Below are 72089 nucleotides of genomic sequence, written 5' to 3'. Positions count from 1 at the left end.
TTTGTCATAGCTCGATCAAGTTCAATGGACAATTTACAGCAGGTAAGGATTTGTCTCTGAGATTTCAGTACAGTCATGATTCAAGGCTCTTTCAAACACACAGTGACGATATGTAAATCTCATCCTCCAAAAAAACACATCTTCATTAGATCCTAGCAAATGGTCTCTTATATAAAATGTTGACTTCTCTTTATTGGAACAATTTTATTGTCCTTTGCATTCTTTGAGCTGTGCTCAGTTGCACTAAATCTGGTTTGATGTTTGCTCCTATAATTTTATGCAAACTGTTCATAATAAAATCCAAGCTCAGTTGACTTCAATAGACAATTCACACCAGTTGAAGATTTGTCCCTTATCACTATATACTGTAAATTAAAAATAGATGGAAAGTCACCATTATAACTTGTTTATGTTTCCCCTTTATTTCAGATGTGAACAGCTTTGCTTTGAATTAGAACATTCCTCAAGGAGGAAAACAAAGAACACTGCCACACTTGTAAATTACTTCCCCTACAGTGAATCAACTACCTTTTTTTTAAGTGCAGTTTATGTATTTATTTAGGAACACAAAGATATAAAACAGATGTAACAGATATGTTTCCTCATAAGTAGTATAAATTGCATAAATGTTGACTAGCTCTTCATATCTTCTGTATTTCTTCCTCTCACATTTCCTCACTATCATTCACTGGGTTCTATTGTAAATATAAAATATGTGCCAATAAAATGAAGCACTGGCTGATCACTTCAGATCTTTTAGTGCTATCTGATGTTCTGACATCACTAGATCAGCTGATGATATCTCCCGGGAATGCAAAGGGAACTATACTAGCCATTGGATCTACTCTTGAATAGTTTCAGCTGCATCCAGAAACGGTCTGTCTTATAGACAGTTGAAACAAACAAGACATAAAGGGGACTATGGAGTAAGCATACTTACTGGTTCACCTCCCCTAAAACAATCACCTCCGTCCCATTACATTTAAAATGGATATTGCCCACTGGCCATGTTTATATGGCTGTGTTCCTATTCACTCTAGACAGGTCTCTGGCTTCCTATTGACCACAGATCCTGCAATCTCTCACACACATGAGAGTCCTGTAAGTAGATATGTCAGAAAGAGAGAGGGCTCAGACACAGATGACAAATTATTAGATATTTCCATATGAGAGACTGAAAAAAGTGCTTTGGAAAGGAGAAGAATAAGAAAGGACATGATTGAGACATACAAAATAAAAAATGGTAGAAAAGCTCATTCAGGCACTCCCATGTACCCTCTCACATAGTATAAGATCAAGGGAACATTCAAATGAAACGGAAATGCAACAAATATATAACTGACAAAAGACAGGTTTCAGAGTAACAGCCGTGTTAGTCTGTATTCGCAAAAAGAAAAGGAGTACTTGTGGCACCTTAGAGACTAACCAATTTATTTGAGCATGAGCTTTCGTGAGAAGTGAGCTGTAGCTCACGAAAGCTCATGCTCAAATAAATTGGTTAGTCTCTAAGGTGCCACAAGTACTCCTTTTCTTTTGACAAAAGACAATGCATTCTTACACAAGACATAATTAACATGTGGAACTCAGGGCTGCAAGATTTCTCAAGAGATTCTCTCCTGTGTTGATTGGCTGTCTGCCTCACTCAACAACTGCCCCGCATTGCCTCCTTCTTCCTTCCTAGAGACTGGGAGTGGATGGGTCATTACACAAAGTAAAACTATTTCCCCATGTTTATTCCCGTCCCCCCCCCCTCACCACTGTTCCTCAGACGTTCTTGTCAGCTGCTGGAAATGGCCCACCTTGATTATCACTACAAAAAGTTTTCTCTTCCCTCCCCGCCCCCAGCTCTCCTGCTGGTATTAGCTCATCTTAAGTGATCACTCTCCTTACAGTGTGTATGATAATACCCATTGTTTCATGTTCTCTGTGTATATAAATCTCCCCACTGTATTTTCCACTGAATGCATTCGATGAAGTGAGCTGTAGCTCACGAAAGCTTATGCTCAAATAAATGTGTTAGTCTCTAAGGTGCCACAAGTACTCCTTTTCTTCCTTCTGTCTCTCTTCTCATCTGCTCTGTTCCCATCACTCCTCTCTCTTTCCTTGTCTTTCCATTTAGCTAATCCTTGATTAATTGAACATACCCACTCTTAAAAAAAAATTCATCTAATTAACATAACATTTCCCACAATCCCATTGTTCATACTGCTTCCAAGTTAAATCCTTTCCCTCAGTTCTTAATGTGTAATGAAAGAGGTGCCGGGGCTCAAGCAGTATTTTTACTTTCATAACTGACATGGCAAGCCCAGAGGTGCTATGAACTGCCAAGCCTAGAGGTGCCAGCAGGCTCAGCCCTGGCAAGCCTTGGCACAAATTAAGCACTGCTTTCCCCTACCCCAAGTCTGTCTTGTCTATTTAGTTTGTGAGCTCTTCAGGGCAGGGACTATCTATTACTTTGTGTTTGTACACAATGAGACTCCATTCTTGGCTGGTCCCTAGACTCTGCTGTAATAAACATGACTAATAATAGTATCACTGGGGTCAAGAGCTTAGTAGAGTTAAAAAATTGAAATTTGTTTGTATAATGAGTATATCCGCAGTTATTTTACACACAATACTTTTTTTTTAAAAAGATATAAAACCTCTTTCAGGCCATAAGCCAGCCACTAACAGACTGGAGTTAGGAAGAAATTTCCCATATAGGAAGGTTATTCTGTAACTGTCCATAACAATTTCTTGCTTCTTCCTTTGAAGCATCTGAAACTGGTTACTGACAGAGATGGAATACAAGTCTAGTGCGACTATCAATCTGAGCTGGTATGGCAATTCCTATGCAGGTAATGATTTGCAATATTGGGCCTGTTTTATTTCTGATCAAGCAAAAATAGTCTTGCCACAATGCATATCTGGCTTATACATCTGTGCAACACATGAAAAGAGGGTGGAAATGGAAAGTAAACCAAAAGCAGAGTTGTGAGGACTTTCAATTCAGTAGCAATTGTTTTTACAGGAGGGCCAGGAAACTCAGAGTGGAGCAGAACTCCATCCTGTTGGGCCTGGACAAAGGCAAAGACAGAGCAGCTGGAGAGAGGTCCTGGCAATCAGAGACCTGGAAGCATGGCAGAGCAGCAGCAGAAGTCTCAGGAAGGGGTAGGAGTAGTAAGAGAGGTGGGTATGAGAAATGGCCTGAGTGAAACATAACTGTAGGAGAGGAGCTGATTGTAAATATGGTTCACACCTTACTTGACTCAGGCCAGAATCAACATTTTGGGCTCATCAGTCCCTTCAGAGTAGAAGGCGGAATTTTTCAGGAAAATGACATGAGTGTGTTTAGTCATTTCCCACACACAACAAAGTCCCAGTTCCTTCAGCATCAGTTTCCAGTAATTCAACTCATGCTGTCCTGTATTATTTTTAGTTACCAGCACCACCTTCTGGATTTTTAATGAATTACCATGATGATCTTTTCAAAAAGCTACAAGGAGTCTGGTGGCACCTTAAAGACTAAGCCCTGGTCTACACTAGGACTTTAGGTCGAATTTAGCAGCATTAAATCGATGTAAACCTGCATCCACACGATGAAGCCCTTTATTTCGACTTAAAGGGCTCTTAAAATCGATTTCCTTACTCCACCCCTGACAAGTGGATTAGCGCTTAAATCGGCCTTGCTGGCTTGAATCTGGGGTACTGTGGACACAATTCAACGGTATTGGCCTCCGGGAGTTATCCCAGAGTGCTCCATTGTGACCGCTCTGGACAGCACTCTCAACTCAGATGCACTGGCCAGGTAGACAGGAAAAGAACCGCGAACTTTTGAATCTCATTTCCTGTTTGGCCAGCGTGGCAAGCTGCGGGTGACCATGCAGAGCTCATCAGCACAGGTGATCATGATGGAGTCCCAGAATCGCAAAAGAGCTCCAGCATGGACCAAACAGCATGGGATCTGATCGCTGTTTGGGGAGAGGAATCCGTGCTATCAGAACTCCGTTCCAGTTTTCAAAATGCCAAAACCTTTGTCAAAATCTCCCAGGGCATGAAGGACACATGCCATAACAGGGACCCGAAGCAGTGCCGCGTGAAACTGAAGGAGCTGAGGCAAGCCTACCAGAAAACCAGAGAGGCGAACGGCCGCTCCGGGTCAGAGCCCCTAACATGCCGCTTCTATGATGAGCTGCATGCCATTTTAGGGGGTTCAGCCACCACTACCCCAGCCGTGTTTTTTGACTCCTTCAATGGAGATGGAGGCAATACAGAAGCAAGTTTTGGGGACAAAGAAGATGATGATGATGATGATGAGGTTGTAGATAGCTCACAGCAAGCAAGCGGAGAAACCGGTTTTCCCCACAGCCAGGAACTGTTTCTCACCCTGGACCTGGAGCCAGTACCCCCCGAACCCACCCAAGGCTGCCTCCTGGACCCAGCAGGCGGAGAAGGGACCTCTGGTGAGTGTACCTTTTAAAATACTATACATGGTTTAAAAGCAAGCATGTGAAAAGATTACTTTGCCCTGGCATTCGCGGTTCTCCTGGATGTACTCCCAAAGCCTTTGCAAAAGGTTTCTAGGGAGGGCAGCCTTATTGCGTCCTTCATGGTAGGACACTTTACCACTCCAGGCCAGCAACACATACTCCGGAATCATTGTAGAACAAAGCATTGCAGTGTATGTTTGCTGGCATTCAAACAACATCCGTTCTTTATCTCTCTGTGTTATCCTCAGGAGAGTGAGATATCATTCATGGTCACCTGGTTGAAATAGAGTTCTTTTCTTCAAGGGACACTCAGAGGAGCCCATTCCTGCTGGGCTGTTTGCCTGTGGCTAAACAGAAATGTTCCCCGCTGTTAGCCACAGGGAGGGGGGAAGGTTGAGGGGGTAGCCACGCGGTGGGGGGAGGCAAAATGCGACCTTGTAACGAAAGCACATGTGCTATGTATGTAATGTTAACAGCAAGGTTTACCCTGAAAGAGTGTAGCCACTGTTTTATAAAATGTGTCTTTTTAAATACCGCTGTCCCTTTTTTTTTTCTCCACCAGCTGCATGTGTTTCAATGATCACAGGATCTTCTCCTTCCCAGAGGCTAGTGAAGATTAGAAAGAAAAAAAAACACACTCGCGATGAAATGTTCTCCGAGCTCATGCTGTCCTCCCACACTGACAGAGCACAGACGAATGCGTGGAGGCAAATAATGCCAGAGTGCAAGAAAGCACAAAATGACCAGGAGGAGAGGTGGCGGGCTGAAGAGAGTAAGTGGCAGGCTGAAGACAGGGCTGAAGCTCAAATGTGGCGGCAGCGTGATGAGAGGAGGCAGGATTCAATGCTGAGGCTGCTGGAGGACCAAACCAGTATGTTCCAGTGCATGGTTGAGCTGCAGCAAAGGCAGCTGGAGCACAGACTGCCACTACAGCCCCTGTGTAACCAGCCGCCCTCCTCCCGAAGTTCCATAGCCTCCACACCCAGACGCCCAAGAACGCGGTGGGGGGGCCTCCGGCCAACCAGCCACTCCACCACAGAGGACTGCCCAAAAAAAAGAAGGCTGTCATTCAATAAATTTTAAAGTTGTAAACTTTTAAAGTGCTGTGCTTAAAGTGCTGTGTGGCATTTTCCTTCCCTCCTCCACCACCCCTCCTGGGCTACCTTGGTAGTGATCCCCCTATTTGTGTGATGAATGAATAAAGAATGCATGAATGTGAAGCAACAATGACTTTATTGCCTTTGCAAGCGGTGATTGAAGGGAGGAGGGGCGGGTGGTTAGCTTACAGGGAAGTAGAGTGAACCAAGGGGTTTCATCAAGGAGAAACAAACAGAACTTTCACACCGTAGCCTGGCCAGTCATGAAACTGGTTTTCAAAGCTTCTCTGATGCGTACCGCGCCCTCCTGTGCTCTTCTAACCGCCCTGGTGTCTGGCTGCACGTAACCAGCAGCCAGGCGATTTGCCTCAACCTCCCACTCCGCCATAAACGTCTCCCCCTTACTCTCACAGATATTGTAGAGCACACAGCAAGCAGTAATAACAGTGGGGATATTGGTTTTGCTGAGGTCTAAGCGAGTCAGTAAACTGCGCCAGCGCGCCTTTAAACGTCCAAATGCACATTCTACCACCATTCTGCACTTGCTCAGCCTGTAGTTGAACAGCTCCTGACTACTGTCCAGGCTGCCTGTGTATGGCTTCATGAGCCATGGCATTAAGGGGTAGGCTGGGTCCCCAAGGATACATATAGGCATTTCAACATCCCCAACAGTTATTTTCTGGTCTGGGAATAAAGTCCCTTCCTGCAGCTTTTGAAACAGACCAGAGTTCCTGAAGATGCGAGCGTCATGTACCTTTCCCGGCCATCCCACGTTGATGTTGGTGAAACGTCCCTTGTGATCCACCAGAGCTTGCAGCACTATCAAAAAGTACCCCTTGCGGTTTATGTACTCGCCGGCTTGGTGCTCCGGTGCCAAGATAGGGATATGGGTTCCGTCTATGGCCCCACCAGAGTTAGGGAATCCCATTGCAGCAAAGCCATCCACTATGACCTGCACGTTTCCCAGGGTCACTACCCTTGATATCAGCAGATCTTTGATTGCGTGGGCTACTTGCATCACAGCAGCCCCAACAGTAGATTTGCTCACTCCAAATTGATTCCCAACTGATCGGTAGCTGTCTGGCGTTGTAAGCTTCCACAGGGCTATCGCCACTCGCTTCTCAACTGTGAGGGCTGCTCTCATCTTGGTATTCATGCGCCTCAGGGCAGGGGAAAGCAAGTCACAAAGTTCCATGAAAGTACCCTTACGCATGTGAAAGTTTCGCAGCCACTGGGAATCATCCCAGACCTGCAACACTATGTGGTCCCACCAGTCTGTGCTTGTTTCCTGAGCCCAGAATCGGCGTTCCACAGCATGAACCTGCCCCATTAGCACCATGATGCATGCATTGGCAGGGCCCATGCTTTCAGAGAAATCTGTGTCCATGTCCTGATAACTCACGTGACCGCGCTGACGTCGCCTCCTCGCCCGGTATCGCTTTGCCAGGTTCTGGTGCTGCATATACTGCTGGATAATGCGTGTAGTGTTTAATGTGCTCCTAATTGCCAAAGTGAGCTGAGCGGCCTCCATGCTTGCCTTGGTATGGCGTCCGCACAGAAAAAAGGCGCGGAATGATTGTCTGCCGTTGCTCTGACGGAGGGAGGGGTGACTGATGACACGGCTTACAGGGTTGGCTTCAGGGATCTAAAATCAACAAAGGGGGTGTCTTTACATCAAGGAGTATTTCAGGCAGGACTTCACGGAGGGTTCCAATAAGAAATGGTGCACCTAAGTTATTGTTCTTATTGGAACAAGGAGGTTAGCCTGGCCTCTGATTGATACATGGCTAGATTTACCTCGCTGCACCTTCTCTGTGAGTGACTGCAGTGTGACCTAGAAGAATGAGTCCCCTAGACAGTGTGGAAGGGGGGAAGCAAATGAATACAGAACAAATCTGGTCTATTTCTTGTTTTGATCCACTCCATCTATCTTTTACATCTTTGGCTGGCAGCAGACGGTGCAGAAGGACTGCATGCCATCCACATCTCATGGCTGCTCGGCAGAAGATGGTACAGTACGACTGCTAGCCATCCTCATCTCTTGCCTGCCCGGCAGAAGATGGTACAGTACGACTGCTAGCAATCCGTATCGCCTGCCTGCTCACCATAAGACGGTTCAATAGGACTGACTGCAGGACTAAAGAGAATGACCTGGTCAAGTCACTCCAAATTTAGTCCCTGCGCCCATGTCTGTCCAGGCGCTCCCAGCCGACGTGGCCAGGAGCACCTCGGACATGACGATGACGGCTACCAGTCGTACTGTACCGTCTGCTGCCACAAGGCAAGGGGTTGCTGCTACTGTGTAGCAATGCTGTACCGCGTCTGCCAGCACCCCGGAGACATAGGGTGACGGTTACCTGAGCGGGCTCCATGCTTGCCGTGGTATGGCGTCTGCACAGATAACTCAGGAAAAAAGGCACAAAACAATTGTCTGCCCTTGCTTTCACGGAGGGAGGGAGGGAACAGGAGCCTGACAATATGTACCCAGAACCACCCGCGACAATGTTTTAGCCCCATCAGGCATTGGGATCTCAACCCAGAATTCCAATGGGCAGCGGAGACTGCGGGAACTGTGGGATAGCTATCCACAGTGCAATGTTCCGGAAGTCGACTCTAGCCTCGGTACTGTGGAAGCACTCCGCCGAGTTAATGCACTTAAAGCATTTTCTGTGCGGACACACACACTCGAATATATAAAACCAATTTCTAAAAAACCGACTTCTATAATTTCGACCTTATTCCGTAGTGTAGACATACCCTAACAGATTTATTTGGGCATAACACCACTTCTTCAGTTGCATCTGAAGAAGTGGTGTTTTACCCACGAATGCTTATGCCCAAATAAATCTGTTAGTCTTTAAGGTGCCACCAGACTCCTTGTTGTTTTTGTGGATACAGACTAACATGGCTACCCCTTGGTACTTTTCAAAAACCTAAAAGAAAAGGAGTACTTGTGGCACCTTAGAGACAAACCAATTTATCTGAGCTTAAGCTTTCGTGAGCTACAGCTCACTTCATCGGAAGCTGTTATCCTTTTAAAATAATTTTGACCTATGCCTATAATGGCCAGAAAAAGAAATAAAAAACTTCTGAATGTCCCAGCAGTTCAACAGTTTTTATCTATCTATTTACTTATCTGTCCTATGATACAGATGCAGTTCTGTGAGTGAAGAATTGTCAGTCAAATATGTGCAAGAAATGCATGTGTTCAAAGCACGCAAATTTAGCATTTATATTATATTATTATTATTACAGTAGTGCCTAGAGACCAAACAAGAATGAAGTCCCATTGTGCTAGGCACCGTACAAACACAAAATAATAAACAGTCCTTGCTCCAAAGAACTTACACTCTAAATACACAAGACAGGCACAGGGTAGGGGAAAGCGATATAACACAGATAGCAAAAAGAATAATGTCATAGTTGTAAATGTTATGTTAGAGTTTTAAAATAAATGTAACGTATGTAACCATAAATACATATTTAATTATGAGCAGTGAAGTTAATGTTTTATATGATTTGCTTTCTCCAAATGAAAACTAAAGATGTATGGAAATAAGGTGATTACAGAAATGATTTATGTCTTTAAATAAGGGGACTGGCTGGCTCAGGGATATTGAGTCTCTTTATTTTTAGATCATGAGTTCAAATTCAGCCTGTAATGGTAGCAATCAAAAGTCATTACTGTTTAGTTATATGAAATGAGTTGATGAGTCAGACTCCGGCCAATTCCTAGTAGAAAAGTCACAAAAAATGCCTCCACATTTGGTGCTAATTGGTTTTGTTATTGGCAATCACATTAGAGAATTCAAGGATTGAATGGACCCTGGAGAGTGAATTCTCCTCTCACTCATGCATTTGATCCCTCTGGTTAAGGCACAGTGGGGGAATAACTACAGAGGATGCTATTGCAGCCTATCTGTTCTGTTTAATAATCGGGCATTTCTATAGAGCCTTATATTTTAACTAATGAATCCTCCTATCCCTGGTGGTGGATAAGTATTATTATCTCCATTTTACAGGCAGAGAGACTCAGTCATAGAAAGATAAATTGATCTTCCCAAATAATGTCAGATTCATGATTAGACGTTAGGAGTTCTTGTCTCCATGATCACCAAACCACACTGCCCCCCTAAACAGTAGGTTTCAGTCTCTGTCCACATGAAATCTTTCACCAGCATTAAACATTTATGGCCCCAAACAGGCACGAGATGACACTGTTGTCTCAACCAGTGTTTTCCCCAGGAATTTAAATTGGGGAAGGGGGTGTGTGTCAGGGCCGATGAGGGGTGAGACCGAGAGGGTGAAGGTGGGCTGTATGGCACCATAGTCAAAACTGATAAATGTTTCATGACCATTTTATTAGATTTAACTCATGTTTTAAAATCATCACACAAATTAAAGTAGGCTACTCAAGCCTTCTATTAAGCACTACATCTACATCCTTCTTGGTTTCTTGTTATAATTTTGCACAACTCTGTTAATGAACTTCTTGAATGCAATGCATTCATCTTTGGTAGCTTCTAGTGTGTTCGGTACTTCCATTCCTTCAGTTGATATGCTCATTAGTTCATTCACGTGATCAGGCAGAAGGTGACTTCTTTCAGAACACAAAATTCTATTCAATGATGAAAAAGAATGCTCAACTGTAGCTATTGTGACTGGGAGTAGCAAAAGATGAATTCCTACTTCCTTCATCCCGGGAAACAGCCTGAAGATTGGTCGAGGCACTAGTGATAATTAAAAGAAAGTTGAAGTCAAATCTTCATTCATTTGTTGTATGATATTCCACTGTGTTCAAATTCTCTGTGCTGTCTGAGCACATGGCAGCCCCATTGCGGTAGTGCCTCATCCACTCAACTATAGATGTTTTATAAGACAGACATCTGTGAAAGCTATTTAGAGACTGTGTAGAATCCAGAAATCACTACTGTAGATTTGTAAGAATCAAGTCTGTGTACTTTTTTAGCTGGCTTAACAAACACTTCTTGTCCTCTTCACTTAAGGAGTCAACATAAGTACCTTCATTAGTCAACTTCTGGACTGAAGTCTTTGCTTCTTCCAGTACATTTTCAATGGATATCTCAGATTGATCCAAGGGTATCTTCTATTGCTGGACAAACATCTACTACTGTTGTAGCAGATGCCTGGATAGCATTGTTTAATGACCCTAGTGGTTTCAACAGTAAACTTACAAGAGAGAGAATGGCAATAGTCTTCTCTGAACATAGTAGCAAAAGTAATCCATCAGGCTCACTACTTAGATCCATCCCATCTTGGTAGATACTTTCCAAAGCCAGTAATAACAGCTGGAGTAATTTTAAGACAACAGCCAAGGATCACTCATGAGAATGCCAGAGGGTTTTCCCCAGTTGGACTAATTTGAACTTCAGTCGCAGTGTATCTTCTATGTTTTCCAAGATATTCAGTCTTTTTAGACTCTTGCTGAAAAAAGAATATAATGAAGACATTAAATGTATAGCTTTTTTTAATGTCTTTTGAAGAGTCTGCAGCTCGTACTAGCACTAGTTGAAGTAGATGGCCTCTGCAGTGTGTATAGGAGAGAATAGGGTTACACTTTTCTCTGAGCAAAGCTTCTACTCCACCATGTCTTCCAGAGACGTTTGCAGCTCCATCAAATGTACAAGCAGCCATCTGTTTGGGGTCCAATTGACAAGCATTTAACTCTTCTAAGATGTGGGTTGTTACAGATGCAGCCGATGTGTCTTTTATAACTTGAACATCTAGAAATGCATCCACTGGCCTACCACTGACATCAAGATAATGTACACATTGACTTAATACTTGATGCCCATTTGCATCGGTGCATTCATCAGCCATGTATGTAAATTTTTTGAATGTGGTGAGAAAGTTCATCACTTTTTCAACTGCTGAGTCTTTCACTGTTTCACCACATGTTTCTAGCCAGTCAGTTGAGTTTCTTGCAGAAAGATAGTGAGCATTTGCTGGTCTTGTTCGGAACCAGTGTTCAACTTCAGGATGAACAAGTGACAATGCACTTAACACTGGCCTCCAGTTTGCAGTGTGTGGTATCTCTTGCTTAAATAGAAAGTATGATGCCACAGCCATGTTTGTTTGCATGAACTGTGTTGTGTCTCCAGCATTCTTAACAGCCTCATTAACATTCACCGGTGTTGTCCTGGGTCAGTGGAGACTCAGAGTTCAGAGGTGCTTTCACATGAATTCACCTCCCAGGTGGGGGTCAAGAAGGCACCTTACTCATTCCTCCACCTGCTCACTGCTCACTCTGGCCACTGTTGTTCGTTGTGCCACCGTTCACTCTATCGCGCTGTTGCCAATGGCCCTGTGCCGTCACCTTCCGCTGCCACCTGCCACTGTGACCTCTACGAGTTGGTCTCTTGAGGTTCCACACAGCTCTCAGTGATTTCAGCTGAGCTCTCAGTGGGGGAACCTCGCTGCTAGTGCAGACTGGGCTGTCTCTTCCACAGAAACACTGTCCCACAGCAGGTCTAAGCACTTAGACCTGCTTATCAGTGATTTCAGCTGTAGTGATCACTTAACAAAATAAGACTATCTATGGAGCCTAATCAGCTCTGTCTTTAAACAGTGGAGAGGGGCAGGTCAAACAGTACTTGTGACTCAGGCAGACCATCAAGCAAAACACCTGTCCCCACCCTCTCTCTTGATGTCCTCAATCAGCACAGGCGAAGTACAGTTCTACTGGCCTTTACTCATACAATAAGAATAACAACATTTCATTACTCCCTCTCCCCACCGCATTCAAGTGATTTGTAACCCAACCCCAACCAAAATCTATCACTTGGGCAACACTGCTCTGTTTGCTGGATACCTAGGTAGATTAGGTGTGAATGTAAATACCAAAACTGGTCCTGAAGCCTTTCCCCCCAGTCACCAGCTCATCACTAGCTGTCAGGGAGAGCTCATTTAGACTTTGCTTACAAATCATAATTTGAAATTATTAGGTTGGCCAACATCACGGAAATGAACGCACAGACATTGTCATAAAAAACAACAGCTGTATAAGGAAGCTAGTCTATGTTCATACTTTTCAAATCTATTATACTTTTCAGATACACATATTTTATCATACACTTTATATGCTTTTAAAGTGTGTATTAATGTTTCAATTTCCATTCAAATTTCCAAAAAATCACTAAATTGGCAACACTGCTGTAACTAGTTCACAAAATTGGGGGGGGGAGGAAATGCAGGGGGGGGGGGAGTGTAGGGAAATCCCTGGCCTCAACCTTTGCTGCCCCATCTCTGAGGAATCAACTGAACATCAGAATGTAATCGAAGATTCTCCCAATCGGATGACTGTGTTAGGTGACAGCAAAAGAACATCACTGACAATTTGATTAGCCAGTACAGTAACTCCTTGCTTAACGTTGTAGTTATGTTCCTGGAAAATGCTACTTTAAGCGAAACAATGTTAAGGGAATCCAATTTCCCCATAATAATTAATGTAAATAGGTGGGGTTAGGTTCCAGGGAATTTTTTTTTGCCAGACAAAAGACATATATAAATATATATACACATACACATATACACAGTATAAGTTTTAAACAAACAATTTAATACTGTAATGATGCAATGATGACTGTGAAGCTTGTTGAGATGGTGGAGTCAGAGGTTGGGATATTTCCCAGGGAATGCCTTACGGCTAAATGATGAACTAGCACTCGACTGAGCCCTCAAGGATTAACACATTGTTGTTAATGTAGTCTCACACTCTACAAGGCAGCACAAATGGAGGGAGGAGACACAGAGACACACACCGTGTGTGTATGTGTGTGTGTGTGTGTGTGAGGGAGAGACACATACACACATACACCATGTGTGTGTGAGAAAGAGAGAGACGCACTGTCAAGGTCCCTTCCGCACTCTGAACTCTAGGATACAGATGTGGGGAACTACATGAAAACCCCCTAAGCTTATTTTTACCAGCTTAAGTTAAAACTTCCCCAAGGTACAAACTATTTTACCTTTTGCCCTTGGACTTTATTGCTGCTACCACCAAGCGTCTAACAAATATATAACAGGGAAAGAGCCCGCTTGGAAACGTCTTCCCCCCAAAATCCTCCCCAAACCCTACACCCCCGTTCCTGGGAAAGGCTTGATAAAAATCCTCGCCAATTTGCATAGGTGAACACAGACCCAAACCCCTGGATCTTAAGAACAATGAAAAAGCAATCAGGTTCTTAAAAGAATAATTTTAATTGAAGAAAAAGTAAAAGAATCACCTCTGTAAAATCAGGATGGTAAATACCTTACAGGGTAATCAGATACAAAACATAGAGAATCCCTCTAGGCAAAACCTTAAGTTACAAAAAGACACAAAAACAGGAATATACATTCCATTCAGCACAGCTTATTTTATCAGCCATTTAAACAAAACAGAATCTAACACATATCTAGCTAGATTACTTACTAAATTCTAAGACTCCATTCCTTTTCTGTTCCCAGCAAAAGTATCACACAGACAGAGCGAACCTTTGTTTCTCCCCCCCTCCAGCTTTGAAAGTATCTTGTCTCCTCATTGGTCATTTTGGTCAGGTGCCAGCGAGGTTATCCTAGCTTCTTACCCTTCACAGGTGAAAGGGTTTTTCCTCTGGCCAGGAGAGATTTAAAAGTGTTTACCCTTCCCTTTATATTTATGACACGTGCATTGCCCCTTTAAGTACGCTGACCCCACTCTAAGTACACTACCTTTTTAAGTAGATAAGCAAGTTGAGACAGCAGCTGCTGCCAGCAAGCTCCCTCCGTCCTGAGCCCTGTCGTGTCCCCCGCCCCACTCTATGGAGATGGGGTACAGGAGTGGGGCATCAGCGGCGACTTCTCATTACGTTGGTGGATGCTCGACCCCCCTCTGCCCTCAGCCCCGCCCTGACTCCACCCCTGCCCCGCCCCCATTCAAACCCCTTCCCCAAATCCTCACCCCAGCCCCACTCTTCCCCGCCTCCTCCCCTGAGCACACCACATTCCCGCTCCTCTCCCTCCCTCCCAGAGCTTGCTACAGCTGTTTGGCGGTGGCAAGCGCTGGGAGGTAGGTGGAGGAGCGGGGGGATGCAGCGCGCTCGGGGGGAAAGGAGGAGGAGGAAGGGCAGGGTGCTTGGCTGCTGGTGGGTGCAGGGGACACCCTGACATTAGCACCCCTTCTTCCTCCCCACCCCCACACAGCAAGCAGCAAGCTCCCGGGAGCAGCTCCCAGGCAGAGGGCAGGAGCAGCACATGGCAGTGTGGGGAGGGACACCTGAACTGCCCAGCAATTGACAGCCTTCTGGGCGGCTGCCGCACAGGGAACTTAGGGGAGTTGAAAGGGGAGCTGCCAGCCCACCCTAGTTCCAAGCCCCCACCAGCTCGCTCCAATGAGCTGCTCTTTCTGCAAGCAGTGGCCAAAGCAGGCAGCTGCCAAACAACGTTATAAGAGAGCACTGTGCAACTTTAAACGAGCATGTTCTCTAATTGATCAGCAACGTAACAACGAAACAACATTAACCGGGACAATGTTAAGTGAGGAATTACGGTACTATGCAGATGGGGTTCATTGATAACTGCTTTGGTAGAGACAGAGCACAAACTTCTGGTCTCACAGTACTGTCCACCCTGAAGTAAACTGTTGGTTAGCTACTTAGTAGCGGCTTCTTCCAAATTTTTGATTTGCACTGCCATGGCCATGAGACCAGCCTAAACGAACCTGGGGCTGTCCTTTGGGTGAGATATGACATTCAGACATTAAATAAAGTCAGGGGACTGCATAGAATCCTGTACTACGTCATTCAGGGAGGGAAGTTTTGATTGTCTATGCAGACAATAAAGCTGAACAAACTTACAAGATGCTAACATAGTTACTTCAAATAAAAACCAAAGCAAACTAATGTTTGATTAAAGACATATATCCCAGCGGATGGGCATTTGTGTGGCAGATTTGAGCAACACGTGTTCCCAACACCAGGGTTCTATGATTTTCTATGGCCTAATGTAATCTACCATTTGCAAAGAATAGCCTGTAAATTGCCTGTGATGACACAGGTATATATGTTTCTCCTTGCACAAATACGCTCTGTGTTCCCTCCATTAGTCTAACACTAGCTTTCGCTCTGTCTCTTCATACAATCTCAAAGCTGTTCGTGTAGGATTCTTCGTATCCACATCCTCCTGTTATCTCCTTGTGTAGTCACTTTGCCATTTAATTTCAAATCTCATCTGAAAGCATTTCTTTTTTCTCTTGCCTCCTTTTCTCTCATGTCTCATCTGTTGCCCAGTTCTTTTGGAAAAGGTACAAAGATGCTTACACAGGGTGGAGAGGAACATCCTAAAAATGCATGATTTCTCTATACATATCCCCACTACCGTCAGCTTTTTCTATGGCTTTGCTCCCCTCCACACCACATAACTTGTGGAAGAACACAGGTCTTTAAATTGTACTACATTGCTGCTAGATGCTTGATTACGTACATACTATATCTGTATTAATTTCACCCAAGACTTAGAAGTGTAATTTGTTGTGTTCAAATATCTGGCACATTGTGTAACGTTAACAAGTTTTACTTTTGGAAATTACCTCACAGGTATGTTTATGTATCAGCAAAAAAAAGAAGAAACATATCTTGATAAGCAAACTTAGTATTATCACCACATTATCAGTAAATAAAAGTTTGAATGACCTAACAGATTTATTTACAAGGTTGCCCAACCAAAAACTATTCAACGATTTATGCTGCTAGTACAGTACCTTCTGACTAGCATAAAAGATCCCGTGGTTTTCTAAGGGTACAGCCAGGTTTAAAGCTCTTCTTGGATCTTGCCACACACACACAAAACTACACTGCACTACAACTCTCTTGCACCACCTCCTGCCAGATGCCACCATCAGAGGCAGACACAAATGCCTGCAGTTGGACAGTTAACAAGATCTGCTAATGCTTAAGCCAGATGGCCTCTTGCGTTGCATCCCGTCTGTGATACTTTATCCTCAGCCAGTACTTAATATTATGAGTCCAATCCATAAAGCTTCTATTAGGGGGAAAAAAGAAAGAACAAACTTTTCTGCTGTGGGATCTTTGGTCTAATGCATTATGTTAACCATTTACTAACGTACTGAATTCAACAGAGGTGATATTTTGACGTTTTAAAGCCTTACACCATTGCTTTGAAAAGACAAACTTTTTTTAATGTGGAATTGTATGGCTGCACATTCCTGGACTGAGGAAAAAAAATAAAAAGTTGTCTGGACTCCTTTCTCAAAGAACATTGTCTAAAATTTTTTCTTTGTTCAGCGCTGTATCAGAAGCCAGTTGGTGAAGCCAGCGTCTGCACTGAATCTGACTATCATTCCATGTTTAACAATTCTGGTTTGTAGCAGCGTTGTTTATGCAATAAAGAATACCAAACATACCCTATTCTACTCTGTTCCCCACACTGTTAACTATCCAGCTACTGCAACTTGGTTCTAAAACCAGGACTGACAAAACCTTCAATTTATAATCAGCTTTTACTTCTAAAGAGGACTTTCCTATTTCTGTTTTTGAAGACCTTCATAACTGTTTTCATGAAAGAAGGAAGCTTTTACCAAAGGCCTCTGTCTACCCTGTTTTCTAAACTCAAGCCATATCTACACTACAGCTGCTATAGGGCATGCCTTCACTTGTTTGTGAAGTCGCGGCAGAGCGCTGGGAGAGAGGTCTCCCAGTGCTCTAAAAAAAACCACCTCCATGGGGGTGTAGCTCCCAGCACTGATGCACCGTCTACACTGGTGCTTTACAGCGCTGAAACTTGCTGCACTCAGGGGGGTGTTTTTTCACACTCCCTGAGCGAGCAAGTTGCAGCGCTGTAAAGTGCCAGTGCAGACAAGCGCACAATGGCACTACTATTGCTGCAGCACCATAGTGTAGACGTTTCTGGCACTGATGGAAGGAGTTTTTCACCATTGTAGTTAATCTACCTTTCCAAGTGGGGGTACCTAGGTTGACTTACATTCATAGAATATCAGGATTGGAAGGGACCTCAGGAGGTCATCTAGTCCAACCCCCTGCTCAAAGCAGGACCTATCCCCAATTTTTGCCCCAAATCTCTAAATGGCCCCCTCAAGGATTGAACTCACAACCCTGGGTTTAGCAGGCCAATGCTCAAACCACTGAGCTATCCCTCCCCCCTACGTCGTCCTTACGTCGACCTAGCTACATCTACACCGGAAGGTTAAATCAACCTAGCTAAAGTGCTTAGGGTGTGAATTTTTCAATATAAAATAGGTCTATGCTCTCAGTTTCCCAGTGAATAAAGGGCAATGTTTTCAAAAGTGCAAAAGTAATTTAGGCTATGTACACACTACATCTTAAATCGGCATAAATTATATCGCTCGGGGTGTGAATAAGCCACCCCCCTGAGTGATGTAAGTTACACCAACCTAAGCGATGGTGTGGACAGTGCTATGTTGTCAGGAACTCTACTGCCGACATAGCTACCAGCGCTCGCGGCGGATGGAGGAATTAAGTCGACGGGAGACCTCTCTCCCATTCGTTTAGAGCGTCTGTACTAGCAATGCTACAGTGGGGCAGCTGCGTCGGTGCAGAGCCTAGGTTCCTTTTTCAGAAGTGAGCACTTAGGAGCCTACGTCCCACTAAAACTCAGAGTGGGTGGGAGCATTATATTAGACTTTGGTCTCTACTTCAAAGGCTAGTATAAAGAGAAGCGGCTCTGCATAATCTGCTGCAACATGAGATTGCAGAGGCGTGAAGTGGCCTGTTCATCTTGACAGGATGTTCCCATATGAATCAGAAAACCCCATGGAGATGCATACAACCTGCCACAATAGCTCTTAGAGGTGTGAACTGACCTATTCTTCCCAGTGGGTGATTTCCTCTCCTCTAACTCAGTATCTACCCCAGCCCCCCTGTGGTGGAATACTAACTGAAATATTAAAATCAGCTCCTTATTGGGATGCTGTACCTCTGGAACCTCTTGACCAAATTACTGCAGATTTCCACCAAGAGGTATACATACTCCTGCTCCTTTTGTGACATAGGTTTTTAAGATAACCTCTCTCTGACTATTAAAATCATCTGATATTATAACTGATACCTGACAAACTCCTTTACCAAGTGCTTCAACTTGCACCCCTCTCTCTACTCCTGGACCTAAAGCAGTACAATAATACTATGGTAGGGTGGTAATGCCAGTTACAGTTGCATCAGTATTTCCATTTGAATCAAGATGAAAAAAAGATCTACAGATATTCTGTCTTTGGTTTAGTGTTTTATTTTTAGATTTTATTGTCGCTTGTGTACTCATTATTTTTCGACAGCAGTTTGTGGAAGAAAAATACAACTTGAAGTTTACTATGAGTGTTTTAAAAATGGCCATGTGACTAAAATGTTCTAAAAACTGACAATACATTCAGGGTCCTTTTTCACAGAAACTACTGCACTCAGTTGAAATTGATAGGTATGCACCTTTGGTTTGTGTTGACTGGATGAATTCTTGTACAAAGTTGAAATTTGTTTTCTGTTTATTTTTCATGTTATTGTTTTGACTGACAAAACAGTATCCTGGTACCATATTAGTCAATGTCGACTTTATACCAGACCTTAAGGCAGAGCTCTCTATTTGGGTGCATTTTTTGATGCTCAGCAACCTCTTTGATGATGCTGGCATCAATGAGAATCACAGCTACTTGATTTTCTTCTGTCAAGGCTCTCCCATTGTTCACGAAATGGGTGAGGATAATGATGCTGCTGCTGCAGTCTTTCATTTTCCTTCTACGGAATTAAATTTATTTTCTTTTACAATTCTTCCGAAGTAAAGTCTGAATACGCACGTGGATTTTAGAGAAATTTGCAATATTGGCTCTTCAACCAGAAGCTTTGCTCACAAGGCAAAACTTCAAGAAGAAACCTCTGCAAAAGGCAGACAGAGAGCAACAAATACACATTCTCAGAAAGCTGCCATGGCTAGGACTTGAACTTACAGTACAACAAGGATGTTAGGCAAATTGAATAGTCACAGCACAGCACCTCAAGCCACCAACATATTGTTATTTAAGGCTGCCTGCAAACATTCTGGTCTGCCAGAGTCTCAGCCTGGCTGCATGAGAACAAATGAGAGACTTGAGAGGGGTTCTAAAATGAAGTGAGCAATTACACAGGAAGTAAGTTGTGTTACAAATTGTTGTAATAAACCAAAAACCAGTGTCTCTGTTACATCCATGGTTGTTAATGTCCAGCAGTTAAGTTCCCAAGCTCATCTTTTGAAGTGGTTATTCAGGTTTCCTCTGAGGATTGAGAGGTCACATGTGGAATAATCGCTTTGTGAAAAGTGTTTGCCCACAGGTGATAAGATGTTTTTGTCTTTTATAATTTTTCTGTATAAGGTCATTTGAGAGCACAGTGATTGTCTGGTTTCACTTGCACAGTTGTTGGGACGTTTGATGCACTGTTGTGATAAGCATGTATGGAACCCCTGGGTCTTGAAAAGTATGTTGTGGGGAATATTGATCATCTAGGGTCTAGGGCCTTTTTGAGTTGGTGAGTCCTGGTCTTTGGGGAGCTTGCTTGGCAAGGCTGGGGGGTTGTTTGAAGGCCAGAATTCTTTCAGGAAAGATTTCTTTCAGGATGTGGTCCCCATCAAGTATGGGTTGTAATTGTTTTATGATACTCTATATGGGTTCTAGTTCTCAGACTTGTTATCCTGGGTAGACCCACATTGTAGGTCCAATATTTACCTTCAATATTAAAAATGCTGCTTCCCAAAGGAGCAGAGGAATGCAGATGATAGCTGAAATCAATCCTGAATGGATGATATCAGTTTATGGAGGATCACAACCAGTTTCAGTTCCAAAGGTGTGCAAAAAAATCATATTCGTAAGAACTATAAAATGTTGATGTCATGTAACTTTTGGTAGGGTCTTTATCTCAGGAATCCCTTGCTCAAATTACCTCAAATTTGGAGCACTAACCCTACCTCAGATCTCCATAAGGTACAGCAATGTTCAAGACATCCAAGTAAGCATGTTGATTTTAGAGGATTTAAAAATAATGGCTGTTAAACAGTAAGCTAGTCTCAACCTTAACTACAGTTATCCTACCTCCTCACTACACTATAGAAAACAACAAATATCTTCACAGTTTGCTCCTAAAACAAAAATGAGACACCACTATTTTTGTTGCATTAGCAAGTGAATTTTTATTCTCTTGAGAGCGATAAAAAGAGTGCTTTCTAATCCAAATGTACTGCGGAGTGGCACAATATTCAGTATTTTTTGCCATAGCATTTCTTAACCCCTGCCTGATGCACCCTTCTGTAGTTTCATATTAAAAGCACATTGTATATGAATCAGGAAATATTTTCCCACCGACTTTCTACAAGGTCTGACGTAACTGCTGACATTTCCACCTTTTTGTACTGATACCAAATTCTTGAAATGCCCCAGTCTATTCATGTCTAAATCATTACTTGTAAGGCTATTGGAATCAATAAGGAAATATTTACATTATCTGTTAGGGCTAAATCCTGCAACATGCTGTGCACTTTTAGCCTGATCCACCAAAACCCTTAAGCATGTGCTTAAAGTTAAATATGCAAGTAATCCCACTGAAGTCAATGACTTGTGGGCATAGTTATTTGCATGCTTCAGTGTTCAATTGGATTGTGCTAGAGAGCTCAGCAATTTACAGGATTGAAGCCTTAAAAAAAGAGGACTAGAAAATTTCAATGTTTAAAATGGTAGAAAAATTTAGCCACATTCAAAGTTTCATGTATATTTTTACCCTAAAAAGGAAAGAATCATTCTCACATGAGTACTTTAGCAACAGCAGCTGAATATAAGGCATGTTTATAGATCTATTTTCCCCATGCCACATCCTGCATATTTTTAGTCGCCTACACGATTGTGTTCTAAGGTGGTGTACTGTGTAGTAGTTAGAGCAGGGGGGCTAGCCATTAAGGCTCATGGATTCCGTTCCCAGTCCTACCACTGACTTACATGGGCTTGGAGAAGTTGATGTACAGCGGACCCCCGCTAAAACATGCATCTATATAGCGTGAATTTGCATATAACGCGGTCGCGGCCATGAATCCCAAATTTAATTACTTTAATTTGGAATTCATTTTAACGCGGTCCCCGCTATAATGTGGTCCCCGCGTTAACGCGGTACCACGCATGGATCCCAAATCCTACGTTCTAGCGAGGGTCCGGTGTATTTGTCCCTTTGTTTACTCATCTGTAAAAGGTGTCTAATAATACCTTTCTCGTAGATATAGAGTTAATCTTTTTAAAAGATGCTTTGAGGTCATTATGACAGGTTTCAGAGTAGCAGTCATGTTAGTCTGTATCCGCAAAAAGAAAAGGAGGACTTGTGGCACCTTAGAGACTAACCAATTTATTTGAGCATAAGCTTTCGTGAGCTACAGCTCACTTCATCGGATGCATGCAATGGAAAATACAGTGGGGAGATTTATATACACAGAGAACATGGAACAATGGGTGTTACCATACAAACTATAATGAGAGTGATCAGGTAAAGTGAGCTATTACCAGCGGGGGTGGGGGGGCTCTCTTTGTATTGATAATCAAGGTGGGCCATTTCCAGCAGTTAACAAGAATGTCTGATGAAGGGAAGGGGGTGGGGGGGAATAAACATGGGGAAATAGTTTTACTTTGTGTAATGATCTATCCACTCCCAGTCTTTATTCAAGCCTAAGGTAATTGTATCCAGTTTGCAAATTAATTCCAATTCAGCAGTCTCTCACTGGAGTCTGTTTTGAAGTTGCCCACGTGCAAGGCAGGCACAGATGTCAGGAAATTGTGGGTCCGCTGTCCAGAAGAGAAATCAGTGATGTGGATTCTGGGTATATTCTAAGTGCAAACTGTTTATGTTACACTCTATACCAGGGATCGGCAACCTTTGGCATGCAGCCCGTCAGGGAAATCCGCTGGCGGGCCGGGCCAGTTTGTTTACCGACAGCGTCTGCAGGTTCGGCCGACTGCAGCTCCCACTGGCTGCCGTTTGCCGTTCCAGGCCAATGGGGGCCGCGGGAAGCAGCGTGGGCCGAGGGATGTGCTGGCCCACTGCTTCCCGCAGCCCCCATTGGCCTGGAACGGCAAACCGCGGCCAGTGGAAGCTGCGATCAGCCGAACCTGCGGACCCTGCAGGTAAACAAACCGGTCTGGCCCACCAGCAGATTTCCCTGACGGGCCATGTGCCAAAGGTTGCTGATCCCTGCTATATACAGTCCTTGAACAGAGATGATCACAAACAGCATACAGGCAATCCCCTCTTTCAGGAATTTCATCCCAAACACTAATACCCATTTCCTAGAAAGCAATTCTGACTCAAGAATTAACTCTAATTACAGAGATTAAGGCAAAGAGTAAACTCTTTTGTTGCTTTCCACAGCTCTCCCAAAGGAACATCGTCACAAAATTAACAATGCAGCATTTCTTCAAAGAGTGAACAATATCTTTATGCTAAGTAAAAGAACGTGTAAGATTAAGTGTAACTGTGCCACCTGGTGCCTCCTACCATGACACTTAGGACTTAGGCCATGTCTACACTAGCGAGCTTACAGTGACACTGCTGTACCGGTGCAGCTGTACCACCGTAAGAGCGCTCTGTGCCGACAGGAGAGAACTCTCCCGTCAACATAATAAAACCACCTCAACAGCAGGCAGTAGCTATGTCGGCAGGGAAAGCTCTCCCACCGACACAGCACTGTACATATGAACACTTATGCTGGTGAAAATTATGTCGCTCGGGGGGGGTGTTTTTTCACAACCCTGAGTGACATAAGTTTTGCCAACATAAGTAGTAGTGTAGACATGGCCTTAGAATAAAGGTGCTGTAGAAGAAGCCATATGCTCCCAGTTAAAATCTAAAATGTCACTTAAATCTCAGGGCTTGCCTACATTTAAAATGCTAGAGCAGCACAGCGACACCGATGCAGCGGTAGCACTTCAGTGAAGACGCTACCTATGAGTACTCCACCTCTCCAAGAAGCCCTCCCGTAAACATAGTACTGTCTACACCAGAAGTTAGGCCGGTATAACTGCATCACTCAGGAGTGTGGATTTTCCACATCTCTGGGCGATGCAGTTATAACAACATAAGTTGCTAGTGTAGACCAAACCTCAATCATAATGAGACATAGAGGTCTTGATCCTGTAAACACAGGGATGAAATCCTGTCTCCGTTTAAGTCAATGGCAAAAACTCCCACTGACTTCAGTGGGGCTGGGATTTCATCCACAATGCTCATCTCCTTGTCTTTTGAGCTTTGGCAAAGCCAATTTTGCACAAACAGAATCTCAGTGAACAAATATTCATGTTCTTAGTAAATTATTATAATGTCCTGTTTTGGACTGTTCACAACATCACCCTCATGCAGGCCTGTAACCAGGGTGACATATTGGACTCTTGTCTTTTCTCTAGAACAGTGGTCACCAACCCGTTGATCACAATCTCCCAGTCAATCGCAATCTCTGGCAGCACAGCGGGGCTGCCGCTAAAACAGGCTCCCTGACTGCCCTGCCCCCATGCTGCTCCCAGAAGTGGCCAGCGCAGCCCCGCAGGTGGGGGGCAGGGGTCTCCCTCCGCGCGCTGCTCCTGCTTGCAAGCACTGCCCCCACAGCTCCCATAGGCCGGGAACGGGGAGCTGTGGCCAATGGGAGCTGTGAGGGTGGTGCCTGCAGAGAGGGGTAGCTTGCGGAGCCATGTGCCACCCCCCACCCCAGGGGCCGCAGCCCATTGGTCCCTTCCAGGAGTGGCGTGGGGCCGGGGTGGACAGGGAGCCTGCCTTAGCGGTAAGTGCTGCCCAGCAGGAGGCCGCATCCCAACCCCCAGCCCTGAGCCCCTTCCTTGAGCCAGCACCCCAAACCCCCTCCTGCACTCCAAGCCCCTGCCCTGAGCCCCCTCCCAGAGCCAGCACCCCAAACCAGCCCTGAGTCCCCTCCCAGAGCCAGCACCCCATACCCATCCTGCACCTCGAACCCCCTCCTGCACCTCAAGCCCCAACCCTGCCCCCCCTCCCAGAGCCAGCACCCTGTACCCCCTCCTGCACCCTAACCCCCGCCCCAGGCTCAGCCCAGAGCTCCCTCCCACACGGCGAACCCCTCGGCCCCAGCTCAGAGCCCATACACCCCCCAAACCCCAAACACCTACCCCAGCCCAGTGAAAGTGAGTGAGGGTGGCAGAGAGAAAGTGATGGGGGGGATGGAGTGAGTGGGGCAGGGCTTTGAGGCAGAGGTGGGGCAGATCCTTAAATTCAAAAAGTGATCTTGGGCATAAAAAGGTTGGAGACCACTGCTCTAGAACCTCAGATCAGTACACGTCCATGCTGCCTTATCCTCAGTGCTATTTTTAAGACCTAGTTTTTGCTCGGCATCCACTGCTAAAACCCTTGTCCAGGCCCTCACCATCTCTTCTTCTCGGCTACTGCAACCTCCCCATCTCCAGCCTTCTTGACAGGTCCACTCAAGTCACTGCTGCTCAGTTAATCCTTCTGACCATATTATCCCATCCCCCACTTACACCTAATACAGGCTCTCTAGACCTTATCTTTAAGGCACTTCCCTATCCATCTGCTCTTCCCTACATCAGCCTCACACATCATCAATGTCAGCCTCCGCTGCCTGTTTTTCTCACAAGAAACTTTGTGCTTTTTTCCAGGCCACCCCTTTTTTATGTAGCACTCACCCCAAACTAGCTCAGTGATTTGAGCATTGGCCTGCTAAACCCAGGGTTGAGAGTTCAATCCTTGAGGGGGCCATTTAGGGATCTGGGACAAAAATGGGAGAGTGGTCCTACTTTGAGCAGGGGGTTGGACTAGATGACCTCCTGAGGTCCCTTCCAATCCTGATAGTCTATGATTCTATACTCCATAGTCACTAATCTCATCCTCTTTCAAATACCTCAAGATCCACTGCTACCACAGTGCCTCCAGGAACCTGCCAGCTGATAACAGATAGGTATTTGGACAGTAGGGATTTTTGGCATTTATCTTCATATAGTTAAATCTTCTCATTTAATTTAAAAAATGTGACTCAAAATTGACCTTCTAAGTGTGCATATTACCATTATCTGTACGGTGGTGGCACCCAAAGTTCGCCATCAGCATCAGGGCCTTCTGTTCTTCATTTATGGGGAAGATGGGGCTGTGAGGAAAAATTTGGCTACATCTGGCAGGACCCAGTTCTTTGCAGAGCTTCTGGATAGGCATGTGTCACTTGCCGGGTGTTTTTTGTTTTTGTTTGGGGATACTGGTACAATAGGAGCAGCAGAATCCAGGTGTTGGACCTGAGTATTTGTGACACTGTTACACCAAGTTGCATTGGAGTCTGGATTTTTTTTAAATATAAAATTCTATTTACATTTATTTTCTGTATAGGCACTGAAACCAGGGACTTGGGGGCTCAAAAAACAACATAATCCAACTTTTAAGCAGAGACCCAAACTTAGCAATTTCTAAGTTTTTGCCATGCTACTGCACTGGCATGCATCAGTACAGGGTATTGTGAATGCATTGGGGACAGTTAGCTTTTTCTCTATTTAGGCAGCAGAATTTGAAGGATTGGGGCCAAAAACTGGATGGCTAGAGCTTTTTATGACAATCTTGCACCAGGATCCTTTAACTGAAGTCAGGGCAACGTAATTTATTCTATTTAACCTATGGAGTTTGCAGAGCCTCCTCCCCACCCCATCCCCTCACAGATTTGTAGACTCTAGGTACAGGATGCATTAGTCTAGATTTCTAGAACACAAAGTAAGTGTTAAATGGTCTCAATTTAGCCAATGGAGTTTGGGCACTGGGGCCAGAAACCAGTTTGTACCCGGGCCTAGGCTAGCACAGATATTTAATGCAGTTTTGCCTTGCAAGTTTTGCGCATACCTGTACCACGGCCATACACAAGGCACACCTTACGTCAGCAGTCTGCACACGCGTGCAGTTGGTAGAACTCCCTGCCCCTGCGGTGCAACCCACATGTGAGAGCCGCGCGCCAAGCGCACAAAGACAGGAAAGGCGCTGCGCGGGGCGGGGCTTGGCTCGAAAGAGGCGCACTTTGAATGGCGTCCGGCGGAGCCAATCCCCTCGCCCTGAAGTGAAGCCCTTCTGGGCCAATGGGTGACGGGGAGGCAACGCTTCAGCGAAGGCGGGGCGTCTGGGAGGGGGCCCCGTGCGCCGTGTAATGGAGGCTCAGTGCGCGAGCGGCCATTGAGGAGGCAGGAGCTGCGTGTGTGTACCAAGGGAGGGGGTGGGGCGGCTGCTGGAGGAGTTCGAGCCCCAACTCTTGCCTCCATTTGCGACAGCGGCGTCGGCTCGGCGGCGCGTCCCTCCCTCGCGGCGCGGGGGCCTCAGGGAGGGGGGAGATGGAGATGAAGAAGCGCATCACGCTGGAGTTGAGGAATCGGGCCCCGGAGAAGGTGAGGGGACGTGACGCCCCCCGGCTCCCCATTGCTGAACAGCTGATACATGGCCCGGGGGGCAGCCGCCACGTGGGGCCGGGTGCCTCTGTACTGCGAGGCCGCCGCGTCCCCCCCCCCCCACACACACCTTCCCTCCGCCTCGCGCCCCCAAAGGTTCCTGGGGAGGCTGCTTGTGCACCCGCGTAACCCTTGGCTGTTCCGCAGACCGCTGCTGTGTGTCTCCGCAGCCGACGCCGAGCGCGGCGCTGGATAAGTGGGGCAGTCTGTGCCTGGGATGGGCCCCTTGCCCAAGGCGTTTGGCTCTGTGTGAGAGGGTCCTCGGGGTGACCCGAGAGCAGAAATTAACCCCCACCCTCCCCGGCAGCCCCTTCTCGGAGCTGCGGATCGGGGTCGACCCCATTTGGCGGATCCCTTCTTAGCTTTTTGCCGGCTAGTTCTTGGTTGAATTTAAGGGTGTTTCCCCGTTTGGTGTCAGTGCTGGATTTAGAGTGAGAACTTCTTTCTCCTTTCCCCGCCTTCTCTGCTAACTTAACTCTTGTGCATGGAAAGATGTGGGTCACCCATCATGCTTCAATATCTATAGGTTTGGGGGTGTTTTTTTACGACCCTTCAAGCTAGAGCTGCTTTTTGGGGCTGATGAACACATTGGAATCCGTAACTTTTATGATCCCTCTTCTGGTTGCCATCTCTGCTGTGATTTGCCTTATTTATTTTTAACTTCTACTACGTGGATATTGTAAACAGGTCAGAGTTGCACCGAATCCATTTTAGAAGTATCTGGGTACATGACTGATTTCCTGCAGTCCTTTTCCAGCAATCTGCCAGAGGCAGGCAGTTTTTATAAAACCTCTGTGTAGAATGCTTTCCCCCCTTTCTTTCTCTTCTCGCATTTGGAGCTGTTTATTTTGAATTACATCGTTTTTAGTCTCTTCTTTCTCTTTCCCACCCCCTTCCTTCCCTGAGTTTTCAGCTCTGCCCAGTGAGCGCATGATGGGGTAATGGCACCCTCCTCTCTTTTCCTTGAAATCATACTGCTTATAACCGGCCTTCCTAATGGCTAAAGGCAGATAAGGCGATTGCCGTTAGGTCCTGTTCAGTCATCAGAGACAAGATAGGCTTCTCGTTTGTACCTCCACCCACCAAGCAATAAGGTTCGGTTTTGCGAGGTCATGTACAATAGGGTTCGCTTCTCTGTGCCCGCCATGCAGCTAGAGTCAGGTAGCTCCTTTCTAACTCTGTGATGGGAGTGGACTGGAGGTGTCGAGTGCTGCAGAGAACGCCAGCCCTTGCTGCTGTAACTTAACTTCAAAACAAAAGTCCAGTGGGAATGGAACCTGCTTATAGTGAAACTTTTTTTTCTTTTATAGCGAAGTAGGATGAAAGTCCTGAAGTGCATTGCAATGTGCAGATTGCATGTCAAATACTTTTCTTAACGTTTTATTTCCTCTTCAAGCAGATAAAAGCAATTCTGATCATAACGAACCTCTTCTTAAATGTGGGAGCCCAGGGTGTGTGTTTACACTGTAAGATTCAATTATATGTAGACAAGTGTGTTCCTATAGATTGTCTGAAGGAACTTCAAACAAATGTATTTAACAGAAGTTTAAGGCAACCATTTTCAGGTGATCATACTCATTTATATATTGTGTTCTGCATTGGGAAGGATTTTGCTGCACTCTACTATTTTAGGGGGGTGAGGTGGTTCAGTTAATCTCCTATAGTAATTTCATTGACTGCTGTGTGATCAACCTGCAGCCTTTGCTTCCGTGCTGTTGAACTCAGCCAACGAATGATTTGTAGCTCCAGCAGATGTTTTTGCATTTAGGTCAGTAAGAATGCTATTGACCAGCATGTCTAGGTGCCCCAAGAGTATAAAGTCCAGATAGGTTGATATCAGAAAGTGTTGTTACTTCATGCCAGGCTGAGAGATTGACCTGATTTACAGTAAATGTAGAAGCGCATAAAAACCATTAGTTGAATAAACAATACATATTTTGATAATTTCTGGGCCAGATGTTTTTAAAAGCCTAAATATGCATTTAGATTAGCATAAACATTTAACTGAAGAGACTGGAGTAGCCCCAAAAGAATAGTTCCAGTGTTTTATGAAATTTTTGTTTTTAAGGAAAAATCCTCTACAAACTTTATTTAAAACAATATTGAGGCTTTAGCTCAAACTGACAAAAGTAAGACCAAAGCCAAGATACCACTTGTACTTTCCCCTCTATCTGTAGTGGTGTGAAATAAGGCTTTAAATTTTATACCTCTTATTTGTCTATTTGACCAGTAAGTTGTCAGTCAACAAGTGTGATGTTCTTTAGAGCCACCCTTATTTCAAAGCTGAACTTTACATACTAATATTGGGCTGGATCCTTTTTTTTTGTTTGTTTTTTTTTGCAGCTAGGACATTTAAAATGTCAGAGTTTTGTGGGAAAATGTAGTGCCCATGCCTGTTAAAACCCACAGTAAATGGTATGTAGAAGGTTAATTTGGTGGTCCTATTTACCCTTTCTCATAATATAAGACATTCTGTGAAATAGAGTAACACATTTAAAACACATAGAAGAAAATGCTTAATGCATAATTAACCTGTGTAACTCACTGCCACAAGATATTGAGGCAAAGAGCTTTTAGTAGGATTTGCAAAAGGATTAGGTTCTTTTATGGGTAATGAGAATATCCAGTTAAATTGGTAGAATTAACAAAATTTGGGGATATTAAATGTTCATGGTATAAGCTAACCACTTAAGTGATGGGTTTAAGGAAGAAATTTCCTTTATTGGTATATTATTCCTTAATTGTCCAATGTGCATGGGGTTTCTTGCACCTTCCTCTGATGCATCTGGCACTGTCCTTTATCTGAAATAGGATATTTTATCTGATAAACCATTGAGCTGATCTGGTTTTGCAATTCCTATGCTTCTAGCCATATAAAGGCCCACGTGCATCATTGTGGTTGTGTTATCCAGAGCCATATATTTCTGACCATTAACATGCTAAAATTTGCCTCTTACATATTTTCCTTTTTATGACCATGCTTCAAACTCTCTTGCTGCAAATATATGCTATGTACTTTTTTAGTAGGTTGGCAATGTTAATTGTGGTGACTGTAGGCCCCGATAACTTCAGTTTTTGCTTAAGTGCAAAATAAAACATGTTGTCTTAATGGTTTAATTCTTCAAGCTGTTGGTTTAGATAAAGTTCAGTGTGCTTAAAGGTCTTCATTAACCTGAAGAGTGACTTTATGTTCTGTTTGAAGGTGACAGAGTTGGTGCTTGATAACTGTCGATCCAGCAATGGTGAAATTGAAGGCCTGAATGAGTCATTTAAAGAGCTAGAGTTTCTCAGCATGGCCAATGTAGAACTGACATCACTGGCCAGACTCCCCACCTTAAGTAAGCTCCGAAAGGTATGTATCTCTAGACTTTAAAGACTGTTAGTCTTTAAGGTGCCACCGGACTCCTTGTTGTATTTGTGGATACAGACTAACACAGCTACCCCTCTGATGCTTGGTGTCTCTGGACTAAAAGTCAGTTAGCTTTTGCCAAATTTATACACCTCTTTATGTAAAAATCTTTGGTTAACACAGGTTCTTGTACCCTTTCAGTATTGACAATCACATTTGCATCATATTGAAATGTCTTACTAGAATGTCTTTGCAGGGCTTTGAAATGATACCAGTCTAAACTTTTCAAGATTTAAAATTGGTGTGGGTATTTTTAAATTATGTTCAAATTATTCTTGTCCAAGAATTCTTGGAACAATAAGTGGCTTATCTATTCAACACTAGAAATTAGGGTCTGGTATAGCCTTCTCATGATATTAGCATTTTCATTGATGCTGTGGCTTTTAATTAATTATTTTATTAATCAAATACACCCATAATATTTATACAAAGTCATTAATGTGTGTACTCTATCATGTGCATCATTAATCTAAAAATGAGATCTGAGATCCTGAACTTAATTGCTTCAAATTTGAAATTATCCTTCGTAATTTCTGTAAACTTCAAAGTAGTCTTTCAAACAGAGATTGACAATTTGAGTACCGATTAATGTCTGAGGCAATGATCAAAAGTACAATATTACTTTTTACTTTTACAGTTAGGTTAAAGATATTTCATGCAATTGAATGGAAAGAGAGGGGGGCTGAGGATGAGATATATTAGGTGAAAACCCAGCTCCAGAGTATGAAACACAGGTTCCACTGGAGTAACTCAGCGTTTCACCCATGACTAATGAACCAGGATTTTGCCCATTATGTCTAAATAAAACCTGTACAAAGATCTAACATCAGGTTTCACTTCCTGCTGAAAATCTAAGGTCCCAATCCTGAAAACATTTAAGCACATGATAAACTAACTGTGCTAAGTGTGACTAGTCCCGTTGTAGTCAATGGGACCACACAGGCTTCAAGTGAAGGATGGGGACCCAAGTATGAAACTTCTTAATGAATTATCTGAACCAGGCACATAGTAAAGTGCTGTGGAAATAAGTAATATGTTAGGCTTTGGAAATACGTACACATCAATATAGGTTCCTTTTGTTTTAAGCAAACTTTATTTTATGTAAGTAGTCTGAGGCTTTTATGGGTTATACAGGAAGTCAGGTGGTCTTGTGATGCATTTATTGTTATAATAAAATACAAGCTCTTAATTTCGATAGCAGTGAAATCAACCATCTAATGATCCAATTTTTGTGTATGGTAGTTGGAATTGAGTGACAACATCATTTCAGGAGGCCTGGAAGTCCTGGCAGAAAAATGTCCAAATCTCACATACCTAAATCTAAGTGGCAACAAAATCAAAGATCTTAGCACTGTGGAAGCCCTTGTAAGTATAAAGTAGTTTCTTTGTTTTTGTTTTTGTGTGTGTGGTTTTTTTAAAGAATTGTAAACCATTGTTAAATCTCTAAATTTAAAAAAAAAGTATCAAAGGTAAAAATAGATCATAATATTGAACACAGTAGTGATTGGTTGTAAGTGGTTGACAATAGGAATGCCTTACAAATACAACAGATAAATGCAATAAATGGTGTTTAAGCTAGTGTTACATAGGAGATAAGTAAAATACAAAACAATAATAAACTGGGTGGTTTAGCTGCCTGTGTATAGCTTTAACAAAACTGAAAGGCATCCAGAGAGCAAATTACTGTTTTACTTTTTCCATACATCAGGTTTTTTGCCAGTTCAAGTAACACTTGGGTGTTTTCTTTCTAGATTGTCAGTATCCCAGTCCATCCTATATTGTATAACTCTGCTGTAATAAATTCATCATCCCATAGTTCAATCAAGACAATACTTGAAAATTTACTATCGGAAGCTATCCTGTGTTAGCAGTGGCATGGACCAGATCAGAGGTTGTCAAACTGTGGTCTATAGTCAGTGTAGCACTGGCTATCTATATATTGCTGATCCTCCTTGGCTTTCAGTTGCTAAAATACACTGAAAGAAACTAAAAATACAATAATTACTTGCCTAATAACTTTTCTATGTAAGCAATAATAGTTGTCACAAGAATGTTAAGTGACTGTGAGTGGGAGGTGTCCATGAAACTATCTTTGAAGAGGGGTTCTGTAATATGGGAAAAGTTTGGGAGTCACCTGTACTAGAATTCTTTAAGCTTATCTGGAAGATCTGTTAGTGTGCACCCTGGCTTGCTGCACACCAGCTGGTGTTATGGACTCTTCCACGGAGCACTAAAAGTTCCATAGTGTGTTTTGATGTAATGACCCCTTTAACTGCAGGATCAAAGCCACTCTTGGGTAGCTAAAAAACAGGAAAAAGTCCCATCTTTCTTCCTTCCAAGTTTATAGGAGAAATAGGTTGATTAGCTCCTAGGGGTTGGCTTGTGTCAGTGAGTAGTTTTGTATTTGTGTAGAAACTGAGGGGTAAGCTAAGTTGAAGAAATAAATCTTAAGGTGTAAGTTCCACAGAGTAGGTCCAGTGCCTGTCTAAATTCTGTTTTCTGCTCTTGCAAGCCACCTCCTGAATAGTTTCACTCTTCTCGTGGAACATAGCTGTTAAGAAAGATCATGGATGCAGAGGGACAGGTGATATCTGTGACCTTATGGGGCGCTTCTTTAATTATCAAAACAGAGACTTTATACTGAACTCTGTATAGAAAGGGAATCATTGCAGAGAATGGATGACCAAGGTGGTGAGTACAAAGTAAATTGTGTAGCTGGATACACAGCCTATTATGTTTAGGCTAAGGCTTGCAACTTGACAAAGGTTCAGGGTACCAAGTAGTTTCTGTGTGTTAACTGGAAGAAAAAGATGAGTACTCTTAATTCTTCATTTTCAGCAAAATCTTAAAAACTTGAAGAGTCTCGACTTGTTCAATTGTGAGATCACAAACCTGGAGGATTACAGAGAAAGCGTTTTTGAGCTGCTTCACCAAATCACATACCTAGATGGATTTGATCAGGAAGATAACGAGGCACCTGATTCAGAAGAAGAGGAAGATGAGGGTAATTTTTCTAAATGTGCTATAGCTGTATAAAATATACTTTCTAGTCTCAACTTTAGATATTGATGATATAGTTACTCTTGGACTGAAGTAGCACAATGTCATAAGCTACATTTTTGCAGTATAGCTCTGTAGCATTCACTCATTCAAATGATGCTTATGCTGAGTTACAATAGGAAGAATTGGAGTCAGAACATAGTCAAGAATGTTGTGCAATTCTTGTTAAATGAGAGAGACTTTTACTTGAGTAAAGATATGATTACATTAAAAATAATAAACGAGCCAGCGGTAATCCATTTTGTTAATGAAAGCTTTTTGCAGGAGGGTTTTCTCACTTCATATCTGATCTATGTGGAAATTATATTTCAGTAAGCATACTTGTATCACAGGAGTAGAAGTCAACAGACAGGAGGCCTGTAGCAAAGCTAGTATTGGAATCCCCTTGTGACCTCGAGCATCCCTAAAGTGGGGATACCACCTTCTTCATTGCTATTGAGGGCTAATTCATTAATGTTTGTTTATAAATGGTTCTGAAATTAGATGGAAGGCTCTGTAGAAGTGCAAAGTTATCACAATTTCTGCACTGATTTCAACGCAAGGATGGAAGGTAGCAAGCCTTTCTTTAAATACTGTTAACTTTTCGGACCATGATCACTAAAGCTATGAAAGACATCTGAAATGTTTGTTTCACATAGAGCTGTTCATGAGTGTCTCCGTGTTGCTATTCTGGTGGATTGTACTTTGGCTTTAGATTACATCTGTCGTCATACTTAAATCTGAGTTGTGTTCTTTAAGAGAATTTCACCAAAGAGAAGCTAAATGTGTCAAATCCTCTAGTTTGAAAATGTAAACAACGGATAAGTAAATGTAACAGTATCTGAAAATCTCTTAATGGGCATCAACCAGAAATTTTGTAAATTAAAAAAAAAAAAAGTTTAAAAAGTAGTTTCAGATACTAAACCTGTCCCTAAATTCCACCTGCCAGCCTTTGTGGTTCACACTTATATTTAAAATGTCTTCCCTGTAGCTGCATAAAATACCCTATACAGAACTGCCTATTTGAGAGAAATTGTCAAAGTGGCTATGTGCTGCTGCAAATGTACAAAATAAAAATGAGATCTCTTCTCTAATACAGTTCTAACTGTAGGCATTTCCTGGAACAAATAGGAAGTAAAAGTCATTCAAGGGTATTGTGTTAAGCTGGCTGTCCTTTTAAATTTTAGACCTTGATCTATGTGCAGCAGATACCCCACAGCCCCCTTTCCCTCTGACTTCTCTGAGGATTGCTGCAGGCTTAGGGATCTGCATTTGCAGAAGAGTCGCTTGAAGGATCAGGGACCTTGCCCTATCACCCTTGGTATCTAAATGCTTGTTAAGTTAGTGTTTATACATTTATAGTCTTCATATATTTTAAATATACTCTTTTCTCCAGAATGCTCTCCATTTTTTAAAACTTCTGGAGAAGACCTTGTTACCAAGTTGTCTTAGATTTTTGGGAAGCATGTAAAATGAGTTTATGAACAAATCATCACGTTTTAAGTGAGGATATATGGAACTATTTCCTTTCTTTCAGAAGGAGATGAGGATGATGATGAAGATGAGGATGAAGCTGGTCCACCAGGAGAGTATGAAGAGGATGATGATGAAGATGATGGAGGTTCAGACTTGGGGGAGGGTGAAGAAGAGGAGGAGGAAGTGGGCCTTTCATATCTGATGAAGGAGGAGATTCAGGTAAATTTATACTTTTTCAGCTACTCAGTCCAAGAAGTTTTAATTTCACAAACTCTGTTTCTGGGGTTTAGGATTTTCATGAGGCAAAATGGCTAAACACAGATGCATTTTGTAGAAACCGATTCTTATAAATCTAGCATTGTATGTAAAGCAACAGACCACTTTAGATTTTGGTGATAAAGTTTTCTCTCTGAAGTATTTAGTCGAGCATAAGTATTGCCTAACAACTAAATATCTCTGCATTTCTCTTTAGAAAAATCAAAGCCATATTCTTAACTTCCATCCCACCACCTAAAATGAAAAAGTCTGCATTTTCTGTAAGCTCAAAAAACAAGACCCTATCTCCCCTCCCCTATGTTGAAATTGTACACTACTACCAACTAAACTGTCAGATTAGAATATTTTTTGGATTAAAGTAGATAACCAATCTTTTTTATAGAAAAAGTGAAAAAATATCCTTGTTCTTGACTACGTAATCTACAGTAGTAACAAGAATAGTCAATGCTACTTTATCTGAGTAACATTAAAATTAAACGGGGGGGGGAAATCAAGCTTTTTGTAACTAATGCTATTTTACATGGGGTGGAATTTTTATCCCCTTGATTCATCGGTAACTCCTCTCAGCACTTCTGCAAGACTAGCATCAAAATTACTACCTTAATTCAAGGATCTCAGAGATCTTTACAATATTCACTCACACAAGCTTATTGAGAAAGGCAGGTATCTCCATTTTAGATGTGTGAACTAAGCACAGGAAGAAGTGAAGTGACCTAATCATGGCTACATGGATCAGTGGCAGTTAGAAATAAAACGCAGGAATGCTGAGTCTTAGTTCTTGTCTCTTCAACTAGACACTTACCCTGTTTTTTGTATGGAGGAAGTGTATTTATTTTTGTTTCTGTATAGAGAAAGTACTCACACTCTTAAGATCTTCTGTACCACATTCAGAACCAAAAGTATTTGGAATACCACCTTCATAACTTTTCAGTGTAGTTATAACAGATTCTTATTTTAATATAGGTTGAATCTCACTAGTCCAGCAGACTCTGGTCTAGCAACATCCGTGGTCTAGCATGATTTTATTTTATGTTTTTTTATGCTTTATCTACTTATTTCCTTGTGCCAATACAGTAAAATTGTGTAACAACACTAACACTTTGTTACGAACAGAGCTGGTAAGCCTTGGCTAGGCGGCGGCGTGTTGTTCCGTTTATTCGCCTTGTCGAGATAAAAATAAAGAGAGACCCGCTCGCTACAATATTGACCTCCCATGGTTCGGCAAATTCTCTGGTTCAGCACCATTCAGGTCCTGAGGGTGCCGGACTAGAGAGGTTCAACCTGTATTAATCTTCAAACCATCCTGCATGCCACATGACTGCTGTGTATATACTACCAGTGATACATAGACCACAGTTTGAGAACCACAGTTGTTTGGTGGTCTTCATTTTATTAATCATAATGAAGTGTTTATAGAACTTTCAGTGCTTTGTATAGTCTTACAGAATTCTGTAACCTTTTATCAGAGCATTGAGATTTTGAGGAGGTAATGGCTGAAAGTCATTACAAGAAGGTAGAACTAAGTTTGATTTGAGGAGTTGAATAAGAACCTTTTGGAAATTCCTCTGGAGAATGGCCAAACAAAGGTTTGGAAAGAGAACAGAAATTCTTCAATGTTAAAATCTTCAGTAAGTCAGTAGCTTCTGTATACCGTTGCTTTTGGGCAACAAGGAATTACAGTATGCATTAAAAAGGGCTTTAGAGGAGTTGGAGACCATGGTAGCACAACAGAGCTAGATAGTGAGGATGCTTTTTATTTGCTACTGATAAAGTGGCCTATATTGAGCATGCAGTTCGGGAAGTTCAAACTGGTCAGATTTTTATCATATTTTGGAGAGCATAAATGAGGGCTAGAATCAGCCAAATTCTATGTCATTTAAACCAGACCTTTAAATAAGTAGCCTAATTCGAAGCTTCCCTTATACATTCAGCAAGAGCTTGTCTTAAATTTTTTGTGTTTAAAGACAAAATTATAGATAAAATTTTAACTGTAATGCCTTCAAATTTTTACCAGATGGTATAATAAATTAACGTGTATAACATTAGCAGTTACTGCTTTAGCAAATAATGTTCAGTTTTTCATCAAATCTTGCTGTACTGCAGAGATCTCACAACATTGTGTGATCTTGTCTGGGGTTTGCAGTAACAAGTTGGTCCAATTGAAGCCAATTTGCCAACTGCAAACCTGAAAGAGCAACTTACTTCTCATTTACTGTTTTTTTCTTTATTGACATAGTAGCAAAAAATTAGATCTGTTCCTAGTTCATCTATTGCTGCTGCCATAGTTTCTCCACATTTTTTCACAATCCTCTATTTCCGTGACATTTTGATGAAAGCTTATTTGTTGTACTGTCTTGCTCTTCCTTAATGTATCATTTTGTAAATTCCTGGTGGCATCACAAACTATTGATAAGTGGGAAGTAACAAGAAAAAACTCAGACTACAGACCAAATTCTGATTTTTATATATCTGTGCAACCCAGATAAGTGCAACATAGAGAAGAATTTGGCCTCCTGTCTTCACACAGCTATAGTAAAAAAAACCTGAGAGAAAGTAAATACAGAATGTGATCACTAAACAGAATAAGTGCTTTGTTTAGAGAAAACTGAAGTATAGGCTGCTTAAACTAACCCTAGATATACTGCAATTTTTAAATATCTGATTAAATATTTCATATTGTGAAGGATGAAGAGGATGATGATGACTATGTTGAAGAAAGAGGTGATGAGGAAGAAGGTAAGTTTCACTAATTGTGAAAGTAGCATGTTTCAGAACCCTTCTGAATTGATTCTTTCAACTTCTGTAATTTAGGAGGTTGAGACTGGCGGTCCATTAGTATAAATTATGTCTGTCTAGCTGGTCTGTTTGAAGGTATGTAAACACAGGGAAAGAAGGTATCCTGATATGGACTTATGAAAGATTTCACAAGTTAAGCATTTAGCTGAGCAGCCATGTATTACTTCATATGCTATCTCTTTTCCCTTAACCAGTATATCTTAACACTTAACTTTTGAGTAAAAATGAACAAAAACAATTTTCTAAGCATTTTTATAGAAATATTTTAGTGCCCTAAAGTGTAAAGGGGAAAGTTGCCAAATGAAGGAGCTACAGAAATCTAACTTCCTAAGGTAGGGCTGTTGCATAAACTTCGTTTATCGCAGGTTTAAAAGAGGTTCATTAATAATGCATCAGAAGTGTCTGAATTCCCTGGTTAGGGCTTAAAAGCAGCATTTTTGGGACCCCCGCAAAGCCCTCCCTTACTCCCACCCGCCATGGCATCTGCATAAAATATTTTAAGGAGGTGTCATTTAAGAAAAAACAAAACCCAATGTCCTGTTTAAGGGCTGCATGCTTAAACTCATTAGTTGGATTTTTTTTCCCATCTAGTTTCTTTCAGTAGCTTCTTAAAGAGTTTAAGTAAAATTCCATACATTAATGTCTTATGTAGTTCCTATAAATATAGACAAAGGCTTGGAAATAGATGTTTGAGGAAAAAGAGTTCTGTTTGACTTCATCTCGAGACCTAAGAACGTTGAGAATATAAACAAGCAAAGTGACAAGCTGCCTTGTAACTAACAAAAATAAAGGAAATTCATCCTACTTGGAGAATATATTGGTACTAAGTGTATTGCTAGTATTGAGGAATAGTGGTATGTCATACTTTTAGAGGGAATGATCTCAAGCTCTGTCTGTTGAGAATGCTGCGTTTTCTTTGCATGGTACAAATGGGATACCTCTGTATACTCATGTATACAATAAGTATGAAAAGAATCAACCAGAGAAATTGGGTAAGCCTTACACTTAATAGGCAGAGGCTACAAACAAACTGCCAATCAAAAGGCAAATAGACAAAAGCAGTGGCAAAAAAAGGAAAACTTTGGATTGTACCCTTCTCTCACTTTAGAGTGTCTGTTTAGATTTCAAGATGTTCAGGGCAGGGACCAGTCATTTTATGTTTATAAAATGCCCAGCATGTTTTTGGATGCTAGATTGATTAATAATAATAATAATAGTTCTGTTAGTGGCAGTAGTGTAATCCTGCTACTGTGTAGTAAACATCTACATACTGTGATGGGTTGGGTGACTTACTTACGTGGTTCTGCTCATTTTCAGTAAGGACTGGCCAGATTTAGAGAGATTTACAGGGTGAAAAGATTCTTGAGTTTTTGTGTAGCCCTTTGAAGCCAATTTCTTTATTAAATGTAGACTAGTAGACAAATTCAAAAATTCCTGATTGCATTAGTGGACTTTTGTTCTACGCGCTTGACTTAACTGAATACCTCTTTGGAAATTTGTACTCTGGATTTTAAAATCACTGATATTGAACTATGCAGTGTCGTAGCCGTGTTGGTCCCAGGATATTAGCGAAAGGTGGGTGAGGTAATATCTTGTATTGCTTCAACTTCTGTTGGTGAGAGACGAGCAGCTTTCAAGCTTACACAGAGTTCTTCTTCAGGTCTGGAAAACGTACTCAGTATGTCACAGCTAAATACAAGGTGGAACAGGTTGTTTAGTATAAGGAATGTCCCTTGAAATGTGCATTAATTAAAGACTCATTCAAGGTGTTAACGGTCCACTTCATCTTATTTACCATGACAGTAAAGCAGCCAGTGAGGATGTTTAAATGGCCAGAAAATGATTCTGAGAATGTCAAATCTTAAATTTTTCAAATTGCATTTCATATTTTGGCCACAAGAGTGCATAATAGGCCACTTGGATTAATTATTGCCACATTTTTTGTATGAAACTGTTGAAAATTAAGAAAAGTAAGTTAGTAAAAGCAAAATCAGGTTAAATGTGTCCTCTCTCCATTTTAAATCTCTATATAATCTGGTTTACTGAATATGTAACTTGCAGTCCAGACATGAAAGGATTCAGATGTACATCAGACTGAAGAATAACCTGTTTCCAGTATGAAATGTAGTATATTCAGTTTGAGTATTCATCTTAATATGGCTCACCTAAGTTACTCAGAATAAATAAGAAACTGGTTGTTTCAAAAAGATCCATCAGCATCACAAAGATGTATAGTAATGAGTGCATATAAGAAGAAAAAATATAATTTGAAGTAGTCTGCTAGTTTTTGTAGGTAAGAGCACAACACAAGTTAACTTCTTGATGTTTAAATTGAGTGTAATCAAATATATACAAACTTCTTTTTCTCAGCAGAGGGTGTCCAAGGGGAGAAGAGGAAACGAGATCCTGAAGATGAGGGCGAGGAAGAGGATGATTAAGTCACTATAGAAATAAATAGGACCAGAGTCTTTAAGTTACAGAATACGCAATAGTGATCATGCAGATCTGTATGTCTCCATGTACCATAGATGTCCTTACAGAAGATAACATGTTAACTTTTTATAGGAAAGGTGTGGTTTTACTATTTTTGCCCTTTTTATCATTCCAAATAAGATGTAATAGCCTGGTAGTGAACATATGTAGAAAACAACTTTCAACCCTATAATCACTGAACCCATTGTCAAGTTTTCCCCTAGAATTTTATTTGGACTTCTTTTGTTTTATACAAGCTTGCAGTGTTTGTCATTATTAGTCCACAATTAAAGACAGACTTTTACATGGGTTTAGTATGGTGAATTTCATTTAAGATTTTAAAATTGTATGTAAACTGAAATCAAAGATGCTGTAATGTGATAAAGTCAACAGTCTATTTCAAATGAAAAGTTGGTTAAAACCAATTGAGCTGACCACAGGTCCTACTTGGAATCAACTTGATTATTTTAACTTTTTTAAAAAAAAAAGTGACCTGTGAATTATTTGGTGATGGGGGAGCTTATGCCCTCTTTTACTGTGTTATTACTTATGAAGAAGGCCTAAACAGGTTTAAGGCCTAGTTTTCCCTGTTTATTCTGAATATCAACTGTGTTGGAGGACTTGTTGGATATGTTTGAGGATGTATATTAGCTCTCATGCTTTAATTGAAGTGGAGGAGATGTGGCATCCTTAACAAAGGCTTGCTTTCTCCAGAATGTTTAGTCATTGAAGTTATATAGGTATTTCAAACAAACTAAAAAACAATCCAAAGTTTTTAACAGTCTAACCAAAACTCCCTATCCCTCTTACTTGCTCAACTTTCACTCACTTGGCTCTTGTTATGTTGTCATTTCATTAGTTCCCCAATTATCGTAGTCTTTTTGAGGTGAGACAGGACCTGAATTTCTAATGTAAAAACAAGCAGGTATTCCCATCAAACACACTTCTAAATTTAAAAAACCCCCAACCTTTTAAAGCCTTTATAAAACATAAAAAGGCAAAAAATGAGTGTGAGATCGATTCTCTCATCTTTGCAGGTCACTTTTAAAATTTTTGTGTCGTTGCAGCTAAATCATTAAAGGCCCCATTTCAACAGTAAATAGTTCTTAGTTTTCTGTCTTGGAAAGCTGTGGCAACTTATTCCACTTCACATAGTCGGTTGCAAGTGCAGAAGATATGCAGGCCAGGCTTTTCTTTGGCAGACTGTTAATTGTGACTAGTAGATCTTAAATTCTGCCCCAGTGGATTATCTCACTTCCCATTTGAGCCAATGCAAAATAGAAGTTCAGAGACACAGCACTCCTCTTTTGCAGTTGTAATTTGGATTTCAAACAGGCATCTCAATGCAACACTAACTTGCATTGTTTCAAATAGATACTCAACCAAATATCACACACAGCTTTATTCAAGAGACTCTATTTTTTTATTATATATCTTTCTTGGCTGACAGTAACTGTGTTTAAACTGTGGAAAGATACGTGAGGTATTTCCTGGACCTGTATAGTGGAGTCACCCATATAGTACAGTTACCTGTAAATATTTAATAAGGCGTTTCACATACTGGCAGACTTTAAGGCTATGTCTACACCATGAGTTAAGGGTGTGATTTCCAGCTTGCATATGCATACTTGTGCTAGCTCTCATTGAGCTAGCATGAGTATAAATAGTATTTAGCACGGCTTAGCTGTGCTGAGTATGTACCCGTAAGGTTCAGGTGGGTTTGTACTCGGCACTGCTAAACCATATTGTTGTGCTACTGTGGCTGAACTACTGAGAATCACAGTCCTAGCTTGTATAGACACAGCCTAAATGTAATGATTCCTGAATCAAGTTAAGACAAACCGCATGAGCAAAGAAGTCCACAAAGCCCAATTTCTTGGGGTTTTTTTTCTGTTTTTTTCTTAATAGAGCCGTAAATCATAGTTCATGTGGTTGTAAAGCAGAGCCAACTTTTAAAGACATTTGAATGGAATGTATGAGACAGTTGGCAAAAGATTTGGAAATATATTGATTAAATGGGTTAAACTTTTAAATGGATATCTGTAGAGACACTAGAAAAGTAATTGGTGAAACAACATTTGCAACCACAATCCAAGTTCCTATGTTTGTTTGTATGAATATTAAATGAATTAAAAATCTTAATTAAGTGCACACCCCTTCTTTCATTATGGAGGCTCTGTGTTCAAAGCAGTTGCTTTGTATTCATCTTTACTATCTCAAAGTTTTTCCCCTATGTTTGTCTTTGAATGTTAACTTTTTTAGTCTCAGCAAATGATAAAACCTTCCTATTTACAAATATGTACTTAAATCTCTCAATGTAAAGATTATACTAGACTGTCTTATACTGAGGCATACACAAATTGTACTTAAATACAGCGTTAAACTGAAATTTAAATTAAGAGATTTTTGATGGAAATTACTAAAGTTATCAACAGTCTTGTTTCAGTCAGCAAGTCTACCTTAAATCATTCAAGGTTATAAAGGTTAAACTATTTAATTACCTTTGGAGGGTTTAGTAGATCCTTCCATAAAACATGCAGGCTTACATTTTTTAAAACAGTTCACAATGTGGTGCATCAGCTGCTGGTAACAAAAGTCTGAACCTCACATGCAACTATGACTTGCTAAGTAATTTTTGTCTTTTCCACAGTGTTACCATTTTAAATAAAGTTTCCTCATTTGCCAGTCAGCTTGACACATAACCAAGATAGTACAGCTTTTTTGTTTGTTTTTTTAAGGTAACACACAGAGCCTCCAGATACCTGAAAATTTTTTTGCTTGGTGGGTGGTCTTTTCATGCAAATATGTAAGGGTGGGTTTTATATTTTGTAGAGGTTTTTGTCCTATTTTAATGCTCTTTGTATGGCAGTATGTATATAGTGTGTTCAGTTCCTTATCAAACCCTTTCCTTAAAAACTTTGAAGTAATTGATTTTGTGCAACTGTGTTTTGAATAAAGCCATGACAGTGTTAAATAAATAATAAAAAAAAAAACCCTGCAGCACTCTTCTGATGACTTTTAGTTGTAACAAAATGTGTTTCTTCCCCATGTGTGCTGTACATTTTAAATTAAAGTTTTTCAAACTGAATTATTTCAAATAAATTGAAAATTTATTGTTGTATTGGATTAATTTTCTAGCATATAGCTTCCATTCAGTAGCTGCATTTTTTGTTTGTATCAGAGGAATAAGCAGTATTTGCTATTTCCCAGTATTGTTCTCAGTTAATGGAAACTTACTGTACTTTTATTATAACCGCAACTACCTGTCCTTGTAAAGTTGTTATTGAAGTAATAGCACTTCCCTCAAGTTTTAAAATACATTAAGTGTTGTTCATGTCAGTCGGGCTGTCATTGCGGGGTGGGGGGGGAATCAATTCTGCCTTGTATAATACAGTAATACCTAGCTTTTGTATAGCACTTTTTGCAATAGCATTTTGAATTCCATATTTCAGAGAATCAAGTAACTACAATTGTGAAAAGATGATTCTAAGAAGATGATAGACTGATGTGTTGTTTTTTAAAAAAGTGAACTTAACAGGTTTTGATATTTATTTGCATTGCAGTAGCTCCTATTTGCTACACACCATACTGTGGCTGTCCCAAAGACCTTACACTCTAAGTAACTGACCACCCAGATTAGGGTGACCAAATGTCCTGATTTTTGGGTCTTTTTCTTATTATATAGGCTCCTATTACCCCACCCACTCACTGTCCTGATTTTTCACACTTGCTGTCTGGTTACCCTAACCCAGATTCATATTGGCTTCCTGAAAGAAACTTCTAATCAACTTTCTGTAGAATTGTATTTTCCTAAGCTTAGCCCTCTAATTTTACCAAAAAATTTAGTTCTTGAATTTTGTTGCTGTGAGTTCTCTGCCCTGAGCTATTTTTGACACCTATATATAAACCTAAAATGATGTCAAGAGAATTGAAATGCTTTTCTGCATAACCTCAATGCAGAAATGAGTATGCAAGTGCTAGCGCTGCCTGCCTTCTCTGTAAACTGGATGCAATTCAACTACCGTAAATAGACAAATCTGGTTCAATCTTGTGAAGTAAAATTGATATAGTGGGATGACAGGCGAGAGCTTGGACTTTGCTTTTTAAAAGTGGTTAGCTAGACATCTCTTGGAACTAAACTTCTAGCTCAGTCTCTTACTCTTCTGATGTAGAAACATTGAGGTCTCCTTCAGGTAGGACTTTAGAAAGCTACTCCCTCTACTTTTCAAGGGGCTAGAGATCCTGTTGCTTTTATTTTGAGATTGGTCCAATATCCTTGACAAAAATCCCATGGATGCACTTGTGAAAGTTAGTTACCTCCCTCCTTTCTGTCCTAGATGACTGCTTACTCCACTGATATATTTCTGAAGCACTTTCGCTGCTTCAGAATGAAAGGCATTAAATTAGCTTCACAAAATCCTATGTGCCTGTTTCTCCGGTGGATTTTTTGTGGGAGAGGGGATGGAGGGTTGGGACTGAGTAAAATATTTGCCTTTCATAATGGCGAAGGGGTAGGTGAGTATATCTTGGGTGTGAATTAGTAGTTTTATAGCCTTGTAAGTCTGCAAAAAGGTAAAAACATTACATTGTGGTATGCCAGTATACAGAGGGGAAAACTTAACTGTAGGGCACAGTACTTTCCTTTTAAATACAAAAATAAATGTGAAGATTTGAGGCATTCCTGGGGATAGGTGTTCCGAAAATGAGTGCCAAGGCTAGTATGTTGTCCTGACCGGTACTAACGTGCCTTTCTCTTTGCAGTGTCTAATAAACCTTAAAAATAAATAAAACAGCTTTTGTCTGCCCTGTTTATGTGATAGCTGCTGCCTGAACGCATTTGTGGAAAGTGGGGTAGTAGGGCAGTTATGTCAGTATCAAGGGTGCAAAGAATGGTGCTTTCTCTTAAAGAGCAGTTGATTACCAGTGGTAAGGTTTGTACTGTTGCTTATGTCATCCATTTTGTCACAACCTCCACAGGAGTCCCATGCATATTTTTTCCTCATACTTTCTCTATTTACCTCTTCCCATACTTCCTGCCCCTTCCTCTTTAGTCCTATTCCCTCCCCGCTCTTGTGTGACTCGCTTTATGCCCCATATTTTGCTCTCCTATGGTATCTGTTCTCCCGCCCCCCCCCCCCCCCGCCGCTATGCTTCTGTTTCAGTGTTGTCCTGCATCTCATTGTGTCTCTGTTCCCCACCGGGTCAGTGCACACTAACAAGGGGGACACAGCAGCCTTTTTCTGAGAAGCCTGTGGTAACTAAAATGGGGGCGCCTTGTCACTTCCCATTCACCCAGCCAAGCGCAGGCTGCCTGAGGCAAGAGCTGATTGGCCCCTGAGCGCGGGAAAGCCGTTATCCACGGGTTTTCCCCAATGGAGCTGCAGGGGCTAGGCAGCCACCCGCCGCTGACTGGCTGAAATTTGCCGCAGTTGCCCCCCTCCTTCCCCCCTCTCTCCCCTTCAGCCTTGTGCGCAGCCGGCGCGCGGGGATTAAGCTTTGAAGTGGCGCGCGAGCTCTTCCCCCTCGGCTCCAACGGTCGCTCCCCAGCCCCTCTGCTTCGCGTCTCGCCCTTTTGCCCCACTGTGGCTCAATGATTTATTTTTGTAGGGGGAAGAGGGAGGAGGGGTGAAACTCCCGCCCAGTGCCACATATTCCACCTTTGAACCACCATTTGCTACATAATGTCTGAAAAATAAATTAATTCCTGTCAGCTGGTTAATATTTTTCAACCCAACCCCTCCCCCCCGCGAAAAGAAACACCCACCCACAAATCCTGAACTTTCTCCTCAAATCTTGACTGAAAATGTGATTTTTGTAGTGGGCGAGAGAGCTCAAGGATTGTTTTAAATAATCATTTCCCTCATAGTTTTAAAAGTTGTTTAATTTGTCAGTTGCTGCCCAAATAAACATCAAAATAAGGCAAATTCCATCAAGTACACAATTTACAAAATATCCTCACCACCCCAGATCCTCTCTCTAGGATTGATTTTGTTGCTGGTCTGCTGGGAGATTCTGAGGCCAATTAGGCCATTGCTCCACCTTTCCTCTCAATAAATACTGGCAAGATGTCATAACTCCCTCAGAGGCACAATTGGGCACTATGGCTTTTATCCTCCATGGGACAGGAACCCTATTCTGGTTTCTCTTACTTGCTAGCTGTTTTAATCTTACCCCAGGTAATATTTCACTCATGGGGTATATTTTAAATTCTGATACAAATAACTGCTGAACCATCACTGCTGCCAATCTCACACCCACAAAAATTATGAGATTGTCTTGAAAATCATGGTTTTAAAAAAGAAAATAAGAATTCTGTTTGTTTGTTTTTTTGTTTTCTGGTGCTGTAGACTTTATTGGTAATGTTTTCAATCTTTTCTCTGCAACTGTGAGAGCTAAAAACATACTCTTTTAAAGACAGAAGCTGAGATTCTCATGTAATCACATTAATTCAGGAGCTGGGGCTTTAAGAAAAGCGGCAATTATTGTGAGATTTGTGATAAAGTTGTGAGAACTGGCAACCCTAAAAGCCCCCATTTCCTTACAAGTAAGATGGGTAGCACGTTTTGAGCTTGTCAGCAACCAGTTTGGAGGAGAGGTGGTTAAAAGAAAATGGGATATATATACCTGGTGTTGCTAAACGCGAGTCATGAGTCAGGCCACAAAATAATAATGAAATTGGTTTTAAAATAGTTTACAAATAAAACAATGTTGGTTCCTTTTATTTGCCTGCTGGTTTCCGTGCATTTGGGATGTACTCGGATCACATTTTCAATTTTTTCTCTAGCAATAAGGGCTAGAAACTTTAAATGAAGGTTGAGGTTCTTCACTAATCAAATGCCTCCAAGAAATGGGGCTTTAAAAAAAATATTATGAAAGGAGGACCCTGGGCAAAAGCAGGGTCATAAGTGGCTGGAAAAGCAGAGGGCAGGCTCATTCTGTTTATGGAGCCTAATCTGACTTCCTTTAATGATAGACTCTCATTGATTTAAATGAGAGTTTAATTGGGCCCTTGGAGATAGGGTAGCTCAGCAAAGAATTGCCTTCCATTTGGTCCTGCTGTTTGAGGTGGTTAGTGTTGCTACCCTGATCCTTCAGCGGAACGTGAGGGATGGGGGAATTGAATGAGGACTTGCCTCTTGTGCTGGTCTCAGGATAGATGGTTGCTGTCTGGTCCAGGCCTGCTGCCAACAGGGGAGGTGGGGAATAAGTGAGTTCTGCTGCTGAAAGAAGAGATTGGGCAAGTCTGTAAGTTAGAAATCCTGGCAGGGCTCCTAGCAATTGCTTGGAATTAAGTTCCTGCGTCAAGAGCAAAACATCTATCAAATTACATGTATCCTATGATTGCAATTTGTCATATGGCTAATACAATTCAATGTTCCATTTATATTAAAATACACAAAAAGGTACGTAAATTCATAAGAATGGGAATGGCTCCAGTTCGCTAGTAGGTTAGACTAAAGTGGCTGGGGAGGGAGTTGTGAGAGTGCTGCAGTTCACATGGATCCAATACCCTACTTAACCACAAGAATGGAGCAATCTGGCACAGTAGAGAGAGATGACACCATGTTGTATGCATAGGTTCATGATCTGCATTTGTTGCTCAGTGGCCCATCCCCTAAAAAACTGGGATTTTATTGTGTTGTAGCCTTAACTTTCTAGGGCTGATGATTTTGCCTGGACAAAGAAATATTTAAACCATAGCATATGTTAAGCTTCAGTTTTGGACTTTCCACCTTGACCATATCCCTTTTTAAAAAATAACTGAGATGAGGAAACCCTATCCTCATGCCTCTTAACTCGCCTGCCAAAAATGAGGGAAGATCCAAAAATAAACTTAATGGACACCAGGACAAATCAAAAGAAAACCACATATTACATAAAAGCTGTCAACTTCTGGCATTGGGGCAAGGGAGCCTATCCCAGAAAATGAAATGGATTCCGATTACATATTTATTTTTGTGTTGGAGAGAAGAGTTACTTTTGCCAGTTTTATGTGGTGCTTTAAAACAATATACGTGATGTGTTCTAGTATTTACTAGTTCTTTCAACAGTAAAGATAAATTCAGATTAAAAATGTGCATTTATGCATTGCTGACATGTGGGTAGCAAAATGAAAGTTACTTGAATCCCACTCTGTGAAACACTGTCTGACAGCTCACATGTAGAATAGAAGGGTAAGTGGGAGAGGGCCTGTCTCCTGCCATTTAGAGATTAGGAATCTAATTTTTCTGCAGTACACAGATCATATGAGAGTGGAATGTGGGCGGGAAAGATAGGAGGCAGAGAATATTTTGAATGAGATGGGAATAAAAGTGTTTAGAAAAGGATTGGGAAGGGAAAAGAATGGTATGGTAGTGCATTTGAACACAATAATAAAAAAGGAACCAGATTGGAAGCAAAATCAAGAGAGTGGTAGAAATGGAACAGATCTAGTGGATAAGGGGGAGACAACCTGAGTGAGGGGTGAGAATTTAACATGGAAACAAGAGCTGAGTAGGGAAAGAAGGAAACAAATAAGAAGGTCAGGAGATCGGTAGACAATGTCAATGCATAGAGTAACCAAAAAGAAGGCATGAGAAAGTGACAATACAGACTGGATGGAAAGAAAGAAATAGAGAAGGGTAACACAAAATTGGGGCAGATCAGAGGGGAGAGTTAATTCAACAGAGAGAGGGAAGGAAAAAATAAAACTGTACTGAGCACTCAAGAATAATTTGTTTGAATTTAGAGTAACTGTTGTGAATACTTAGGCACAGTTCTGTCCTCAGTTACCCAAGTGCATCTCCCATTACATGCATTCTCCTCCATCCTCCCAGTGTGTCTGCTCCAGTCTTGCAAGCAGGAAAGACTTCTGCTTTGCAAAGAAACACTAACTAAATAAACAAGTAGGAGATATCCACCTTTGGAAAATGGTGTTTTCTTTTGGATAAAAGAGGAACAAAATAAATTTTGAAAATTTTCTGCTAAAAGGATAGGATTAAGTAGGGTTGCCAACTTTCCAATTGCAGAAAACCGAACACCCCTGCCCCACCCCCTACTCCACCTCTTCTCCAAGGCCCCACCCCCGCTCACTCAATCTCCCTGCCCTCCCTCGCTCGCTCTCCTCCATCCTCGCTCATTTTCACTGGGCTGGGCAGAGGGTTAGGGTGCGGGAGGGGGTGAGGACTCCAGGGTGGGGTAGAAATGAGGGGTTTGGAGTGTGAGAGGGGCTCCAGACTGGGGCAGGGGGATAGGGTGTAGGAGGGTGTACGGGCTCTGGGCTGGGGGTGTGATCTCTTGTGTGGGTATGGGGCTCGGGCTGAGGGATTCAGATTGTGGGAGGGAGTTTGGGTGCAGGAGGGGGCTCCGAGCTGGGGCCAAGGGGTTCAGAGTGTGGAAGGGGGCTCAGGGCTAGGGCAAGAGGTAGGGGTTCGGGAGGGGGTGCAGGGTGCAGGCTCTGGGAGAGAGTTTGAGTGTCGGAGGGGACTCAGGGCTGGGGCAGGGTGTTGTGGTGCAGGAGGGGATTTGGGGTACGGGCTCCGGGCGGCGCTTACCTCAGGCAGCTCCCAGAAGTGGCCGGCATTCTCCTCTGCCTCCTAGGCAGAGGCGCAGCCAGGGGGCTCTGCGTGCTGGCCCCATCTGCAGACACTGCCCCCACAGCTGTCATTGGCTGTGATTTCGGGCCAATGGGAGCTGTGGGGACGGCACTTGGGGCAGGGACAGCACACGGAGCTCCCGTGGCCGCACCTCTGCCTAGGAGATGGAGGGAAATGCTGGCCGCTTCCGGGAGCCACATGGAGCCAGGGTAGGCAGGGAGCCTGCCTTAGTCCTGCTGCACTGCCTACCGGACTTTTAACGGCTCATTCAGTGGTGCTGACCGGAGCTTCCAGAATCCCTTTTCAACCAGGCACTCCGGTTGAAAACTGGATGCCTGGCAACCCTAGGATTAAAACATCAAAGACACATGAAAGTATTTAAGGCCACCTAAATGACAGTAAATTACACAATTGGAAAATTGTAAAATTAAAGGGAAGATTCCATGTTTCTGAAAATTAATTTTATGACATTGATTATACAATTTAATATATAATAAAATGGAGACTGGATTCAAAATCTACAACTGCTGAGAGATTGTATGTTCTAATTAACAAAGGATGGAAAATGTTTAAGCATCAAAAGAAAGTATTTGGAAAGAGTATCAAGTAAGATTTCTTACGAATAGCCTTCTAAACTATGCAACTTTCCCTTCTCTCTCAGGTCGCAAGATTGCATACCAGGTAAAATCTTTATTATTAGGAAGAATATATTAAAACGTGGTTGTAATCAGAGAAGTGACTATTAAAAACCGGCACCTTCGTACTCTAAATTTCGGCTTCTTGTGTACCTTCAATTTCTATCTGTTTACTTAATGGACACAAACAAATTTTAAATACTGTTAGCACTGCAGAACCAATACAGTTTTATTTGAAAGAGCTGTGTGCATTGTCGACAGAATCGTCAGTTAAATTCTGAGTTTAGGATCTTTTGTACTAGTTAGTGATGATGTAAGGAGGCAGTAATAATGCAATTGGATTTTCAGGTCACAGTGCTGGTTATAGAAAAATCATTTTGATATATGTACTGACCATACTGGATCTGGTCATGCTTGAGGGAGAGTTACATATGGGACACCACAATGTGATTTTTAGAGTCAATTTTTTTATTATAACAGCATTTTTAAGGTTTATTTTCCCTATGTAAAGAAAGTGATTAAGCAAATCCTTAACCAAATGCCATGCTTCAGATGAACTTTGTTTTGCTGAAAGTGTCTTTTTTATTATCTTAAATTTTAAAAAGTTTAAAAACAAAAGTTTGTTCCTGAATAGAGACCCAGTGTTTTCAGCTGTTGTAAACCTTTAAACAACTATAAGCCCTGCTATATATAAGTACTTGATAGCACAGCTGAGTTGTCTAGTCTTTTGGAAAGAAACTCAAAGGTTTAGGCAAGCTTGTGTGTAGACTGAGTTCTGTGATGCACTTTGTGAGCAAGAATGATGGAAAGCTTTCCCCATTTTTCAGACTCCACTGAAACTGATGGGGTTTCATGATGGATGAATTTAACCTAGCATCTAGATAGTATTCTGAAGCACTTTACACTTTTATTATAGCACTTCATTTAAGTTAATTGATAGATTCACTCACATTTTATAATAATGACCTTAGGTTTATATTATAACTCTTATGTATTTTGAATTTAAAATACTTATAAAATTCACACTATCACAAGTAAGTCAGTGACAACTTCTTTCATCAGAAAGAACCCAAGATACTTTAAAAATGGAGACTGGCATACAAATTGTATTCAGGGATTACTTCATCGACTGTTGAAATTCAGCCAGTGTTGAGCAGCATGCAACAATAATACTTAAACTTAGTAAAGGAAGTGGAAAATGTCTTCTAAAAATGAAACTGGAAAGGAGAGTTTAGGTAGGCAGAATGGGAGCATCTGTATTAGAATTTATTCAGGACATCAGGGTTAACATGATTTAGCAGAATAATCATGGGATCTTTAACAACAGTAAATTGCTAAGAACTTATTTTACACCTTCTGCATATTTTGCAGTACAGTGCTCTACAACAGAGCATTTGATTAAGCACTTACTCTAAAGAAAGAATACCAGATATTTAAAGACTAATATTACTTCCAGAAGGTTCCTTAGGATTCTCACATCCAAATTCTGGCTCAGTTCATCCTGGCTTTTACTATGATTCTGTCAGATCTCACAATGACTATTGAATTTAGACTTTTGATAGCGTAGGTGCTGGAACTAGGGGTGTTGTGGGTGCTACAGCATCCCCTGGCTTGAAGCGGTTTCCATTATATGTAGGGTTTACAGTTTGGTTCAATGGCTCTCAGCACCCTCACTATAAAAATTGTTCCAGCACCCCAGTTTGATAGTTGTATTTACATTTTCTTTGAGTGAAACAAACACATTCACTACTGCCTTTAGAAGTGTAAACACAGTATTTCCTGAATCACTTATGTTTTTTAAAGGTCAGATTAACACAGATTGACAGCTTTAAAACTGATTCAATGAAGTCAAGAAGATCTAAACCTGATATTATCATAATGCCAAAGGAATCAGGTAAAAGTAGATCATATTGTTTTTGTCTGAGACTATTATTTGAATATTTAACGCACTGAAGACTAAAATTGATAGGAATGTCTAAATCTCTTTTTATGTGTTTTATCTGTATAAGCACTCTTATTAAGGATAATGCTGTATTGTGTTAGCTTTTTTGTTTTGTTTATTCTATTAATGATTGCTTGGAACTTTGATGCTTCTTAATTAAAGGGATTAATTAATTAAATAGCACAGACTAGCTCCAAACATAGTGCTATTCAAGTTTGGGGCTTCTCTTGTTCTGAGTAGCGACTGTTTGTTCTGTGGTGATTCTGAGATGTGGCTAAGGATCAGTTTAGGCTTCTTAATTATATTAAATTACAAAACTGTGTTTTGGTGAATTGATTCAGGACTCCTGAAACCTAGATACTGTTTGGCACCATAGTTATGAAGTTAAAATTCTTTGAATATTAGCCTTACAACCTTCTTGATGTCTTGAGATATTCTGGGCTTTGTGGGAGCCCAGCACAAATTAGAGCAGTCTCATTTATGCTAGAGATCTAGCCTGGCACAGAGCAGCTCCACTGTAAATAAAGAGGGCAGTACTGTTCAGAAATAGAACTCTAGTTTAGAAACATTATTACATACACTTGTTAATAGAGTAATCTCAGTGTGAATATAAGCACTGTTACTTAAGAAGTGAAAGGTTGCAAAGACAAATTGTCCCCTGCAGATACTGCCTCATTCTGAGCAAACTGTACCTACTTATGATAGAGCTCTTAGTAGTTCTCAGAGTAACAGCCGTGTTAGTCTGTATTCGCAAAAAGAAAAGGAGTACTTGTGGCACCTTAGAGACTAACCAATTTATTTGAGCATGAGCTTTCGTGAGCTACAGCTCACTTCATCGGATGCATACCGTGGAAACTGCAGCAGACTTTATATATACACAGAGAATATGAAACAATACCTCCTCCCACCCCACTGTCCTGCTGGTAATAGCTTATCTAAAGTGATCATCAGGTGGGCCATTTCCAGCACAAATCCAGGTTTTCTCACCCTCCACCCCCCCACACAAATTCACTCTCCTGCTGGTGATAGCCCATCCAAAGTGACAACTCTTTACACAATGTACATGATAATCAAGTCAGGCTATTTCCTGCACAAATCCAGGTTCTCTCACATCCCCCCCACCCCCATACACACACAAACTCACTCTCCTGCTGGTAATAGCTCATCCAAACTGACCACTCTCCAAGTTTAAATCCAAGTTAAACTACATGCTACAAGGGGCCACAGCAATGGTTCCCTCAACCCACCCAGCAATATTGTTAACCTATCCAACTATACTCTCAGCCCAGCAGAAGCAGCTGTTCTATCTCGGGGCCTCTCCTTCTGCCCCTCCACCCCCACGAACATGATACAGTTCTGGGGTGACCTAGAATCCTATTTTCGACGTCTCCGACTCAAGGAATATTTCCAAAATACCTCTGAACAGCATACTAATCCACAGAGGTCTCCCTACCAACACTACAGAAAGAGGGATTCTAGATGGACTCCTCCTGAAGGTCGAAACAGCAGACTGGACTTCTACATAGAGTGCTTCCGCCGACGTGCACGGGCTGAAATTGTGGAAAAGCAGCATCACTTGCCCCATAACCTCAGCCATGCGGAACGCAATGCCATCCACAGCCTCAGAAACAACTCTGACATCATAATCAAAAAGGCTGACAAAGGAGGTGCTGTTGTCATCATGAATAGGTCGGAATATGAACAAGAGGCTGCTCGGCAGCTCTCCAACACGAGTTTCTACAAGCCATTACCCTATGATCCCACTGAGAGTTACCAAAAGCAACTACAGCATTTGCTCAAGAAACTTCCTGAAAAAGCACAAGATCAAATCCGCACAGACACACCCCTGGAACCCCGACCTGGGATATTCTATCTACTACCCAAGATCCATAAACCTGGAAATCCTGGGCGCCCCATCATCTCAGGCATTGGCACCCTGACAGCAGGATTGTCTGGCTATGTAGACTCCCTCCTCAGGCCCTACGCTACCAGCACTCCCAGCTACCTTCGAGACACCACTGACTTCCTGAGGAAACTTCAATCCATCGGTGATCTTCCTGATAACACCATCCTGGCTACTATGGATGTAGAAGCCCTCTACACCAACATTCCACACAAAGATGGACTACAAGCCGTCAAGAACACTATCCCCGATAATGTCACGGCTAACCTGGTGGCTGAACTTTGTGACTTTGTCCTTACCCATAACTATTTCACATTTGGGGACAATGTATACCTTCAGATCAGCGGCACTGCTATGGGTACCCGCATGGCCCCACAGTATGCCAACATTTTTATGGCTGATTTAGAACAACGCTTCCTCAGCTCTCGTCCCCTAAAGCCCCTACTCTACTTGCGCTATATTGATGACACCTTCATAATCTGGACCCATGGAAAAGAAGCCCTTGAGGAATTCCACCATGATTTCAACAATTTCCATCCCACCACCAACCTCAGCCTGGTCCAGTCCACACAAGAGATCCACTTCCTGGACACTACAGTGCTAATAAACAATGGTCACATAAACACCACCCTATACCGGAAACCTACTGACCGCTATTCCTACCTGCATGCCTCCAGCTTTCACCCTGACCACACCACACGATCCATTCTCTACAGCCAAGCTCTGCGATACAACCGCATTTGCTGCAACCCCTCAGACAGAGACAAACACCTACAAGATCTCTGTCAAGCTTTCTTACAACTACAATACCCACCTGCAGAAGTAAAGAAACAGATTGATAGAGCCAGAAGAGTTCCCAGAAGTTACCTACTACAGGACAGGCCTAACAAAGAAAATAACAGAACGCCACTAGCCGTCACCTTCAGCCCCCAACTAAAACCCCTCCAACGCATTATTAAGGATCTACAACCTATCCTAAAGGATGACCCAACACTCTCACAAATCTTGGGAGACAGGCCAGTCCTTGCCTACAGACAGCCCCGCAACCTGAAGCAAATACTCACCAACAACCACATACCACACAACAGAACCACTAACCCAGGAACTTATCCTTGCAACAAAGCCCGTTGCCAATTGTGCCCACATATCTATTCAGGGGACACCATCACAGGGCCTAATAACATCAGCCACACTATCAGAGGCTCGTTCACCTGCACATCCACCAATGTGATATATGCCATCATGTGCCAGCAATGCCCCTCTGCCATGTACATTGGTCAAACTGGACAGTCTCTACGTAAAAGAATAAATGGACACAAATCAGATGTCAAGAATTATAACATTCATAAACCAGTCAGAGAACACTTCAATCTCTCTGGTCACGCAATCACAGACATGAAGGTCGCTATCTTAAAACAAAAAAACTTCAAATCCAGACTCCAGCGAGAAACTGCTGAATTGGAATTCATTTGCAAATTGGATACTATTAATTTAGGCTTAAATAGAGACTGGGAGTGGCTAAGTCATTATGCAAGGTAGCCTGTTTCCTCTTGTTTTTTCCTACCCCCCCCCCCCCGATGTTCTGGTTTAACTTGGATTTAAACTTGGAGAGTGGTCAGTTTGGATGAGCTATTACCAGCAGGAGAGTGAGTTTGTGTGTGTATGGGGGTGGGGGAGGATGTGAGAAAACCTGGATTTGTGCAGGAAATAGCCCGACTTGATTATCATGCACATTGTGTAAAGAGTTGTCACTTTGGATGGGCTATCACCAGCAGGAGAGTGAATTTGTTGGGGTGGGTGGAGGGTGAGAAAACCTGGATTTGTGCTGGAAATGGCCCACCTGATGATCACTTTAGATAAGCTATTACCAGCAGGACAGTGGGGTGGGAGGAGGTATTGTTTCATATTCTCTGTGTATATATAAAGTCTGCTGCAGTTTCCACGGTATGCATCCGATGAAGTGAGCTGAAGCTCACGAAAGCTCATGCTCAAATAAATTGGTGAGTCTCTAAGGTGCCACAAGTACTCCTTTTCTTAGTAGTTCTGTCTCTCTTACACTGTGGCAATACTTGTATAACTCATCAGGCCAATAAAGTATTACTGAATTGAAATAAAATTAATTGAATTGATTTTGGTTGCCTGTCTGTGTGATTGGGGCATTACAAATACTAATGGAGGGGAAGTGCAAAAATAAGAGTGAGGTAAGCCTTCTGACAGGAGGAGATGGAACAGCTAGGGAAGATGCCAAGGACAACCAGGGGGTATGAAGGCTGGAGTTCTGGAGGCCCTGCTGTGACTTCTTATCCTTAGTCTGTAAATCCAGAATGCAGCTTTTATCTAATACAGTCTAAGTTGGCTTCATTGCAGTAAAATGCCTTTGCTATCTGTAGTAAACAAAATGCCTTCTTTACATTATCATAAAATGCATTCATCATCAAATGTGTTTGTTGTCAATACCGTGGCATAAATGGAAGTAGTTATGGAATAAGCTGTACTTTATTGTGTAAATGTTAAATTAAACACATATCCTATAATAATTAGTTTTATGTTTCTAATTTCTAGCAATATTAAACCAGAGGGGCACAAAGAAATGTTATAAAATCAGTATACACTAAAAAAAATATATTTTTAAATGCTTCTAATTTTATTAAACCTATTCAATGGAACCACTTAAAGCTTTCACAAAAAGTTAAATATTTGATCCCTTTAAAAAGCACTGTGAGTTTGGGAACTAATATATTTTTTCCTACAGAACTGATTAAATAAATTCACATTTTAACTATATTTTTCAAGACTTCTTTTACTATGGAGTCACGACTAGCAACTCCATAATATATATAAAATGAGGTTAAGGTACCTAATTGACTCTGCATGATTCTGAACCCCTTTGTAATGTCCAGGCAGAGTCCTCCATTTTAAAACATATGAAATGTTCAGAAGTATTCTAAACAAATATACTTTATCAAATAATTTCCAAAAATGAATGTATACTCAAGCTATTGTTTGTTTGATATGTTTAGGTCATCCCTATGACAGGTTTTTTTTTTTATGATAACTTATTTCAATAGAGGGGGAATTATTGACATCACATATGCACCAGAGCAATGAAGAAGTTAATGAAATGATGTCAAAGATTCTGGGAGATTTGGAACCAACGGAAGTAATACCTAGGAAACAGTTACCTTTGAAGGTAAGAATGGAAAGTTAGATACAATTACCGAATACAATGTAAAGACTGATCATTCCATTACTTGGACCAAGCATAGAGGACACATTGTGGCTGATTTCCCCCATTTTGTGCAGATGAGGGTTAAGGGTGTGTGAGTAGGGAGGTATAGGCCATGGGCGGTGGGTATAACAGGCCAGGAAGCCACTGCCGCAGGACACTGGAGTGGGGCTCCTCGGCCCAGTCCAGGGCTGTAGCTGCTCAGGCCGGCCTGGGGATCCTCTGGTGGTGGGGGTGGGGAAGGGTGGCTTGGGGTTCCAGCTGGCCCAGGGCTTCTCTGGCCGCAAGGGGAGAGGGGAGGGCCAGAGGGCTCAAGGCTCTTGCCGCAGAGAGCGGGGTCTCATGCGGATGGGGCAGGGCTGCAGGACTAGATGACCTTCAGGGGTCCCTTCCAACCCCGATATTCTATGATTCTATGTATAAATGACTACACAACCATCAATGTGAAGAATCAGTATGTATATATTAAATTTGGTCTGTAGCTTGCAGACTGCTTATTTGATTAAGATAGGCCTCCCCTTGCATTTTTAAATCAACATTATGTGTTTTCTTAAAGCATTTGAACAAAAAATACCCCAAAACACTTCAGAAACGAGGCAATCGTATGTTTACCTTAACAAAACATTTTTTGGAATTTACCTTAACAAAAACAAAACAAAAAAGCATAATTAAGCTGTGGTACTCATTACCACAAGCTATCATTGTGGCTAAGAGTATAGCAGGATTCAAAAAAGGAATAGGGACATTTACATGAATAATGAGAACATCTACAGTTACATAAGTTAAGATTTTTTTGGTTTGATTATAAACCTTCATGCTTCAGATTATAAACTGACCACTAATTTATGGATGTCAGGAAGCTGCCTCTCCTGTTATTCCTAACCTTCCAGTTATTCCAAACTGTTCATTGTGGGATTTCTTGTTCATTTCTCTGAAGCATCTGGTAACAACCACTGTCAAAGACAGGATACTGGACTAGATGGAACAGTCCAGTATGACAATTCCTAGGTGCCTTACAAATGTAAGTAGGTAGTCTATGACTTGCAGCAGATAAATAGATAGATCCGCTATCTAAATTACACACACATGTGCACTATGGAGCATACTAAAATTTATTATATATTTTTTCTTTTTTAGAATCTTCAGGAGATCATTGCTCAGAAAAAGCGAAATATTTATGTAGACGCTGATGTTTCACAGAAGATTAGGTGGGCTTCTGAAAAAAGGAGAAGAATACTTTTGGAAAAAAGGAGAAAAAGATTTATTTTCACAAAATCAATACTAAGGGCCACAAGAAATGACAGCTGGATTTCCAGAAAATACAATAAAACACAAATATGTATGATAAAAAACAAACAGACCAGTAAAGGCAAAATGCAGGAACAAGTTAGGAATATAAAGTTTAGAAATCAGAAACAAACTCATAAATGTGTCAGAAGATTATATTCCGGTGCTGGAAAAGCCAAAAACCAAAAAACATTAAAATATACTAAAAATATTAAGAACAGAAAAGCTAACTGGAGAAAAAAGAACTCAATAAGTAATGCCAAGAAGGAGCAAACGTTAGTACTGAAGGAAAGAAGAAAAAGAGAAATACACATACAAAAAAGAGTAAAGGATTTTAAAAATCCAGTAGTTCACGATAACTCATCCAATTATTTGTCAGTTTTTGTTACACCAGTTACTGTTCAGAGTAAATTATCAAAAAGACTAAGGAGAAACCTAATTGGTTTTAGAAGAAATACAAGAGAAACATCTTTGAATAATTTCTTGCAGAAATTTGGTGATTTTCTTAAATACTTTGCAAGACACAGAACAGTTGATAATGAAAAAGTTACAGGAATTGATATTAGTCTTAAAATAAAAAAATCCCCAAATAAGTCTCATGTTCCCATAGGAACACAAAAACCAAACATGAAAATTCTAATATTATCAAAAAGTACTGCTCAGCCTCCAGGAATACTGTCCTTCCCAAAACATATGGGAAGAGCTGAAAAGAAAAGAAAGATGTCACACATGAACTCTTGGAAAACTCCTCATTCTGTTTCTTTTAAAAAAATAAAGCATAATTCCGAGCATAAATTCAGACTCAAGACATTTAAAACAAATGAACAGAATAGTGTTTTAAAAACCAAAGGGAATAAAGAAACAGTAAAGCAGATAAAGAAAATAGAAAAGGGAATGGCAGAAAGACCTAGAGGCACAAAATTATAGCTTTTATTCGAAGGTTTAAAAGATAAACAGATGAAAAAAATCAGTTTCTAAAATTCACCACAAAATAGTAAATGTAGGATTGATTACTAGAAAATCCACAATTCACAGCAAATTTGGAAGTACCATAATGATGTCAACTCATTTTAAGAGACAGAAGACAAGTAATTGGCAGAGAAAAGAAACAAACACTGCTAGCCTAGTTACTCATTTGAAGCTGTCAGAAACAGTAAAACACATACCAAACAATCCTAACAGCAGATCAAAACAAATGCAACTTGGCCACATGCATGAACTGCTAAGAGAATATTTAAAGATATTCATTAGGATTTTACTACAGCAGATGCTGAAGCAGGCACAGGAAAATGTTAAACATTTGACCAAAACTTCTGCCAAAATCCCTTCAGAAACTCCTTAACACGCCTCAATTTAAAAAATTCAGGAATAAAAAAAAATTCCTGTGAAACATTGACTAAAATCTAAAAGTGTTGAGGTGAAAGAAATTCTCATATTGCAAATTGGGAGGAAAAAAGCATAGTTAAGCTTTATAAAAATATCTTCATCTCAGTTTCAGACTCTTGGAGAGAATGAAAAGAAACTTTGAAAAAGACGTGGATTTGAACTTTTTCTTTTCCTAGAAAAAATCATTAGTTTGTTTAATAAAAATTCTTCAAGCTAATGTTATTCAGCCAAAGTGAATTCAAGTATTTTACCACCAAAATAAAATATTAGAAGTTTGTTAGTATTTAGTGGTACTTTATTGAAATATGGCTTTGTTTAGCTAGACTTTTAAATTCATTTTCAAATATATTGATTCTCTATGTTCATTCACATGAGTTTGTTATATCAAGCATATACAGTAGCTGAAGTTACTTTGGATAAACAGTAAGCAAGTCCATTAAAATAACATTGCATAAGTGCAGACTCTAAAAGGGTTGATTGCCCTTTGGTCTCTATTCCAATATTTTCACTGGCATATGCTTGATTTTCTTTTTGTCTTTGTAACTTCTACACAGGTCAGTGGGCCAAATTCTGGCACTGCAAAATAGCCAGCCTCCAGAAAACCCACAGCCAGCAATAGGAGCACAGGGCAAAAGTTGGCTGTACTTATTCTGGTCTCTTACAGTCACAGTCAGAAAGTGGTTTCCCCACAGACTTTCCATGACTAGAGCTGCTGAAGGGGCTTTATATATGGTGTGATCTAATAGTCACGGGATATGATTGAGATGTCTATCCACATATTCTCACTGATGTGGTCATGCCTTCCACTCATAGCCCCTCTGCAAATTATTCCCATCTTGTCTAGAAATAGACTGTCAGAAGGAACTGTGTCTGGGGTTGATTTTGGCTGGAATACACTTTTACATTAATGCTAAACTTCAAGGGGCAATAAATGAAATAATTACTCTTAATATTAGCATAGTGAAATAATACTATATTAAGTCAAAGTACACAATCACATGCACAATGTTAATTCTTGAAATCAAGAGGGTCAATTAGTCCTCAGTGGATGGGCCACTTTAAAAAATGATGGGTCATACACTGAATATTCATTCAAATTTTCTTCCAAAGATAGTGTTGAATGGAATTCAACTTTAATGAATCATCTTACCAACATGCTGAGAACTTGATATCACAGAGCAGTTACTGGTCTTTGTTGAAAACACTATCCAATGTAATATAGCCTTTTAACACTAACCTATCAGGCCAGTCTGAGTTGTAAAGATCTGTGCTGGAATGACTTTCTTTGGGTTTTCCCCCATTTTTTTCTTCCTTTTTAAAAATTCTGCTTTAGAGGATAAAACCATAGCATATATAACAAGAAATGTATTGTGACTAACCTTAGACTAGTTTCAGACTTGGAGCTTTCATAGTTAGCTAATTAGAATTAATTTAATCTTTTAGTGCATATGTCATACACTCTACGGGACACTCTATACTGGTCAGGGTCGAACCATGATGTGGCTCTGAGGCAGTAATCTCCATGAAGATCCCGTTGTGGGGTATCACTATTTGTGTGGAGGGGCTGGGGAGACTATGGGCTCAGTGCACAAAGCTAGTGGTTCCCAGAGAATTAGTGATAGGCCCTGATCATCCGTTCAGAGGCCCAATGCCTATGAGCCCGTACTCTCAGCAGCTCCCCTCATAGTGTGGCTTAGAATCATAGAATATCAGGGTTGGAAGGGACCTCAGGAGGTCATCTAGTCCAACCCCCTGCTCAAAGCAGGACCAATCCCCAATTAGATCATCCCAGCCAGGGCTTTGTCAAGCCTGACCTTAAAAACTTCTAAGGAAGGAGATTCTACCACCTCCCTAGGTAACGCATTCCAGTGTTTCACCACCCTTCTAGTGAAAAAGTTTTTCCTAATATCCAGCCTAAACCTCCCCCACTGCAACTTGAGACCATTACTCCTTGTCCTGTCCTCTTCTACCACTGAGAATAGTCTAGAACCATCCTCTCTGGAACCACCTCTCAGGTAGTTGAAAGCAGCTATCAAATCCCCCCTCATTCTTCTCTTCTGCAGACTAAACAATCCCAGTTCCCTCAGCCTCTCCTCATAAGTCATGTGTTCCAGACCCCTAATCATTTTTGTTGCCCTTCGCTGGACTCTCTCCAGTTTATCCACATCCTTCTTGTAGTGTGGGGCCCAAAACTGGACACAGTACTCCAGATGAGGCCTCACCAATGTCGAATAGAGGGGGACGATCACGTCCCTCGATCTGCTCGCTATGCCCCTACTTATACATCCCAAAATGCCATTGGCCTTCTTGGCAACAAGGACACACTGCTGACTCATATCCAGCTTCTCGTCCACTGTCACCCCTAGGTCCTTTTCCGCAGAACTGCTGCCTAGCCAGTCAGTCCCTAGTCTGTAGCGGTGCATTGGGTTCTTCCGTCCTAAGTGCAGGACCCTGCACTTATCCTTATTGAACCTCATCAGATTTCTTTTGGCCCAATCCTCCAATTTGTCTAGGTCCCTCTGTATCCTATCCCTGCCCTCCAGCGTATCTACCACTCCTCCCAGTTTAGTATCATCCGCAAATTTGCTGAGAGTGCAATCCACACCATCCTCCAGATCATTTATGAAGATATTGAACAAAACCAGCCCCAGGACCGACCCCTGGGGCACTCCACTTGACACCGGCTGCCAACTTTATTGGGGCATCTCTACTACAGACCCACACTGGCCACAGTTTCCTCTTGAAATTCCATTGGAGCTTCACTGGGTGCAGAAAGGTACAATATTTGTGTCCTGCTCCTGGCCTGTCCACCCTGCCCTGTATTTTCTTTAGCAGTGTTAAAATAGATATTCTATATTATGTACAAACTTTCATATTTCCCTTGTTTATTTCAGTGTACCTTTTATCTTGCATGTTCCTTGTAAAATAATTCTTTATATCTTATATTGTATTTTCTACTGTACATTTATATTAAAATGTCTTTTATTATCCTTTAGAAAATATTTTATTGTATTGGTTGCAAAAGCCGACCATCTGCTATTTATAAAACATTCATATGTAAAGTTTCTCTATTTTAGTACAGTTAAGAAAATAGAGTGGCAAATGAAAAAATGTAACTAGGGGGAATATCTTGCCATTGATTTTTATGCAAAACCCATCACTAAGTTGAAGAAAAGTTCTGCATGCAAGATGGTGGGCAGGATGGTATAATAATAAATATTTTTCTTGTTCAGAATGCTTTATAAACATCAACCCTCGTAATACGTAGGTCAATAAACATTGCAAACATTATTTTACAGAAGGGAAATATTAAGTAGACTTGCCCAAGTGGATGAGAAAATTTACAGAAAGCCACAGTAGAAGTAATTATCAAGGCAGGGATTGGAAATCAGAAAGTCCTGGCCCCAGGCCTCTGTTCCCATCATTAAACCACACCTCTTTGACAGCTGATATTATTACATATGTTGCTTAATAGTGTAAATTGTTATTAAAGGCCCAATCCTGAATTTTTCACACAGGGAAAAGTTTCATTGAAGTCAAATTCAGCTTTCCTTCTCTAAGGAGTGCAGGATTGGATTGTAATACTGTTACAGTGATCACATTACACAGTGTTAACCAGAAGTCAAATGCCAAGAAAATGTATTGTTTTTTTCTAAAGGAGTTTAAGTGCTGTGAAATCAGTTCCTAATATCAAGACTCCAGTTATGTGATAGTAATTTCCAGTTTAGTACTTTCAATTATTTTTAATTGCATATCACAAAGAGCCATATTCTGTATAACAAGGTGTTTGACAGGTTTCAGAGTAACAGCCGTGTTAGTCTGTATTCGCAAAAAGAAAAGGAGTACTTGTGGCACCTTAGAGACTAACCAATTTATTTGAGCATGAGCTTTCGTGAGCTACAGCTCACTTCATCGGATGCATACCGTGGAAACTGGTGTTTGGCAGGATGTCTACCCCCTTTCCCTTGTGCCTTAAAACACAGCAATAGCTATCTGATTGGTGAGTAAGAGATTTAGTTATTTAAAATATGCACAAAAATACAGAATAAAGGGGAGATTTTCAAAAGCATATAGGGCATGTAGGCACCAACTTCCACCGAAAGTTAATAGAAGTTGGGCACCTAACTCCCACTTGTGCCTTTGAAAATCTCCCCCTATTCTAATCAAACCTTAGGCCAGATTTCCCCAGTGTAGAAAACCTGTGGAAGGGGGCCAAGAAAGAAGGAACATGAATGGTTTCTTGCCTTACTGGAACTTCCTGTCCATGGTTGTGAATCTTCTTCGAGTAGTGTCCCTATGGGTGCTGCGCTGTAGGTGTGGTAGTGTCCCTGTGCCTGGAATCGGAGCTCTTTGGTAGCAGTACCCGTTGTGCCATACATGCACTCCTCCCCATCTTGTGACATGAGTAGCATCTATATAGCGCTGTACAGTCCAAACACCCTCAGTTCCTTCTCAACCACCTTGGTCTAGGACAGTATTCTTAGCAGAGCCCTGCATATGTCTTTACTTCCCTTAGTAATACTGATTAGTAATAGTAATAGTGCTTTCATTACTATTTCCTAGTTAGTAGCTGTTTCCCTTAATTTTTTTCTTCCCTTTATCCCCTCATAAAACATTTTTTTCCTTTGGCTCTTTCCTCCCTGTTACTTCTAGATTAGTGTAGGTTTCCTTTTCTACACCCTTCCCTACCAGGAAGTTCTCCTTACCCAGTGCTATGCCCAGATCCCCCAGGTTTAAGAGGTGGTTCTGCTGTCATGAGGACATCTCAGTGAGTGATGGCCACTCACGGTGCATATGCTGATTGGCTGAGGGGCACATATCACAAATGTGTACCCACTGCCTCAAATTGAAGGCTCAGTCCAGACAGGACTGTGAATTGAGGCTAAAACTTTTACTAACGGAGAACTCATTGTGACCAGCCTCAGACCCTGGCCCCAATACCTTTCCTCTGCAGCAGGCACCATCGGTCTCCAGATAAACATACAAAAATTGATACTGTTGCCAGTACACCATCTAGAATTTATTGTGGACCTATTGGATGCTATAAAGGCCAAAGCCTTTTTCCCAGCTCACGGATTTTCCGCAATAACCAGTCTCATTTCCACCATGAGAACTAGCCCATCAATCTCTGCCAGGACTTGTCTACAGCTGTTTGGTCATATAGCAGTGGCCACATTCATGGTGAAACACGCCAGATTACACATTTGCTGCTTTCAGGGATGGCTACGCACAGTGTATGTATCCCACAGACAGGCTAAACAAACTGCTCTCAATATTGATTAAGATCAAGGACTCATTAGACTGGTGGACACAACCCCGAAATATCTATATGAGAGTCCCCATCCTCCAGCCAGCACAGTCCTTGATACTGATGACCGACGTCTCACTACTTGGTTGAAGAGAGCACATCTACAGACTCACACAGTACAGGGCAAGTTGTTCCCCTCAGAATCTGGATTGCACATCAACCTCCTAGAATTATGGGCAGTCCGCAATGCATGCCGACACTTTCTACCAGTAATCAGACAAAGGACTATAATAGTAATGATGGACAACCTCGCCTGCATGTTCTATATCAACAGACAGGGCAGAACAAGGTCCCAATCCCTATGTACAGAAGCTCTGAAATTGTGGAACTGGTGTATCCAACATCTCTGCCACTTACCTATCTGGACACCTGAACACCACGGCAGACTCAGTGAGCAGGGGGTTCTCACAAGAACATGAGTGGGAGATGAACACAAAACTCCTACAACACATATTCAATCACTGGGAATTCCCAAATATAGATCTGTTTGCTACTCCCAAAAAGGCCAGATGCCCATAGTTTTGCTCAAGAGCAGGTCTAGGTCACCAATCTCTGGTGGACACCTTCTTCATTACATGGGATTCACCCCTCCTCTATGCTTTCCCACCCTTTCCCCTACTATTTAGAGTGCCCCACAAGATACAAGTGGAAAGAGCCAGGGTCATCCTCATAGCCCCAACATGGCCATAACACATATGGTATCCTTACCTCTTGTGCATGGTGATCTGTCCACCGATCACCCTGCTGTCTACTCCACACCTCCTCTCTGAGGAGACAGGCCAGATTCTCCATCCTAGAACTTAGAACTTCTCCATCTGAAGGCTTGGCTCCCTCATGGTGCCAAGGTGATTGAACATGAGGGGGTGTCAAGGTTCCTTCCCCACTCTGAACTCTAGGGTACAGATGTGGGGACCTGCATGAAAACCTCCTAAGCTTACTTTCACCAGCTTAGGTTAAAACTTCCCCAAGGTACAAATTAATTTTATCCTTTGCCCCTGGATTTCCACTGTCACTACCAAACTTTAACTGGGTTTACTGAGAAACGTAGTTTGGACACGTCTTTCCCCCCAAAATCCTCCCAACCCTTGCACCCCACTTCCTGGGGAAGGTTTGGTAAAAATCCTCACCAATTTGCATAGGTGACCACAGACCCAAACCCTTGGATCTTAAAACAATGAAAAAGCATTCAGTTTTCTTACAAGAAGACTTTTAATAGAAGTAAAGGGATCACCTCTGTAAAATCAGGATGGTAGATACCTTACAGGGTAATTAGATTCAAAACATAGAGAATCCCTCTAGGCAAAACCTTAAGTTACAAAAAAGACACACAGACAGGAATAGTCATTCTATTCAGCACAGTTCTTTTCTCAGCCATTTAAAGAAATCATAATCTAACACGTACCTAGCTAGATTACTTACTAAAAGTTCTAAGACTCCATTCCTGTTCTGTCCCCGGCAAAAGCAGCATACAGACAGACCCAGACCCTTTGTTTTTCTCCCTCCTCCCAGCTTTTGAAAGTATCTTGTCTCCTCATTGGTCATTTTGGTCAGGTGCCAGCGAGGTTACCTTTAGCTTCTTAACCCTTTACAGGTGAGAGGATTTTTCCTCTGGCCAAAAGGGATTTTAAAGGGGTTTACCCTTCCCTTTATATTTATGACAGGGGGAAAGGAGTCCAGGAGAGCTGGCTGTATTTTAAAGAATCCTTATTGAGGTTACAGGGACAAACCATCCCGATGTGTAGAAAGAATAGTAAATATGGCAGGCAACCAGCTTGGCTTAACAGTGAAATCCTTGCTGATCTTAAACACAAAAAAGAAGCTTACAGGAAGTGGAAGATTGGACAAATGACCAGGGAAGAGTATAAAAATATTGCTCGGGCATGCAGGAATGAAATCAGGAAGGCCAAATCACACCTGGAGTTGCAGCTAGCAAGAGATGTTAAGAGTAACAAGAAGGGTTTCTTCAGGTATGTTAGCAACAAGAAGAAAGTCAAGGAAAGTGTGGGCCCCTTACTGAATGAGGGAGGCAACCTAGTGACAGAGGATGTGGAAAGAGCTAATGTACTCAGTGCTTTTTTTGCCTCTGTCTTCACGAACAAGGTCAGCTCCCAGACTACTGCACTGGGCAGCACAGCATGGGGAGGAAGTGACCAGCCCTCTGTGGAGAAAGAAGTGGTTTGGGACTATTTAGAAAAGCTGGATGAGCACAAGTCCATGGGGCCAGATGCGCTGCATCCGAGAGTGCTAAAGGAGTTGGCAGATCTGATTGCAGAGCCATTGGCCATTATCTTTGAAAACTCATGGCGATCGGGGGAGGTCCCAGACGACTGGAAAAAGGCTAATGTAGTGCCCATCTTTAAAAAAGGGAAGAAGGAGGATCCTGGGAACTACAGGCCAGTCAGCCACACCTCAGTCCCTGGAAAAATCATGGAGCAGGTCCTCAAGGAATCAATTCTGGAGCACTTAGAGGAGAGGAAAGTGATCAGGAACAGTCAGCATGGATTCACCAAGGGCAAGTCATGCCTGACTAATCTAATTGCCTTCTATGATGAGATAACGGGCTCTGTGGATGAGGGGAAAGCAGTGGACGTGTTGTTCCTTGACTTTAGCAAAGCTTTTGACATGGTCTCCCACAGTATTCTTGCCAGCAAGTTAAAGAAGTATGGGCTGGATGAATGGACTATAAGGTGGATAGAAAACTGGCTAGATTGTCGGGCTCAATGGGTAGTGATCCATGTCTAGTTGGCAGCCGGTATCGAGTGGAGTGCCCCAAGGGTCGGTCCTGGGGCCGGTTTTGTTCAATATCTTCATTAATGATCTGGAGGATGGTGCGGATTGCACCCTCAGCAAATTTGCAGATGACACTAAACTGGGAGGAGAGGTAGATACGCTGGAGGGTAGGGATAGGATACAGAGGGACCTAAACAAATTGGAGGATTGGGCCAAAAGAAATCTGATGAGGCTCAGCAAGGACAAGTGTAGAGTCTTGCACTTAGGACGGAAGAATCCCATGCACCGCTACAGACTAGGGACCGAATGGCTCGGCAGCAGTTCTGCAGAAAAGGACCTCGGGGTGACAGTGGACGAGAAGCTGGATATGAGTCAACAGTGTGCCGCCTCTACCAGCTCTACCATCCTCTGGATCATCAAGAGCTGCATAGGTACATTTATACATGGGAAGGGCATGCTGCAGAAGGGGAAACCATCCTCCTTTTGCATAATAAGGGAGGTGGGATCCACACACAGGAGGTCCTCTTCCTGTGCTGATCCATCTAGGGCAGTGGTTCCAAAACTGGGGTTTGTGAACCCCTGGGTGTTCATGAAATGTTACAGGGGTTTTCCGGGAAAAAATTCCCTAATGGCAGACAGAGCTGTCTCTAGGGACCACGGGCAGCGTGGGTCCAGCAGCCTGGAGCCCCTGGACTTCCAAGAGTTGCGCAGATCAAAGCAAACATATCTATCACACTGAGGAGATTTAAACTTCAAGACTCCTTATAAGAAATGGAAAGGGAGGCAGATATTTTTTGCTGTTCTTAAAATTAAATAGGCAGCTAGTATTGTTTTTATAATTATTATGAAGAACAAGTTTAAGCTTTGTTGTAACATGCAGTGTTTGTCTGCACTGCTCAAGACCTGAATGCTTGTGTAGGAGGAACTCTTTGGGTTGGCTTCTTAAATCCCTTCATGCTGTTTAACATCTGATGCTCCTTGATGAAACATAGGAGCCTTGCTTATAACAGGCTTATTCAAAGTGATACAAGCTACAAAAATGAGATCTTGGAAGAGTGTTGCCATTTTCATAATGTAATAAAAATACTGTAATGATAAATAATAATTAATAATAAATAGTGTGTAATAAGCATGTAATAAAAACAAATTTTATATTTCCAAGATCACTGCTTTTATAATTTATACTCAGGTAAAGGAGAAAATCCCTGGAAATATTCATTTTTAGGAGGGGGTTTGCGAGACTTGACATTTTAGTTAAAGGGATTCACAGGTTGTTAAAGCTTGGGAACCACTGATATAGGGTGATCCAGACCTTAATTTTTTTTATATGCTGTCAAGTTATGATGAATTTTTATTTTAATTCCTAACTCAAGATGTGATTTTGCATCTCCTGCACATCCAGTGCTCCCATTGAAGTTAACATAGGATTGGAGCTTTACATCATCTGTCCTGAAACATTTCAAGATTTTAGTGTTAAAGATAAATTAATGTGTTTGTGGTTTTCTCTCTTTGAAGCATGTGCTCCTTAAGATTAACAAAGCTTTATCTTATCATATAATGAGGATATTTCCATCTCTGTTGATGTATTTTGCCAGAGGTAACAAGGCTTGTTGTTACTGAAATCTCCAATATTAACATGTTACATAAATTAACAACGGAGGTTTTCCCTGAAAGAGAGAGCCTCTCTATTCTTTACAGACCTCTACAGTTACTCCTCATTTGAGTCACAGGTCTGAACAGTCTGGTTGTAGCTACTTGAACAGGACTGGAGAGGGAAAAACATTAATACACCTGTGTTCTAAATTTCTGCATAGCTTTAGGCTTAAATTTCTGCATAATTTCTATCTTAGAGCAGAACATTTTCAGTACAAAGAAAATTCCAGGAATATTCTATTATTGAAAGACAGAAACATTTCCTGGAATAGTGTGAGGTAGCATGAAGAGGATAGTAATTATGTGCATAAAATCTCACAGATCAAGGTGAAAATATATTCCACAATTACTGTATTTATCATTTTAGATACAAGATACATAGCAATGTTGTGTATTGCTTAGTGGCACAAATCAGGTTCCTACATAGAACTGATATCCAGAAATTCAAATCCCTTTCCAAGAAATTGTATTCTCACCAGAGTCTGAGTGCTGTGTAGGGATCTTTTTTATCTTGATCTTGAGTGACCCCATCTGGCTGATGTGTTAAATGGCATTGACAGGCAGATTACAAGAAAGACCCACATTTGCACTTCAGCCAGCAAGGGTCACTGCAACATGGAGCTTTTGATGGTACCTAGCTTTTTGCAGCAAGGCCTGCCCTTTTTGGTGTGTATGTGTGTGCAGTGCCTAGCACAATGGGGCCCCCGAAACACTACTGAGGCCTCTAGATGCTACCACAATACAAATATTATATTTTAATAAATAAGTAAATGGAGGTATCCTTGAGTTTACAATCCCATTAAAAGCTGACAAAACATGTATATATTTCTTTAATCATGATAATTTATGGACTGTGTTTTTTAAACTACAAAGGTCTGATTCTCATTTACACTAAGTCAGTGTAAAGGGGCCTTAATGTAAATGAGAATCAGACCCTTTGTGTAAAAAGAACAAGCACTAGAGGGCACCATCTACACAAAAGTGTAACCAATAAGTAGCTTTGATATCTTTCACGGAAGAAATCACAGATTTACCATACTTAAGCTATCTTCTTTTTGTAAGGAATCCAAAATGATAGATTAAAATGACTTCTTTTGGAAGGCTCTGCAATTTCTAGCCCAATTCATTTAATTAATCTCAGCATTCGTAGCATAATAAAGCAGTAAAGCAAATAGCATCTGCTTCTGTCTGTAATATTTGAACAACTCAAGTCCAGAGAAGGAGTGATCAGTTTTCACATGGCGAAATGCACATAATTGGTACCGTACTAACACTTCCATTTGCAAGTGAACTAAGCCTGCAATATGCAGTGTAGTTGTAGCAGTGTGGATCCCAAGATATTAGAGGGACAAAGTGGGTGACATAATATCTTTTATTGGACCAACTTTTGTTGGTGTTATTCCTAGAATACTCTATCTTTACAAAGCTCAGTATTTATAAACATACAGTTAACAAATTTCTCTTTAGTGAACCAGTGCACAGGAAAAGGATACATTCTGCAAATATTCTATCTTGCCTTTTCACTTCAGCATTATTTGATGTAGGGCGGGGAGAGGTAGATGACTTCTTTCTTGCTATGTTAAGATTTGAGGATGTACAAGCTAGTGGTGATAGATTCCCAATGCTCGGACTGAATTTTTGTTAGAGCTGGTTCCTAAAGGGTGCAAATTATTCTCAAACAGCTGACATCTGAGGTCATCAAGCTCTGATTTCTTTAGTTTAAAAGAATATCAGGTCTTTTCCTATATTGTTAGATGTAATAAAGAGTACATAATTTAAAATACAAAAAGGAACATCTGTAAGGGATAGTGTATATATATATATGTATAGTTGACAGACAAATGGCACTTGGTCCAGCTTCCTCTGTTCTCGCCAGCTGAGAGGTTAGCTACCAGAAAGGACTACTTTAGGGAACAAGTGGAGCAGTGTGCAATG

General features: G+C 41.5%; 4 protein-coding genes across 10 annotated transcripts in view; all 4 read left to right on the top strand.

The window, feature by feature from the left end:
- Nucleotides 1–737, top strand: part of LOC311512457 (uncharacterized protein) — an 11694-nt gene extending 10957 nt beyond the window's left edge. For all 6 annotated transcript variants that reach the window (XR_014709458.1, XR_014709459.1, XM_084613664.1 and 3 more), the window contains one exon: nucleotides 430–737. The gene's annotated coding sequence lies outside the window, so the exon portion shown is untranslated. The remainder of the gene's footprint in view (nucleotides 1–429) is intronic.
- Nucleotides 738–3922: 3185 nt separating this feature from the next.
- On the top strand, nucleotides 3923–5569 carry LOC311512456 (uncharacterized protein; the record flags this gene model as incomplete). Its single annotated transcript, XM_084613661.1, has 2 exons — nucleotides 3923–4442; nucleotides 5032–5569. The coding sequence occupies 2 exons, from the start codon at nucleotides 3923–3925 to the stop codon at nucleotides 5550–5552; spliced, it is 1041 nt and encodes a 346-aa protein (XP_084469787.1). The 3' UTR covers nucleotides 5553–5569.
- A 21178-nt stretch (nucleotides 5570–26747) lies between these two features.
- Nucleotides 26748–43635, top strand: ANP32E (acidic nuclear phosphoprotein 32 family member E). Of its 2 annotated transcripts, none has more exons than XM_084613408.1 (7): nucleotides 26748–26981; nucleotides 30244–30393; nucleotides 31693–31815; nucleotides 33289–33454; nucleotides 35027–35184; nucleotides 37926–37977; nucleotides 40411–43635. In XM_084613408.1, the coding sequence occupies exons 1-7, from the start codon at nucleotides 26928–26930 to the stop codon at nucleotides 40473–40475; spliced, it is 768 nt and encodes a 255-aa protein (XP_084469534.1). In that variant the 5' UTR covers nucleotides 26748–26927; the 3' UTR covers nucleotides 40476–43635. The 2 variants fall into 2 exon arrangements, with proteins under 2 accessions (XP_084469534.1, XP_084469533.1); XM_084613407.1 differs by having other exon boundaries at nucleotides 26749–26981; nucleotides 40408–43635.
- Nucleotides 43636–44686: 1051 nt separating this feature from the next.
- Nucleotides 44687–61082, top strand: LOC311512781 (uncharacterized protein; the record flags this gene model as incomplete). Its single annotated transcript, XM_084614152.1, has 6 exons — nucleotides 44687–44702; nucleotides 50746–50765; nucleotides 52523–52613; nucleotides 57633–57754; nucleotides 58928–59129; nucleotides 61018–61082. Exons 3-6 carry the CDS (start codon nucleotides 52562–52564, stop codon nucleotides 61080–61082), a joined length of 441 nt encoding a protein of 146 aa, XP_084470278.1. The 5' UTR covers nucleotides 44687–44702; nucleotides 50746–50765; nucleotides 52523–52561.
- Between the last annotated feature and the right edge of the window lie 11007 nt (nucleotides 61083–72089).

Source organism: Lepidochelys olivacea, assembly GCF_965140295.1.
Source record: "Lepidochelys olivacea isolate rLepOli2 genome assembly, chromosome: 24".
Lineage (NCBI taxonomy): Eukaryota > Metazoa > Chordata > Testudines > Cheloniidae > Lepidochelys > Lepidochelys olivacea.
The sequence above is the reverse complement of the archived record's forward strand: the minus strand, read 5'-3'. Positions and strand labels throughout refer to the sequence as shown.

Excerpts from the sequence above, each read along its gene's own strand:
- ANP32E (XM_084613407.1), top strand. The coding sequence starts at position 26,928 with ATGGAGATGAAGAAGCGCATCACGCTGGAGTTGAGGAATCGGGCCCCG. Across the intron at positions 26,982-30,243 it reads GGAATCGGGCCCCGGAGAAG|GTGACAGAGTTGGTGCTTGA; the intron begins GTGAGGGGACGT and ends TTCTGTTTGAAG. Across the intron at positions 31,816-33,288 it reads TTAGCACTGTGGAAGCCCTT|CAAAATCTTAAAAACTTGAA; the intron begins GTAAGTATAAAG and ends CTTCATTTTCAG.